At 42.2% G+C, this 71,417-nt stretch overlaps 3 protein-coding genes across 3 annotated transcripts; all 3 read left to right on the plus strand.

The window, feature by feature from the left end:
- Positions 1-817: 817 nt before the first annotated feature.
- On the plus strand, positions 818-12,398 carry TRIM50 (tripartite motif containing 50). The gene is made up of 7 exons (XM_007441537.3): positions 818-1,196; positions 2,461-2,983; positions 4,824-4,919; positions 7,877-8,107; positions 8,991-9,013; positions 9,761-9,885; positions 10,221-12,398. Exons 2-7 carry the CDS (start codon positions 2,579-2,581, stop codon positions 10,823-10,825), a joined length of 1,485 nt encoding a protein of 494 aa, XP_007441599.2. The 5' UTR covers positions 818-1,196; positions 2,461-2,578; the 3' UTR covers positions 10,826-12,398.
- A 1,677-nt stretch (positions 12,399-14,075) lies between these two features.
- Positions 14,076-31,220, plus strand: FKBP6 (FKBP prolyl isomerase family member 6 (inactive)). Its single transcript, XM_088152323.1, has 9 exons — positions 14,076-14,177; positions 15,361-15,475; positions 18,887-18,976; positions 19,244-19,446; positions 23,678-23,797; positions 24,542-24,736; positions 26,397-26,506; positions 27,735-27,826; positions 30,794-31,220. Exons 1-9 carry the CDS (start codon positions 14,076-14,078, stop codon positions 30,820-30,822), a joined length of 1,056 nt encoding a protein of 351 aa, XP_088008449.1. The 3' UTR covers positions 30,823-31,220.
- A 36,914-nt stretch (positions 31,221-68,134) lies between these two features.
- Positions 68,135-70,608, plus strand: FZD9 (frizzled class receptor 9). The gene has a single exon (XM_007430263.3). It carries the CDS (start codon positions 68,334-68,336, stop codon positions 70,122-70,124), a length of 1,791 nt encoding a protein of 596 aa, XP_007430325.2. The 5' UTR covers positions 68,135-68,333; the 3' UTR covers positions 70,125-70,608.
- The last annotated feature ends 809 nt before the right edge of the window (positions 70,609-71,417 follow it).

Genomic DNA, 71,417 nt, shown 5'->3' on the forward strand with positions numbered 1-71,417 from the left:
TGCTTTCAGAGGTATTTGGACTGAAAAGTATGCCAGCAATTACCAAAGGAGCTTTGCCAATGACATAAGCAGACACTTGGAATCAAAGTTCCTCTTGCACTTGTTCCTGAATCTCAACATGCAAGTTGGCAGCACTGTGCCCCGCCCATCAGTTTCTGTGGTATAGCCAGCAATGCCTCCACTACTGCCAATCTAATAGCAAGGGCTCCCCTCCCTTGGCTTGCCTCGAAGTCAGATTTAGGACTGCTGAAAGCATACGGAGGAGAGGAAGAAGACAACATTCAGTGTAAGGTGGAATAGCCCCCTGGACAGAAGCTATGCAAGCAGCAGCCATCTCCAACCAGATATGCAGGCCACCTCCCCAAATGTTCATCGATGACAAGCTCTGGCTAATACACCAAGTCAGGGAAGGCTGGTATACAGCATCAGGAGCTCCTGCGTGATTCAAGTCCTATTTAAGGATAGAAAAACATTTGCTATAAAGCCAAAAGGCAGGTCCTGCATATACAGGACTGATAATATCAGCGTTTTGCAGGGAAGGGGATCTCAATGAATGTACATACTGTAAACGTAAATCTAAAGAAAGCCCATTAAAGCCCTTCATTGGTGTGGCTTTTCAGTGTATAATTGTACCTTCATTACAGTTTGTGAATGACTGGAATCCTTTGCATGTTAAAGACCAATTAATATGATGCAGTGTCAACTTTCAGTAGTATGATGAGGACTAGGAGAGGGTGTATGAGTGTGTATCTGCATATATTACGGCAAAGAGGACAAGAAAATCTGTTTTTACAAGGTGAACATTCAAGGAAAAGACTCTGTGGGTTTGTTTGTCTCCAATTTTCCAGTAACACATTGGTCAGTCAGCTATGCAGCTGGGAGTTGCTTCTCGCAAGTGCCAAGGATTAGCACATGACTGAAAAGGTGGCTGCCACTCCCGTTTGCTAGCTGATTTCTGGAGATCTTCCCTTAAACAGAGGACCATCAACCCCAGAAGCTCTCCTTTTGAAAGAATTAAATGCAGAGAGGCTTTTCTTGTCACTTTTGGTGGAGAAGTCTGAAATCTGCCATAGTCAAAGAATTGTCCTACAAGATGTCCTAATATAATCTACAGAGTTTTGTCTAGAAATACTCTGATTACAAGAGAAGGAAGGCGGCAGAGAACTAAAAGAAAAACAGCAGCTGAGCTGTAAAAGGTAGGGATATTTTCTTTGGCTTCTTACTGTGACAGACTTAGAAAATATGGAAACTAGGAAAGATGTGGTTTGTGGGTGAAGATGGGTGTTGCTCCTAGAAGGATTCCATTGAAAGTTCAGCAAAAACTTCCTACTGGTAATAAATTTAGACCACTGACCTGAACTTTTACCAATAGTTAGATATCCTTGGATATTGGTCATCAGTTTGTACAATGTAAAGAGGCAGTGAGACCTGCCTGCCTTAAGAGTTGTGGTGCATATAACAGAGCATATGCAGAAGATGACATGCTTTGAGCATTCAAGAGTTCATATAAATGGAAAGGGTGGAATACCTTGAAAGAAAGATTATGAGCAGATCTGGTATATGTGAGCTCTTTTTGCCATCTCAGATACAGAGCTCCTCTGAAGATACCTTCTTCAACTTCCAGTCCTCATGTTACAATAAAATATTGAATGGCTATCCTTTTCCTTCTTGATAATAATGTTTTCTTATCATTATTTTGAAGTTTGTCACATTTATTTCCAATTTAGTCTGTTCTAAGAACTGGTTTCAGTGCCAGTGCTCCTTGTGAACCAAGGTTTCATAAATAGAAACATTTATATGAAAAAAAAAAATCTACAGAGAGCACTTGTAATACAGCTTCCAAACATATATGTGGTTTGGGGCAAAGGAAACATTTTTGATTCCCAGAACTAAATCTGGTCATCAACAAAGTACAAATTTTAAAACATTTAATTACCTCTTACTCTTTCCAGTACTTTATCTGTCATGCAAAAGTACCCCATTTCTCCCCAATATTCTTTTTTGACATTTATATTCCCAGATAACTTATATTATGGGCTGGCATTTAAATGTCCTAAATAAATTATAGATTTGGCAACAAGCTAAGTAAAACTTATGTCATTATTTTCTCAGCTCTAAAGCATAATTCCCCAAAGTAAAAGGACAGAGCACTTAGGCATTACTCTTTAGCAGCTAGCTGTAGCTGATGACCCACCAAAAATTTTTTTTAATGTTTCCAGGACAAAGTAGTAAGGAGGGCAGAAGTTATTTTGTTCCTTTTGATAGTTGTGGAATAGCAGTTACCTGAACGTTGCGCTTTCAGCTTTCTTCCTCCCAAAACACCTTTGATATCCAGAAATTCTCAAAGTCCCTCAATCTTAGTTTTGTTATCTTCCTCAGTGCATCTTCTGGGGTACTTTTTTCCTCCTGAGCCCTAAAATTGTATCAGTCTCTTTATCCTTCTCTAATTGCCTATTGCAGGAGATCAGGAGGAAGAGCTATTCTCATCTTCTCCCCAGCTACATCCCACATTTGGCGTCTACTCCTTTCGGGCATTGACCTTCCAGGATTAAACCAAGGAAAGAAGTAAATCAGACAAATGGCTCGGAAGTTGAGCATTGATCAGCTTGAGGACCAGTTGATGTGCCCCATTTGCTTAGAGCTCTTCAAAGAACCCTTGATGCTACAATGTGGACATTCTTACTGCAAATCCTGTGTAATATCTCTTTCAGGTGATCTGGAGAAACAGTTCCTTTGCCCAGTATGCCGAAAGGCTGTGGATTACAGTAGATCGCCACCCAATGTCAACTTGGCTCGCATCATTGAGGCAATTCATAACATAGGCAACTCAGATGATAATCAAAATTCTTGCCCTGACCACCACAATCCCCTCAGCCTTTTCTGTGAGCAAGACCAGGAAGTGATTTGTGGCCTCTGCGGCACCATTGGCACCCACCAGCAGCATAAGGTCACACCCATCTCCACTGTCTACAGCAGGATGAAGGCAGGTGGTTGGAGTGTATATGTGTGTGTGTGTGTGTGTGTGTGTGTGTCTGCATGGATGAAGTGAGGGCTTAGACCATAGGCAGAACAGAGATGACTGACAATTTTGGGTGGGCCACCCTGTATTTGTTGATTGGTAGATTAGGTGAATTAGGTTGTTCTTGGTGTGATCCAAGCAAGGAATTTTTTACATTCTTAAGGAAAATCTCTTTGTAACATTAATGGAGCACGTGAATTCTAGTAAAAATAGTGTAGCTATTGGGAGACAGAAGTCATATTGTACCTCCCTCTCCACATTGTATATCCAGAGTGCCTCTCTGTGTGGGTAATGTTTTCAGAGGGTGGGAATTATGTAAGCATAAGGATCCTGGGTGGCAGTACCCTGTGATCAAGGGCAGCAATAGAAAACAATGAATAACACTGTTACAATGAGGGCGATTCACAGAATTAGAAAAACTATGTGCAGCACTCCCAGTGCCTGTGAGTGCCTGATACTGACTGAGATAAGAGATAAACCTTGAGGTACACATTCCTGCCCAGAAAAGGGAATATTTGAATGGTAGCATAGCCAAAGATGATCTCTCTACAGAAGTACCTGTTTTAATAATGTGACAGTTGCAGGTTCTGATCTTGACTCAGCCTGTCTCGCCTTCCCTCCCAGATCTAGATACTGGGGAGGCTATGAGGAAAGACATGAGTTTGTAGTAGGCTAAAATCAGATTGGGTAGTTTATAATTCAGCATGTTTTAAGAACTCAGACACTGTCTCAAATGTTGTATAAATCAGGCCATCCCATTAAGCCACAATATGACTATTTTTGTTGGAGCGTAGCTTGTTTTGTGTTAACCCAGGTTTAAACTTCAAAATGGCTTATAGACTGACTATCTGAGAGACCACTTTTTCCTATGTCCAACTGTTAAAATTTGCAGGAAAGGCCCTTCTGAAGGTGCTCCTGGTGCCAGAAGCCCATCTTTCTGGCATGAGGGAAAAGGTCTCCTCCGGTGTTGGTCCCAGGCTGTAGAACACATTTCCTCAGCAGTAGCATTTGGCTCTCATACTCTCAGTATTTAAAGTATCCATAAAGATGCATTTCTTTCACCAGACTTTTAATCATTAATTGATTTTACACTTAATTTTATATTTTAATTAATTTTTGAAAAATTGCTTGTCTGAGCAGAAAAGCAGGATACAAATGAAATAAATAAAATTATTTCTTTGGTTGTTCCAAGCCTAGGTTCTACCATTCATAATAGGTTCAAGGTCAGAACTGAGGCACAAATTAAACTCTGCTCAAAAATGGTCAAAATCTCCAGATGTTCCAAAGTTTGCACTACAGTCATCTTTAATCTACTTCCCTTCTTTTAACTGTAAGTTATGCATCAGAAAAAAATAAAGCGCCCTTGAGTCAAATTAAACACTCCCTTGGAGAGCTCATGTTCTATGATAAGCCACTATAGCTTCATGGTAGAAAGATAATTTTTGCATATTAAATATACCCCAATTCCTGCATATCCAGTTTGAAGGATCTTGGGGAACAGCTGATGACCCTTATCTGACTGAGTCTCTGGGGATTTGATGATAGTCAGAGATATTAGTATAGATGATTTAAAATCTTAGTGGAAGGTGGCTTTATGTGACCTCTGGAATTTCTCTTCTTCATATCTGAATGTCTCCTAATAGCTACAATAATTGAGCAGTCACATTTCTTTTGGCCTTCCTTGTGAGCTTTAAGAAGCATTTAGTGGTCATCATTGAAAAATACATCTTGAAGTGGATAAGTGGTTTTGTTTCTCTTACATCCCTTCCCTACATGTTTAGCTAAAGCAGTTCTGCTTTCTCAGGAGGAGCTCTCCATGTTGATGACAGATGTGCAACAGCAGAAGAGAAGCCTTGATGAATATGTCAGCAAGCTGATGAATAACAAAACTCGCATTGCGGTGAGCTTAGACAGGCAGATCACATTATGCCCAGTGACTTTCTTGTTTGCCTCTTCCTTTTCTTTCAACATATATGCATCACTGTGGGTGTAATACTATTACTACGATAAATAAGCAGAATGAAGGGAAGGTATGGATCATTAGACATGTTTTACAATTAATTTCAGTTTTCTAGTGATTATCTGCTGTATATTCCTGAGTGTTTGGGGATGAGTAGGTGTCTTTGGCACTTGGCATATTTATCCCAGTTAAGAGGGGTGAATCTCACTGCAGTTTCAAATGGGAGATGTCCTGACATTTTTCTGTTGCATGTTTAGATGGAAGCCACTATGGTGTAGTGGGTAAGGCATCAGGCTAGAAACCAGGAGATCATGAGTTCTAGTCCCCCTCGCTCCATCCTTAGGTACAAGGCCAGCTGGATGACCTTGGGCCAGTCAAACTCTCTCAGCCCTAGGGAGCAGGCAATGGAAACCACTTCTGAAATCTTGCCAAGAAAACTATAGGGACTTGTCCAGGAAGTCATCAGGAATCAAGACTTACTCAAAGGCACCAAAACAAAAACAAAAACCGTTGCGTAACTGCTCACTTTAGATTTTTGAGACAAAACACCCAAAACTTGAATCCCCAAACAAATCAAGCTGAAATGACACTGCACGCACATCCAGCACTTTACCAAACTCTGAAAATTATCCTCCTATTCCTAACATTTGCAGAGGAAAAAATCCCTAAATCTTTGTGGAATAATGTTCAATATGATTCAATGCATGTTGCCTTTTTTCTTCAGTTCCTATACTCAGCCAAATCTCAGGACTGAATATTGAATCACATGGAAGAACTGAATATAATTCTTAGTTTTTCTGAGGAAGTCCAAGTCAAGGGGATTTGCTTAAAATTCTATATGGTTTCAAACTAATTAATAGGAAAGGCCAAAGCTTTCAGGTGAAAAAAGGAATAATCTGGTTTAGAATGATGACCAGCATTTTTAGTAACAGAATTCTAGAAATCATGGATTTAACAAGAAACATCTCCTAGGAAATTAGCTCAGAATAAAGCTACCCTTGGAGTCCTTTTTAAAGCACCTGACATTCACTGTCAATATTGATTTTGTTGGATTACTGCCACCAGTTAGGTGTTTTTCAATTCTAATCTTGCTATTAAGGACACTAGGTCACAGCAGCTAAAAAATTCTAAATAAGTGCGCCACCAGCCCCTATAGACATAGGGTGCCCAATCAGGTGGTCCCTTTACTTGTCACAAAAACTCCCTGGAGATAGCCGTCTGAATTATATCACATAGTGGAGAGGATCCCAGCAACAACCCTGTAGAATAGCTCAGTTGCTACATGTCAGGCTTCACCCAACAGGCAAGGGCTGGAAATTATTAAGTGCCCTCAAAAAATCCAAGAACTTCTGATAAGTAATCTATATTGAAGTAAGGAAGCCAATCTGTATTGTAATCTGTATTGAAGTAAGGAATCAAAGGATTCTAGCAATGTCTTGTGGTTCAAAGCGAGCTCTATATTTAGAAACAATATGCAAATCTTTTTGCATGTTTCTTGTTCCTACCCCTGTGAAATAGCCTACCTAATGCTGGTTTCCATCTGTCTCTTTTTTGCTATAATCAGATGTGCTATCATGTTGCTTTTTGCTGACTGCATGAGAACTCTCTCAATACATGCACTCTACCTCTCTCATTCTTTTCTACCACTCATCATTAATTCAGTTTGGGAGGCAAGTAAATTTCCTCCAGACTCATAGATTGAAGATAAATTATGCCAAGCTGTAGTTAGTTTAATCATGGTTTGTTTAATAAATCACTGTTTGCATGATCCATAAATCATGTTTTACAAACCACAATAGTTGAGTTCCCAAAACATGCTAGGTCAAAAACTAACCAACCACATTATGGTTTAGGGCAATATTTGAACTAAGTAATAGAGTACAGGCAGTCCCCAGGTTATGAACGAGATCTGTTCCTAAGTATGTCTTTAAGTCGAATTTGTAGGTAAGTTGGAACAAGTACATATGGTTCTTATTCTATGCTTCAGAGGCATGATTACAAGGGTAAATTAGAGAAAAAGTGTAAGCCAAATACAAAGTTACACACTCAACACAGTGTTAATGGCAACGTGATCTGACTTAAAATGGCGGACGGCATTCTCCTTCCTTGAGCTGACTAACTGCTGAAGCTGCACAATGTTTTCATGAGCGTCACAAAGTAGTGAGTGTGTTTGTTACTATGAACCATTGTATTTAACTCAATTTTTTAATATAGTAGGCTATATGGCAGTCCGTTCGTAAGTACGAGTTGTCCGTAAGTCAGACATTCTTAACCCGGTATTTCTGCCTGTATTCAGAAATAGGAAAACACCAAGCTCTATTCCCATCCAGTCTTTTCTGGCCAAAGAATTAGCTCATTGATCCTTGTCTCCCTTTCTAATACAAACTGTGTAGCATAAACCAAGCAGTTTAGGCTGCATGGAAAAAGAAGCACAAATTGACCCTGTAAGGAATCCAATCTAGTCCCATAATCCAATTAACAATTGTTGGGGGCGGGGAGGAATATTGGATAGCAACAGGTATGTACAAAAGAGAAATAATACTATATCAAATAATCCTTTAGTGTGTAATTTATTCAAGCAAATTCTCAGGGTCACTTAGACATTCAGAAAATTATCTCATGCTGGTCAGACATGGACCACTGACAAAGATTTTGTGATATTTCTGCCAATTAGAGTTATCATAAATGATAGCTGCAAAGCAATTGACTAGTGAGCTAAGACTGTAGACAGGAGTGCAAGGAGAAATGGCTGGCAACACCAGTGTTTACACCGAGATGGCCATCAGATTTCTCACATTTAAATGTTATAATAATGCACACTCCAACCCCACATGGGCCCAGCTTGAACTAAGCCTTGCATTGTTCTGGTGATAATTGTGATATTTTGTCCTACACAGAATGAATCTGATGTCTTCAAGTGGGTAGTCAGAAAGCAGTTTCAGGAGCTGCATAGGTACATTGATGAAGAGAAGGCCAGATTCCTGGGGCGGATTGAGAGGGAAACAACCCGTATCATTGCCTCTATTGAGGTTCAGGTGAGGCAGAGAGCAGACACCCTTCAGAAGCTAAAGGAGCTAGAGGACTTCCTGGAGAAATTCAACAATGAAGACCAGCTGGATTTCATAAGGGTATGTCCACCCACCTGCTTGCCATACATAACAAGGGACATCCTAAGAAGTGCTACCTGCAGCAGAAAATAAAACTGCTGAGGACCCCTACTCAGAAGTAAGAAGCAGACTGAAAGAGGCATACTGGAATCTGAGGAACTTAGAGGGATTTAGCAGTTTGTGCCCATTAAAAGTCCAAACCTATCTTGCAGTTCACTGATGTTTAAAGGCTAAGACATATGGAGAAATCTAGTTGCCCATTAGGATCCAGTGCAGGGTGGGAAATCTTTGGATGATTGGACTATTCTTCACACTATGAAGGGCCAAGAGCCCTAGTAGCAAAGCAATGATGCAGAGTAGGCAGGCTAGCATCATAGAGGTCACACAGATTAGAGCTAGGATTTCCCATTTTCCTCATACTTGGTGGAGAAATTTGGGGTATTTACTGTTCATACTTTGTATGAAGCCTATTTTAAATTTTCATAAGTTTCCTGCTTTAAAATGGCAGAGAAATATACTGTCCGTTTTGGGCAACTATGGTTAGAGCAATCAGTTATGGCTGATAGAAAAAAGAAAGTGCTTCCACCCTGGAGTTGCCTCCAGCCCTGGAATCCCCCTTGATCTAAGAGTAGGCATAATTCCAGATAGTCATGAAAGCTTTAGATATTCCTTTAGAGCCTAGATCTTGAAGAGTACATGCACATAAGGACCTGTAGCTCTGTTGCAGTTAAGGAATGTATAGGTATGCACGAATTCCAAGGTTTACAGGAGTTTATATGGATTCCAATTGCTCAGAGAACTCAATAGTCCCATTCATTTTCTCCCATCTCTCTCCCCTCTACATAGCCTTGAGTATACATTTAAATAGTATAAGTGCACTAAATCTTTCTACATCTCTTTACAGAAATATGGATCTCTTCCCTCCAGGTATGTGAAATAAGAAAGAGTATATGAAAGAGAAATCAAGCGCTGTAATTCTAGTCTCTTTCCTATGGATCTTCAAAGCACTTCAGAACATGCCTTTACAGAAAAAGTGCAAGGAAGAGTTAATCAGATACATTTCTTTTTTAGTTTTGCCAAAATTCTTATTAATAAAAATATTAACAGAATCCATGCTTTTTTCAAAGCAAAGTAGGTATAGAATATTCCATGTTCTCAGCATAGAATACTTAGACATGTCTCAGCAATTCCAATGTGCTGAAGCATATTTACTCAAAAGTAAGTTCTGTCAGGTTCAGCAAAATTTAATCACAGATGTGCATTGGATTGCAAGCTCCTGAGAAGTTGATGACTATGGAATCATAAGAAGCCTTAAGATTATTAATTTCCAGCCCAGAGCAACTTAATTCCAGAGCATGTGGCTTCCAGATAAAGAGTGATTTTGTAAAATAATCTTTAGGTTTCAAGAATGGAGAGATGTTTCCCAAATCTTCTAGCTGAAATTCTTGAGATGTGTTCTGTCTTCAAAATTATACACTCTGCCACTGAACCAAGGTATACATAGATACCTTCCTGCAGAGGGATAAAATAACTGCCTTTTATGTTCTGAATCCTTGCTCAGAATTTTCAGCCCTATCAATTAATAGGACAAGATAGGAATTGAATATTTTAAAAGTTGGGTGATGAAACATTTGCATTCGGCGAGAATATTAATGGAAATTATTACATACCCAGGTCTGAAATCCCCTATCAGCACCCAGCTGAAGGCATATACAGTGCAGTTTCCTTTAAGCCTGATTTCCACCAAGATGACATAAAGATGATGGTGTGGAAACGTCTGCTCCGTAAAGTCCTCCCAGGTATGGCTGCTGCTGGAGGAGAGGAAGAGGAGAGGCTGTTGCATGAGCACTTCCACATACAGCACTCAAACATTTGTGAATATGTGTCTATGTCATGCATTACTGTTTTTCAGATATTAGTGCTAAGTGGGATGGGGGATGAGATTGCAGAGCTACCAAATGGTGATGGGTTTTGAAAGTACTTTCTGTATTTCCTGATCTTTGCAATCACCTTTTGGCTATCATGAAAAATTGAGTCCCATTCATATGAAGAAGGTGGCTTGATCACTTCAACTGATTTTCTGAAACCCACCCAGGGCTCCTCAAGGAACTTTGATTTGCACCCCTTCTTGTAGCTCCAGAAACGCTGAAGCTGGACCCTGTGAGTGCTCACCCTATGCTTGAGCTGTCCAAGGCGAATACCATGGTGAAATGCGGACTGCTCTTCCAACGGCGAGACAGCAATCCTGACCGCTTTGACTACAGCAATTGTATACTGGCTAATAAGGGCTTCTCCTGGGGAAAGCACTACTGGGAGATTATTGTGGGCTCCAAGAGTCACTGGCGCCTGGGCATCATCAAGGGCACAGTCAGTCGCAAAGGGAAACTGAATAAGAGCCCAGAACATGGGGTGTGGCTCATTGGCTTAAAGGAAGGCAAAATATATGAGGCCTTCAACAGCACTCGACTAGTGTTGCCAATTTCAGCCCGACCCCAGCGTATTGGGGTCTATTTGCACTATGAGAAGGGAGAACTAACCTTCTACAACGCTGACAGCCCAGATGAGCTGATACCAATCTATACTTTCCAAGCAGAATTCCAAGGCAAGCTATATCCCATTCTGGACATGTGCTGGCAGGAGCGGGGTATCCACAACAACTTACCCATTCTACTGCCAACTCCCACAATGCTGCAGGCTGAGGATGATTGCACCAATACTCAAGAGCCCACCAAGTTATAATATGAAGTTTCCGTTTGCTACTATCACGACAAGTTACTGAGTGAGCTGCAGACTGCCTTTATGGGAGCAATAAATACAAACCAAACTGTTCCCCTGAATACAACTCATTCAATTTAAAGAATTCTAGAGTCCCGCTTAAGGACTCTGTTTTGCTTTTGGCCCACTTGAATATGTAAGGGCGTTTTGGTTTTAAGGGGCCAAATCAAGACTACATATAAAGCAACTGAACCAGCTCCATGCCAAAAGTGGAGAATCTCAATGACATCTATACTTCCCACTCCTGAACAGGGTAGTTTAGCACAAAATTACGGTAGCTCAGCTGAAACGAACACTACTATGTTTCCATTGTTTTCAGTGGGCTTTTGCAGGAGAACTTTTTGCAGGAGAAACTGCATTGTTTGTACCCTATGGAGGAGTTCAACTGGCATTTCAGCCAACGGTGCTCAGAATCTGTCACTTGGGACTAACATCTCACTTTGCCTCTAGGCTGCTTCTGGGAATCCTGCCAGGCGATTGATGCTTAAATTTCAAAGGCCGCTTCCTTCCCTCTTTCTGCTTTTCAGTCTCCTTCCTCAGGAAGTTGAAAAATTGCACTGCAGAGTTTTGTTGTGTATTGCCACAATCTTTTGTTGTTGTTGTTTTGCCAGTGCCACAGGCTAAGTTAAAGCATTTTAACTCTCCAGTCTTCATCTTTGAAAATGCTTTTCAGGTGTGAATATGTGAAATCCCTTTGGTCCACTAGCAATGCACTTTGAATTTGATACACAAGTGCAAACTCCAATCAGTTAGTTAAAGGCTTTTTCTCAGGTGTTCTCAGTAGTGTCTAACTTTATACCCAGGAGGAAAATCCTCTTTTCTCAGATCTGCTTAGATTAGCATCTAAATAGAGTTGAGGTGTCTTAAAAACATGAAAAATAAACAAACTGTAACTGCAGGAATGTCATCTGTTGATATGATTAATTGTTTTGGAAAGGTTAAGGTGCCACTATTTTGGTTATTTCTGGGTGCAATAAGGTAGTATGGCTGTTGATTTGGAATTTGAGAAAAAGATCTGGCACAAAAGAAAATAATTCAGATTGTAAATAGGAAAACTAGTTTGGTCTATCATTTTCTTCTGGTCCTCTACTCATTTTCCAAGAACAGCAAACAGGGAATTGTCCCATATTTTCCTCCATTGTTACTCATTTTAGTAAGCTTTACAAATCTGAGATGGCCAAATACCTTGGATTTTCTATACTAGTTCTATTTAATGTTATTTAAATTAAAATGCCCAAATTATTAATGTTCCAGTTTCAAGCAAGACCATAATAAATGCAGTAAGTAAATATTTCATCAAGACTGTACACAACTGCAAGCCCACACAAATAACTTACCACCACCACAATGCAAGCATAGCCTAAAAGGTTGAGGTATTCATTAATTTCTATCTGTACATATTAATCAATGCATTAAATTTGTTTACTCTGCTTACTTTGAGGATTTTTTTCAGTTGTAGCACCTGCTTATGTCTTGCCTCTTCTCTTTGCTATCTTTTAGTGGTTTAAAAGTCAATACCACTTTTTAATCTTTTATACTGAATAAAGTGATTTTACAATCTTTTTACTATAGAAGTATACTTTTTAAAATGTTTTGCAGTTCAGTGTTAGAAGCTATAAAATTACAAGTAATTTTAAGGTCTTCCACCAGCTTTTCTGTGTTATGAGCACACATACACGCCCATCATGCTATTCCCTTTCAAGGTAAGAAACTTTATGCAAAGTACAGAACAAATATAAGAAATAGTAAGCAAAAGAAATTTATACCAACTAATTTTACACACACGCGCGTTCATTCAGAAACTTACACAATTTTTCCCAAAATTCATCCCTGGTTGTTCCATTACATTTTATACAGCATGACATGGAACTATCACCAAATAATTCCTATTTTCAGACATACCCACAGCATGCATATTTATTTGTTTGTTTGTTTGGTGCCTTTGAGTCAATTTTTGACTCCTGGCGACTGCCTGGACTAGCCCCTGCAGTTTTCTTGGCAAGATTTTTCAGAAGTGGTTTGCCATTGCCTCGTTCCTAGGGCTGAGAGGGAGTGACTGGCCCAAAGACACCCAGTTGGCTTCATGCCTAAGGCGGAACTAGAACTCACAGTCTCTAGCCTGGTGCCTTACCCACTGCACCAAACTGGCTCTCCACAATAATCTAGAGGACACTAATTCATGCTTTCTGACATATCAGTTTTTAGATTATACAATCCGTAACAGAGTTACAAAAGATCAACCAGTTCTGTCCATACTCTCAAACTGGTGTTTCCAATACAAAATAGTTCTTCAGCGCTCCTGGCCCACTTTTATTTTGTGCTAGAAATAATAGCAGTAAGCAGAAAAAGAGAAAGCAGCCATGCTGATTGTGAAGGGGGAAGAAAGCTCAAAATCCATTTGAAGCAATGTATTTATTAGCCTCACTGAAGCTTAGAATAAAAAACACAACCTGAGTTTTAAAAACTCTTCATGGTTATTTTCAAAAGCATAGGAAAGCAGAGACAAGGAAGGTAGAATATATGTGGCATGTTAATGTGGAAGTAAACTGCAAACATATAAAATGTCAGAAGATAGAGATGATACTGGCTGCATTCACAACTCACTTAATATGGTTGTGCCATAAACTAAACATGCTACGCCACAAACAATTCAGGTTAACAAAGCTTCCCAAGTTGGGCACTAGGTCTTTAACTGACCTAGTTAAGAGTGTCTTGCATGCACAATCATTGATCTACATATCCAATTCCAAAAGATTACTGAGAATTATGACAATCATAGTCTATTATATTTTTATCCAGCTCTTCCCTGGAGTTTATAACAGTGTATAAAGCTCTCAACTCCTTGCTAGTCACATATAGTTTCATGTTGTAGTTTTACCACAGTAAGCCCTCCAGATGTCAATCTGATTGGAATATGAGATACATAGGATGTTTGCACAAGAAGGTACCGGGTCTGATAGTAAGAACTGTTAAGTCCCAGCATGTGGGATAGACTACAACCTCCCTCCACTAAGGCACAGAGCTACGCAGCTGGGGCTTGTAAGACTGGGCCTGGCTGGTGTCGTGAGACCAACCGCTGTTCCCTGCATCCGATTGGTCGAGGGCTGCAAGGATTCGGAGGGACGTGGTCCGATTGGTTCGGGCGGTTTGGGCGGGAAGGGTGCGGACGCCACGGAGACCATTGCTCCAACTGCTGCTGCGGAAAGCCACGAAGATGAGGCGAGGCGGCGAGGGGGTCTGGTGCTATCTGGACTCACGGCGGTCTAACGGGATCAGTCTGCGAGCAGGAGAAGGCAGCGGGGCAGGAGATGTCGGGGTGAGCCGAAAGAAAAGGTTTCTTGATGTCCTCCGGCCCGTTCCTGCACTGCTCGCGCCACCCTCCCAGCTCACCCGTTCCGATGAAGTCGCGAAGGAAGGGTGGAATGGCACCCGAAGGCTTATGCCGATCGGTTCTGCCTTATCGGGGGTGGGGGCTAAAGTAGTTTTGAAAATAGAACCTAATAGCTCTCGGTGCCGCTTCATGTCAGGCTTCCATACTTATATGCAAAAAAAATCCGGACAATCACTAGGTGGCCTCGAAGAGTTATTTTTTTGCAGCCCAAATCTGGTAGATTTAGTTCAAGCCAGATCATTTTTGGGCAATCCTAGGATTGAAGACAGACCTTTTGATGCTTTGCTGGCCCTTCTTTGTCTGCTCTAAATTATTTTGTCTGCTGTGTTACCTCCCACCACTTATCTATGGGCGTAAAGTTGGTCTCTTAAACTGTGTAGAACACAAGCGTAGTTTGTTCAACAAGCTAGAGCTGGCTACAGTTTTCATATTGTGATCCATAACTAAAGTTTACAAACCACAGTTACTGGACTCTTTGTCTGTTAAGCAAAAACCAAACGAATGACATTAAGGCCAACCAATGTTTCTCCTTCCCTCACCTAAAGGGACCAGGGTGTTTTAGAAAATAAATTCAGGTGAATGTGTTCTATACAAAAAAGTATACATAAACTCTTGTAATCAACTTTTTGGTCATACTTCTTGATAATTTTAAATAAGTAGTTTTATTGTAATTTACTATTTAAGCCAAATGCAACATATACAATACAGCAATGACAGAATTAAAATTTTATATGTTTAGCTCAGTAAATGAATAAGATGAATTACCACAAATTAAAGATTCGATTAATAAGAATTTAACTGAAAGTATGAATGCAGTCTGTTTTCTCAATCAAAAGGGTTATAAACGTCAAACTTGATTCAAGAAGATAGGGTTCATGTAGTAAGAAATACACTAGACTGCATCAGTATCTGCAGTGATTTGATTCTGTGTATTTTTTGTGTCTTCAAAACAGCCTGTGTATTAAGATCTGTGTATTTTATTAAGATCACTTTAATGGAAAGTGTATCTGATAAAGGGCTAACAGTCATGTAAAGCTCTTTGAGGATGGATTTTGATTTTGTAAAAGAGAGATTATGCTCAGCATATTCTTATGTTCATTGTTCCAAGTCTTACCAGCGGTTGGGTCAACGTATGCAGGATATTACTGGTGACAGAGGAGTGTTGAAAGAAATAATCCGAAATGGCTCTGGTGAGACAGTTCCTCCTGATGCATCAGTATTAGGTAAATTAATTGCATTGATTTGTTTGTGGCTTATTAGGGTCTATTGAATATTGGTATTGGGTTGTGTCTATTTTCTCCTTATTTAATTAGGAGCTGGAGAAGGATGATTCTATACACCTTGACTCTGCCATTGCCTTGGTGTTGTAGTTTGAAAGTTACTGCTACCACCACCTGTCTTTCAAGGAGCACCTCATGGCATCCTCCCCCTAACTCCACAGTGTGTGTGTGTGTGTGAGAGAGAGGGGACTCCTGCAACATTGTTGCTTTTTTTGGTAAATTAAAAGGAAAAAATTAGAAAGAAATCATATTGAACCACCTTTTGCCCCTTTAGCATTGAGGTAAGTGGCTATAGGAATCAGCCCCTTTTCCCTCTTCCCTTTGGGAAATAGTCTAACTTGCAAGAGATAACTAAAATCAAAATTTACTTCAGAAAAGAAAAAAAATGTAAAAATCCCTTTTTAACCTTAAGTAATCACTTGCAAACCACTCAGTGGCAAAGGAGATAGAAATAGAGAACTGTTAAAATCACAGATGGCAACTTAAAAGGATCTCCCATAGAAAAAATATAAAGGAAAAATATAAGGCTTTGGGCAAATTGCAAAATGATGCTGGTCTGGCTCTAGAAGCAACTCTGCTGTAAAGGGGTTCCAAGTTGCATAAAACAACAGTTACTGAGCTAGTGTGGAGTAATAAGTACCAAAGACAATAATGCTTAAATAACACAGAAAAGAAATAAAGACTTAGATATTAACATTTTCTGGCAAGACTCTTTACCCAGTTTACTTATCCTAAAGCAATCTTGTACTTGCTTCCCTGAACTTTTCCAGCTTATAGATTCCAGCCTTTAATCAGAGGCTCAGGAAAATGATGTACTTCTCTCTTTTACCTAGCCATAATGCTCAGCTCCTGCCTCCTTTTAAAAAGACAAAAATCCAACAGAAAGAGGTTTATGAGTATTCTCCTTGCCTATGTGATCCTAAGCCATGCCTCAGCTTGAGAGTATTGAAACTCAAATGTAGCTGGCTGTCAGAAAATGTGGGGTGGGCCTTGCCTGTCTATTCGTTACAACTTCATGTAGTAGCTGCATCTTTTTTTGGAATTGCACAGCTGCCCACTACAACTCACTTGATTTCAGGAATTACAGATATGTACCATATAAGCTCCAGAGTATCTTTTTGTCTTCAGATCTGAAAAGCAGCACAGCTCTCTTTACTATGAGTTGGTATAAGTAGAAGGAATTTCCATCTTTAATAGCTTCATTCTGTAAGGCTGAGAATTATTTCCCTCAAAATTTAATTTAATTTATTGGATAAAGGTGCTGCCTGATTCCAGATGACTCTGGGCAGCAACAAAAAAAAGTATTCTATAAATAAATTTTATAAATAAATAACTGGTATTGGTAACCTTAAGCTTTTAAAAAAGAAAACCTGAAGATTAGATTAACTTTTGGTTTCTAAACAATATTTGACAAAGGACTATTAGATTAACTTTTGGTTTCTAAACAATATTTGACAAAGGAGTATCACAGAAGTGTATGAAGTTACATGAAAAGGAAGTAATAAATGCTGTAGAGAACAGTGCAGAGCGATTAATTTGTTAAGTGTGCTTGAGAAGGTATTTGGCAGCATTCTGACTGAAATGGTATGAGAGGTGACAATAAGCAAAAGTTGAGAAGTGAGGTGTGACCTTACAGCATGCAGTCCAGATTTTCAATTGCTCAGCAGGTCATTGAGAAATGTGGGAAGGAAAGTTTATTGAATTAATGTGAGTGTATGATAAAGTTAATACACTTCATTTTGGACTGTTTTGCTTGAATATGGAGTTGAAAGTTGTTTGCTGAACATGATAATAATATATGATGCAAGTAAACCGTACAGTAACAATAAAGGAATGCTTAGTAAATGATTTCGCATTGAGTAGGAAGTAAGGCAAGGATGTATGGTATGCTCTTAGTTGTCTTATTTCATTATTTATCTATAATGAATTTATAGATAAATATATAAGGAATGCTTGTGATAATGGTGTGGTATCAGCTAAGACCAAGAATGATTTACAGCAGATGCTAGATTGCATGATGCAGTGAAGAGTGCGGATATGAACATTAATGGATTGAAGTAATTATGTAATTACTGTAATTATGTTTGACCAGGAAAGTTGAATGAATTATGACCCAAAAACTGTAATAAATATATGAACGTGTGTGCCTTGGTAGAATGTTTAATAAAGGAAGAAAAATGGATGGAGAATTTTTAATATATGCAAATGCTTATAAGAAGGTACTGACTAGTGTACGGTCTATTGTGAGGAATTAATGTGTTGAAGAAAGTAAAAGTGGCACCGTATCTGCCTACTTGCATATATAGAAATAAGAAACATCTGAAGAAGCATAAAACATGTGTCAGAAAACGACAGACACGGGTTCGGTTATCCAGTAGACAGAAGTTTTTATTGGGCACGTTTGCAAAGGTGGGTCCCTCTCGCAGCAATGGAGGAACCCCGAAGCAAGGTCTGACAGGTTTTTATACCCCCTATCTGTCCTCCCCCTCCTGCGAGGGCTTGGCTCACAATCTCACCTTTTTTACTGCCCCGGAGCGCCGCTAATTAACCGCAAAACCGCAGACATTCCACTTTCCGAATCCAATCAGCGCAATACACATTCCAATCCCCACTTGACCCGACAGCCGCCCCCTGCCGTTTCTCTTCACTCTGGAGCGAACGTGCCTCTTGCCTGCAGTCTTTCCTCCCTCCTGCCGCCCCTCTCCACTCTGGTGCGAGTGTGCCTTCTGCCCATCCTCCCTCCTGCCGTCCCCCCAAGGCTGCCCCATGGTGCACAGCGCTCTCCCCTAGCAAACATGGTTCGTTTGAGGCCCTCACTTCTCCCTGCCTTCTCACACATGGGAATGGAATATTTAAGAAATGTGTAGTATGTGTAGTAAAACCTGCAGAGGTGGGGTTAAGAATAAATGGGTGCTGAATGAATGTGAATGAAATACAAAATGGAGTAACAGGTAGATTGAGGTGGTTTGCAACAGTATATGAAGTGTGTATGGATGTGATAGAAACAAGATGGTTTGCAAGAATATAAAAGTATAGAGAGGCACAATGAATGAATGGATTTAGCAATTTTTTCCTTTTCTTTTTTACCTTATGCCTTTAATTTCTCTATCTTGGTGTTTCTTATTCCACTTCTGCACTTTGCATAACACCATTTATTCCAAAAGGGAAAAGTAATGGATAGTGTGTTCCTTGATCAATGAACTTGATACAATGTCAAGCATCAACAAACTTCAAAGAAAACACAACAAAACTATTCCTAAGGAAATTCAGCAAAGTTATTTATGCCGATGAAATGAATGTGTTGATTCTTTCTCAGTGAAATTTATTTTGTCTCCTCTGATTCTGATCTTTCAGTGAAATTTTCAGGATATTTAGAACATATGGACAGACCATTTGACACAAATTGCTTTAGGAAGAACCCCAAACTCATGAAACTTGGTGACGGTAAGTGAAAGATACATGGTTTGGTGGGTATAAACATATTTTGTGTTCTAATCTAATCAGTAAACACTTGCATAGACATCTGGTCTAATGCACTGTAACCTTTTATCGTCAATATGTTCTCCATTGTCACTTCTTGAATTATTTTCTATCACCCCTGAACAAACTAATTGGCTATGTGCTCTTTTGCCATCTCTGTGTTTTCTGCATGATTTTCCTGTCTTCTGCAATCAGTTCAAAATTAGTAATGCAATATGGAAACTTTCCTAGATATTACTCTGTGGGGCATGGAAGTTGGATTACTGACAATGAGAAAAGGAGAGTTGGCAAGATTTCTCTTCAAACCAAATTATGCTTTTGGAACTTTGGGTTGCCCTCCTTTGATTCCTCCCAATTCCACAGTCTTGTTTGAAGTTGAGCTTTTGGACTTTCTGGACTCAGCAGAATCAGACAAGTTCTTTGACCTGCCTCCTGTGAGTTGTTGAATTTATATCTAATAGTCTGAATTAGTACCAATTACATCTCCTGAAATAAGTTAAAGAGTTTTTGAACTGTAAGTTTATATAGCAGTGTTGCTTATGAAACAGTGATTTTTAACAAGGAGTTATTGAGGTTGGAGCTTGCTCTCTGCCATGACTATAGAAAAGGTGAAAGCATTAGATTTAGAGGGCAGCCATTTGAAGGGCCAAAATAATTAAAGATAAGGCAGCTTCTCCTGCATCTGACCTGTGGTAAAAATCAAATGTGTTGGCTTTACATTCAATCTAAGAATGGGTGAATCTTGGCAGTTTTGTTTTCGTGCATACTAAGTGTTTTCTTGTTTGATCTTAAGTTCTTCCCATATAGTTTATGAAGAAAAATGTGGATTTTGACAACACTAAGAAAAATGTGCCAAACAAAATTATCCCCTATTTCTAGCCAAGATACAAAAATGCTGATCAGTCTTTCATACGTAGTGTCAAATCTTGCATTTTTCTTTTCCATTTAGCTATATGGAGGAGGGGACTAGCTTAATGGGAAATAAAAAATCACAGATCAGCCTAGATGCTTGTTAGCTTTGCTGCTGCTGTTGAGCGGTCAAGTTTTCTCTGCGCTTTATGGAATTGCCAAAAATGGGCATTTACAGGTGGTCCTTGGGATACAACCACTTGTTCAGCGACTGTTCAAAGTTACAATGGCACTGAACAAGGGGGACTTGCAACTGGTCCTTGAAGTTGTGGCTGTCACAGCGTCCCTGCAGTCACGCGATCGTGATCCAGGTGCTTGGCAACCAGCTAGCAATTACCATGGCTGCAGCATCCCATGGTCACGTGATCATAATTTGCCAGCTTCCTATAAGCAAAGTCAGTGGGGAGAAGGGGAAGCCACCAGGAGGTGGCAAATTGCTCCCACAAGTTGCTCCTACTCCTGCTTTTTCTCCCAAGGAGCCCCCAGGCGACATGAGGATCTCATACTCTGTAGCTCCTGTACTCTGTAGCACCCACCCACACTTCATAACTCTTGCCCACCGGCCTGCTTGCCTGGAATGCAGTTTCAGTACCTCTTCCCATGTCAAGGTCACATGAAGTTCTCGCTTAACAACCTACACGGTACTCACTTAATGACAGCAACTGGGACTGCCGGGATCATGCTTTACGATCGCATCGCTTAGCAACAAAAATCCCAGTCCCAACTGCCATTGTAACCCAAGGACTACCAGTATGCAAAATTGGAGATTAAAGGAGCAAGAGGTTGGTGACACAGTTGAGATCAGGTTGAAATTATGGAAATGTCTTCATTTACTTACTCGCTCCTTCCTGGTATTATACTGGTATAAGTTAATGGTGGTATACAACTTCTGGGTTTTGAAAACAATATAAATGTGAAGCAACATTTGCTCTTCTGTCTCCTTATCCATCTGCATTAAAGCAAGGAATTAATGTATAGCTAGAATTGTATGGCTAGATTTTAAAGCCCTCTTTGCATTTTTTTCCTTTGCCCTTGTGAGTTGCAACCCATCCCTGTCTAGGAGTGCTATATATTAATGACATAGGCCACAGTCTAAGAATCCAAAAATTTCTTGATAACTCAGGTTTTTTTATCCAGTTGTTTACTTCCAGATTTTCTTGTCCTCTGATCATCAGTGGGGCAGATTGAAGAAAACATCACTTGTGCCCCAAATTCTTTCAACTTCCTACCATAGCTTTGTAGGCACTTGAGGTCTTCTGAAGGTGCACTATAGATCAAACTGTTCCATGCAGCTTTGATGTTAGCTCAGTCACTGGGATCTCTAATTAAAAGAATTGGACTGATAAAGAATTTCCATCTTAGATAGCTGCTAGTAGTGAGGATAGATAATATGGGACAATTCACAAGGTAGATCTATATCTGCAAGCTAAAGCAGAGGAATCTCTCAGTTTTGTTGGGCTGTAAAATATATATTTAATCAAACTTACAGGCTGCCCCATTCACAGTCACAACTCTTTAGTGATTTTTTTTTTTTTTTTTATTAATCTGCGCTCAGTCGTTACCGACTCTGCAGTGACTGCTTGGACGAGTCCTTGCAGTTTTCAAGGCAATTGTTTTTCGGAAGTGGTTTGCCAGAGCCTCCTTCCTAGAGCAGAGCCCAGCTGGCGAGCGCAGGAGGTGGGGTTTCCGTTGCTTCGTGCCCTTTTCGGGCATGCACGGTTTTTCGCGCTTACTGGCAACTGCTCCCAACTCCCGTGCAAGCGCCCCCAGCATTTTTCCTCCCACCGGAGTGAGAGTCCCCATTTATCTACTCACGTGAGTTTTCGACCTGTTGGGTTGACAGGAACTGGGGAGGAAACAGGAGCTCACCCTGCTAACGCAAAGGCTGGACTCGAACCGCCGAAGCGTCAGCCATTTCTGGCCGGCAACTTTCAGCGTCATTAAGCCACTGCGCCACCGCGTCCCCCTCTTTAGTGATTTACAAATTGTAAAAAAATTAAAATAACAATAACTTATAAAAGTATTACCAAGCACTCCCATCAGGGAAAATAACAAAGCCAATTACAACATCATAAAAGATACATTTCAGGGAACAAGATCACAGCCCACTCTATTCCAGAGCCTACTGAAACAATCAATTCTTGTAGGGTTTGTGCCTTATGGGTTTCAGGGGAAATAATATTCCATAGGGCAGGTACACCCATGTAGAACCAAGCCATGCAGCTTCCAATACAGGTAGTCCTTGCTTACTGACCATTCAGCGACCATTCAAAGTTATGACAGCATTGAAAAAATAATTTTATCGCCCATTTACAACCATTTACAACCTTCACAACGTCCCTCAGTCTCGTGATTGCCATTATAGTCAGTACGCATTGTCCTGTGCCTGACCTGTGGTTTGCTCCCCCCGCTCGCAGAACAGAGATTGGAGAGAAAGATTTCAGGAGAGTAACCTGTTTGCTCATCTGCACATCATGAGCAATGCGATTGTGCCAGCAGCGGGAAAGGGTCAGGCGAAGGAGAGATTGCCTACAGAAATCACTTGAAAGAGATTTCAAAAAAATAAGCTGTTTGTGTAGCGTACCTGCAGCTCCCAGTCCAGGGCTGTGGTGGTGGTCTCATTGCTTTCGATGTGTACAAGACAGTAAGCAGGCACTTGAGCATTCCAAAGGGCAGGGGAGCAAACAAAAGCCAAAGGTGTGAAACTGAGTAGTCTTGTCTCTTTCAAGCTGGAAAGCACAGTTGCAGTCACGTGATTTCCCACTTAGCGACCACTTCACTTAGTGGAGTTACCAGTCCCAATTAGGGTTATTAAGCAAGGACTACCTGGTATCTAGTTGTGGTGTAACTCTGAAACCCCAGAAAGAAGTAAGATATGATTTTTCTGACTTCTGTAAGGACAAGACTTCCTAACTTCTGGGGCATTAGAAAAATAAAACCAAATTCCCATGTGATTCCAATGTTTCCTCATTACATTTGTTCTAAGGTGAATGTTACTAATTAAGCTGCCTTTTGATATCCTGTTTGCACCTATAATCTTACTTACACATTTTCTATGTTCCCCTTATTGTACTATGCTGTAGCTTCTCGTGTTCTTTTTCTTCTCTTAAAATAGTTGCACTTTCCAGCCTCATGACAGATGTCAATCATGATTAAATTTATACTATGCCTTATATAAGCATAGAACAATAAAATAAAATAGGAAAAAAGGCAGCAAAATTAATGCAAGCCAAATCAGTAAAATCAGTTAGCAGTGATACCTTAGCAAAAGAGAGCAAAGGAGATTTTTTTTATCCTGCCTTTCTTATTTTTATAAATAGCTCAAGGTGGCGAACATACCTAATACTCCTTCCTTGTCCTATTTTCCCCACAACAACAACCCTGTGAGGTGAGTTGGGCTAAGAGAGAGTGACTGGCCCAAAGTCACCCAGCTGGCTTTCATGCCTACTTTTGTCACTTTCCTAAATGCTGGAAGAGTGTGGGCCAAACATACCTTGCTTGGTAGAGAGCATACCATAGCCTGGACAAGACCCTCTCCTATGTCCAGAATATCACTGAGCTTCTGGTAATGGGGGATATTCAAAAGGGCCTCTAAACAACTGGGCAGGTTTGTAGTAGGGGAGACAGTCCCTCAAAGCTGTTTAGGGCTTTCAAGATTTAATTAGTGTAGGTTTCCAGTGTAACAGTTCTACCTTAAACTTATCTGATAACCATTGGGACTAATCTCTCTGACTAGACTGTTGCTTCTCTGCTTAGGAACAACAGGATGGATTTCCACTGCAGAAAATATTAAAGGTAGCAGAAACAGAACGTGAGTTAGGCAATTACCTCTTCCGTCAGAAGCACTTCATGGATGCCAGGGACAGGTACAAGCGAGTAAGTAAAATTCAGGGACTAGGGGAGTGAATCCAGCACAACAATCCTGGGTTCCTACTCACACCTAAATTTATGGTTTGCCAGCATTTTCGAAAACAGAATGAGCTCTAGAAACTGCTGTTTTCTGGAAATTATTATAAAAAATAAGTTCTCAGACTTTATGTGTTATCTTGCAATTACTATGGTTCTGTCATAGTCTTTTAGAAGTACAAAGCTATGTGAAAAACCCATATACTGATTGGTTAGAGCTTCATTAAATGATGGTGACATTGACCAGAATCTAGAGTGGTTGGTTTTGATTTGATCATTTGTGAATGTTCTAAAGTGTTTTTCCCAAGTTAATAAGATTGGGGGACAGCTACATAGAAGAAATGAAGATGTGATCGTTTAAAAGTGCCTGTGTGGTATAGGGTTAAGGGGGTTCCAGAGACCCAGGCTCAAGTCCTAGTGTAGAAGCTCACTGGGTGACTAAGCCATTCATTCTTTCTCAGCCCAACCTACCTGAGGTTGGTTGTGAGAAAAAATAATGGGACCCCGTTGAGCTCCTGAATAGAAGGCAGGATAAAATTCTAATAAATACATAAATGTTTATTTGAATTGTCTCCCAAGTCAGCAACCAACACATACGACAGTCAGTGCATCTGTCTATTGCTATTTCCAGCAATTCTCTCTCACAAATCTTTTTGCTGAGCTGCCATTACTTTGTATAAGCTTATAATTAAATGTCTTATTTCTACTCACCAGGCTTCTTCAGTACTCAATCGTGTATGTGCCAAGGAAGCTGAAAAAGGCAAAGTTGATGCTGCCAAGCTTCTGGTCTTCCTGAACTTGTCATTTGTTTGCTTGAAGTTGGAACGTCCAGGTCGAGCCCTTACCTATGGTGAAAAAGCCTTAGAGTTAGATAAGAAGAATGCTAAAGCCCTCTTCAGATGTGGTCAGGTAAGGAGAGGGGGGTTTTCCCTTCATTTCATGATATCTGGCAGAAGCCTGAGGGAGGTTTTTTTTTTCCCTTTAGTGTCAAAGACTAGCTTTGCTTCCCGCTAAGAAATTGCCAGAGCTAGTTTGAGTAATGGAAACCATGAGCTAAGCCTAATAATTTATTACTTAGTGTGTGTTAAAATGTTTCAGCTGCTTCCGTCATTTTCTTACAGTAATTTCTTGGTGTTTTATACTGTAAAGTGACTGTAAGCTCCGCTGAAAATGGCACGACAATCCTTGTTTCAGCTCTAAAAGTGAAAAAAGGGTGTGAAAAGTTTCCCAGGTTTATTCACCCTTAGATTCTTAAGCCATGTCTATGAGTGCCATTAATATACTGAAAAGGTGAGATTTAAATAATTTATAACAGTAATTATGAAGAATCTGCTTTACTCTTTATAGACTGCTGACATGATGTCTCATTATTTCTGCTTTGCTTCTCTTGTACAGGAATCGTTTGGAAATTATGTTAATATTTTTGCTTTCCTATCTATTTCTAATCTAGTTACATCTGCTGACAGAGGAAGCCAAACTAAAGTGGTCAGGCAACAATCTAAATTACATGTCATTGTACTAATCCACAATTTATTAAAACAATTTTTTTCTTAAATCACAATTTTTTTTTTTAGATTTTTTATCCTGCCTTTATTATTTTTATAAATAACTCAAGGCAGTGAACATATCTAGTACTCCTTCCTCCTCCTGTTTTCCCCACAACAACAACCCTGTGAGGTGAGTTGGGCTGAGAAAGAGTGACTGGCCCAAAGTCACCCATTGGGCTTTCATTCCTAAAGCAGGACTAGAACTCACAGTCTCCTGCTTTCTAGCCTGATGCCTTCACTACTAGACCAAACTGGCTTTATTGGTGGGAATGCACAACAAGCTAAACCATGAGCCATGGTTTATAAATCACAGTGGGTAGATCTGCACAATATTAAACCCAAGACCATGGATGCCAATATGTCTGCAAATATTTTCCTAAATACTAATAGTCCCTCTTCCTCATTCTACTTATTTAAAAATAATAATTTTAAACAACATTAAGTAGGAGCTAGCATTCTACATGAGAAAGTATCAAGTCACCAGAATCATGTTTATTTCTGAGAATGCCCTCGGATTCCACATGTTGCATAGATATTCTTAAAAAATAAAAATATTGAGTGACTGCAGTGCTTTGCTTGTAAATGTACCCAATTTAACATAGATAAGCAATGGTTGACCAGGAGTTTCCTAGGCTAGAGGGGGTGGGAGGAAATAATCTTACCAACTTGACTTTTGACAGATTAGTGTATTATGTCTAGCTATGTACTTTAGCTATTTTGTGATAATAAGTTTCCTCTCTCTCCACTGCATAGCTGTTGTTCTTTATGTGTCTGTGACATGTTCTCAAAACCTGATGTGCATAATAGCCCTAAAATGATGGGCTTTCTGATTTAGCACATTGTATGAACACTGTCATTGTGTGCAAGACTTCTTGCTTACAACCAATAAGGCAGAACTGCAAATTACTCCAGCTTGTGTGAACCTAGCTAAAAAAAAAGATATCCTTTACCTTTTTTACTCTTCAAGAGAAGTGACCAAACTGCAATTGCAGCTATCTGTATTCTGTATTCTTAATTTCCAGGCATGCCTCTACCTGGCAGAGTACGAGAGAGCCCGAGATTTTCTGGTCAAAGCTCAGAAACAGCAGCCCTTCAACCAAGATATTAACAATGAATTGAAAAAGCTGGCCAGGTGATGGAGCACCTGCTAATTTTGTAATGAATTAGCTGAATTGGATATTCATGCACTTACCATTTAGATTCGTGGTAATGGTCCAAATTTATTCCTTGCAGCTGTTCAAGCCTCATTATTCTTCTAATGTTTAAACTGTATCAGACTAAGCGAGCATACCAAATGGGCAGAAATAGCATTAGTCTGCTACAAAATGGGCTAAATCTCTTGAGATGGTGAACCACTGAAACATTGATAAAATGCCAGTATAAAATGTGTTTCAGTTGTCCAGAGCTTGGAAGCACTGCTTTTAGGATATGGGAAAGGTTCCCCACCCCTCACAAAGCTCCTTGGTGGTTTGTTACAGAAGTTCAGTAGGCCTTCATGATTCCCTCTCTGTTCTTTGCTAAGCCCAGGTTCACTTGTGTTTTCTGGATAACATACAGCTGGAAAAATGTATTTAGGCAGACTAAAATGCCTTTTCCCCTTATGTCAGACAGGATACGTTAATGCTGACTATTTTTCTAGCCTTTCAGCAGAAGGCTAGGAGGGGAGTTTGTTTATATTTCAAAATTAGTCACCACCCATCTCAGAGTGTGACTCTGGGCAGTTTATGGTAAAAATAAGAATAAAAACCAATTAAAATATGATAAAAACAGTATTCATAAAGAAATAATATATTCCCAAGATTCTTAAAGCTAAAGGTTCTTGCAAACCTATTCACAGGAGAACAGGCATGGTTCTGGTTGGCTTTTCCACAACTGACTCTTAGCAAATATTTTGCTTCTGCTTTACAAATTTCTGGAATTTCATGCTTAAAGGATAGTTTGTCAATTGATCATTTTATTGGTCACTGAAAATATATTAACATGAAAATTTAAATGATGTGCATCATATTCAGCTGTTAAATTTTTAAAATTAGTTTTAACTGATATGATCATTTATATTATCTTTATTACTTATAGCAGGTAGTAAATTTCATTAAATGATGTCAATATATTCAGCTGTTAGACCTCTGTTGTGGCTCCTGATGAATATTGCACTAAAGAAAGTCTGACTTTTCTTTAATGAGCCTTAAACTAAGAGCAAAAGCTGGCAAGATGCAGTTCTTGGTGTTATCAGCCATGCTCACGCAGTTCTCTAATTCCAGAGGAAACAGTTGCGTGCTCAGACTCTGTTTCAAAATGTGTGCTTTTTTAAAACAAACTGGTGGCATTCATGTGCTGAAACAATTTGCTCTAACTTGCAGCTGTTACAGAGATTACATGGTGAAAGAGAAGGAGATGTGCTGTAAGATGTTTGCCCCACTTAATTCTCATTCATCAAGAGCAGACTTGGAAGGTAATAGGATTGCTTGGGGAGCTGGAGGTGTTGGCTCTTATGTGATTCTGGATTGCATTTTGAAGATCAACTTTCTCTTACGCACGCACGCACACACTACACCTATTTATGCCTGACAATCGCTCAGGAATTTGAGCAGAAAAGATGAAGTTGTACTGTGCTGCCCCAGAAATCCAAAGCATCTTCCAATGGGAATGCAAAGATCAGACAGTGCGTTGCTCCTTGACAAGAGCATGCCATTCATTCATTCCACAGTTACTCAGCTATTAGACTTAAATGTTGCTCTGCTATCAAAGCCGTAACCCACCCCTACCCCATTTTGTTTAAATGGCTGAAATGTTAATCACCCTGCATAAGTGGGTAATAGTGTTTTCATTTTGTATACTTTCTTCAAATATCTTGGATAATTGGCAACTGCCCATTCTTACTGGGTAGTAATATTAGTCATGGCCATTTCCATAGTTTACTATAGCCAAATCCCAGTATAGACTCATCTAGTGGATTTCTTGGAACAGAGGTAGCCCAGGTTTGCTATACCTGACTACTAAGCCTGTAGACTAGGTTAGGCATACTGGTCAGTCATTGACCTTAGTTTGAAATTGTTGGTTATTGTTTTTTAATTGTTCATGACAGTTTAAGGAATAGTTCTAACATCTAAATTCTCTACCTGGAATTTGCTAGTGGAAGTAGTTCCAGGGAGAAGGCAAGGTAGTGCTAAATCTTTTTTAATTAGAGGTTTGATGTCAAAGTAAAAATAATGGGTGTTTTGGGTTGAGCTTGACTCTTGGTGATTTTGTGGATACATTCATGTAATTATCTTGGCAATAATACAGACATGTTTTTTCATTGGCTGCTTTCAGTATTTTTTTTTTTTACTTCCAAGTCTAATTTAGGATTGTTAATGAAACCTTACAATAAAGATAGAGCTAGTACTGGTTGTGCTTCAAGGCTAACATCAATCTGCAAGTCTAAAAGTACCCCTCCTGTCCCTCACTTTTACTCTCTCAAAAACTAGGGAGGGTCCTTTCTGAGATGCTTTCACCACCTCTCCTCCTTTGGATTTAAATTTCGTTTATCAGACCGTTGTCTAGGCTGCGGCTCTTCCTCCTGTCTCCCAAGATCATTCTCACATACGGTTACATCTTCAATCAATCAAGCGTTAAACATCTTTATTCCAATATTTGTGATTGTAAAATGGTGGGATTTGATTTGATTCTTAAATTTATGTTGACATAAATTTACACAATTAGGAGAGAGCTTAATTGTGCCTGTTAGCTCTGAGTAGGAAATATGGTTGCTAATGTACTTAGGTTAGTTATTCCTAACATTGAGTTTGAAAGCAAAATATAGGTTTTGGTGAGATATCCTGGTAGCAACATCCTGTTTTAGTACTAAGGGTACTAACAGACTAAGGGTAAATTGAAGAACTGGGTCTCAAGGGCAAAACAGTATTTGAAGGAAGGTTGCAACCCTGTAGTCCTTTAAGTTTAAAAAACAGTTTATTTTGGGAACTTGGAATGAAGACCACTTACTCTGTAGGAGGAAACCTAGCCTACTTTCCTGCCCACTCTTCCCTCTCATGGAATTTAAGGGACACATTTGCCTAATAAGTAAGAATTGAAAATGGAGCATGAAGGTTGAGAATTGCAAATGTGAAGATTAAACGCAAGCAAAGGAATGTGTTCATATCCATATCCAAGCCCCATTTATGGTACTTACCAGGTGATATGAGTTATATTTTGTGTTTGTAACTTTGGCTGTGAAAGGTATGTCTTCTGACTGAGTGTACATGATTATCCTATTAAAGTGCAGGGGAAAGGAGAGGCCAGCCAAAAAGTCTTCTGAACCTTCCATCCTCCCCATTATGTTACCCCTGATGTTTGCCACCTGAATGAATGCAGGAAAGTGTGCAAAGCTAAGAGTGCTAATTGCATTCCTGCTCACTCTCCTGGGTACCATGGGAGAGAAATCTGGACTGACAGTTGTGCCTATAGAGGTGGAGTATGGACAGTCATTGCTGTCTGCTTGCTCTCCTCTTTTTCTTATGATGAAATATGGGATTGGCCATAAAAGGCACAGCTATCACTTCATCTCAGTTGTTACCTGAGTTCTATCTTTAGGTCTGCTCAGGGAAGTGTTTTTCTTGCTGTGTTGCTTAGAGAGTGAGCAAACAACAGAAGTTGAAACTATGCTTGCAGAAGTAATTGCAATCTTCACATTCTGCCTTGATGCGTTTCTTTTTGCAGCAAGGATTGGGGCCCTGAACATTGATACTCATCTTACCTCTCCCTCTAAAATATTCTGCTGACCTATGTATCCTGCATCCATTGTGCATTAATGGGTGAGATTACAAGTAGGGGGAGATGCAGGAGGAAGAAAAAGAATAGTGATTTGTTTGCTCAACCTCCCTGGGAGTTGCAGAAGATGACTGCAGTGAACATGTCTGCATATTCCTTTGTGATTTTAGTGGATGGAGTGGAAAGGTTGGCTTGTTGGCTCTATTTGCCACCATTACACATCTGGGAGGAAGGGGAGTGATTTCCTTTAGTGACCAATTTTATCTGTGCGGTACTAGCAAGACTGAAGAAAATGACAAAGGCAGTTGTGGGCTGGGGGATCAGTAAGAGAGCAGAGGTAGGAGTAACCTTCCATGTAACTTGCATACTCGCTTCTTGACTGTTCTGATCTTGCACCCTTTCCCTGCTTCTAGATTATGCAGAAGGGAAAGAAGAGAGAAGGGTAACCATACTGTTCATTGTTTGGTTGTCTCCCCTCATCCAGTTCCTTGCCTTTCCTTCAGAATAGAAGTATTACATATAATTAGATCTTCAATGCACTGATTTAAGGACACGGTCTCATGGTAATGCACTAATTTACAAAATTGTTCTATAATCATAAAATATTGTTTCTATAATTTGATGGCAAAAATACACAGTGATTAAGTCATTGTATTATTGGTGATTTCAGAATCTGGCTGTGCAGAAGAAAGGAACTGAACTTAAAACAGAAGGAAAACCATTTCATGATCCCTATGATGGGCATCTTTTTTTGGAAGTATATATGGAAGGGCTATACTTCATTTGAAGTATTCAGAATGGTGTGAATTGTATAGTTTTATATACAAAGAAGCACTGTATTTGCTGAGGCTTACATTTATTAGTGACATTTGGAAGCTTCTGTTGAAAAGAAGATTCCTTGTTGTGAAGAAAACTCTGTCTCCATTTAAACATATTGATAACTGATTACTTCGAGAGAAACTTGTTTTTCCTGTTCATTTCCTGCCCTCTCTAGGATTAGGGTTTCTTAGGAGGATGTAAGTTTGAAACCATTATGTTTTATGATTGTTTGAGAATGTTCTTAAAGAGCAATATTCATGATTTAGAAAAATAAATGTCTTGAGAAAAATGTCAGCATGTTTGGTGTCTATTTTTTACCCTAAATCTTTTGATGCACAGCACAGAAATGCAAAGACTCTCTATTTTTGCCTTAGGAAAACAATTTAGGGGTTCCTGTCTAGGGCATGTGTCAACAGGTGATCATTAAAAGTTGCTGTTTTATGCAGTGGGGGTGGGGATACTGTTTATTTCTTGTTTTTGTGAAGCTGCCTGGAGTGGGGCAGCCTAGAAATTTAATACATAAATAAAACTTAATATTATAGAACCGCAGATTCTTCTAGATATTCAAGCTTGGTGACTGTCATGATCTCTTACATTAATGCTGTTGCTACAGTACTAGTATTCCATTGGGTTGCACTGGCAAAAATGCAGTCATTTTTAAAATGTGTTTAAAAAGAACTGTGGATGGGCACTGATGGTATAGAGCTCTGCCTTAAAAGAAGCAGAATTGTAGGCATATTATTGTAGTACCAAGAAGGCTGTGAAAATTGGTGGCAGCAGGTGGCAGCAAATACCTTCCTAATTTGCTTTTACAGTTATAATTTATCTTTGCTTTAATATATATTCTCAAATGTATTCACTATTCTCTCCCTGTCCCTCCAGACATGCTGGTTCTACAAAACACTGAATGTATTGTGTGAATTTGTATCTGTAAATATACCATTTAAGTGAATTTGATTATTTAATGGATTAGCTTATTTTGAAGAACTGCTTTCAATTTAAAAAATGCAAAATGCTGGACTGTGTCAGAATTATTAAGTTGATGTGGGACATTAAAGGCTGAAATCTAAAGAATTTAGAGGGGATTGATAGAAGGTTGAAGGAAGAAAAGCATGCATAATGGAGTGAAATACCATTCTTGGGGCTACTAGAATTTATCTCCATTTTTTGTATATTTCCTCCAGAATCTCTGAGGACTAAAAACTTTAAATTTCTCTTCCTAAAATACTGTAATATGACATAGTGTATCACCGTACCACCCTAATCATGCAGTTTCTCAGCTCCCTGTCTGTTGGACATATCTAGATAATTTCAGGAAGTATAATGAATAGTTGCTGTCCTTTCTCTTAGTAAGGAAAATTTGAATACCTATACATTTTTTCTGCCTCAAACACTATCATTTCCCCAAAGATGTCTCTTAAATTATGTCCATCAATTCTCCTTTGCTATTTTTATGCTTGGAATTTCCACTGAGAGCCTCTGGGCCAACTTCTCCTACTGTACTTACTTACTCATTAGATTTGTATAGCCACCCATCTCACATATGTGGCTCTGAGTGGCTCACAACAGTTAAAAACAAATACAGAAAATATAAATAAACTCAACAAACAGGCAACCATATTAAAAGCTTCAATCTGTCCAGCTCAAGAAACATCTCTTATTTTGAAATCTTTAAATTCACACTTTAGTTCTCACCCTAATCAACATGTGCTTCAATTCTGTTTTATTCCTGCATGGAAGTTGCTTGGCTTTCTCCCTCTTATTAAAATTACATTTGTAATTTCCACAGAATGAGTATCTCACATTTTTCCCTGGTTGAATGTACAGTGTTGTTGGAAGGATGACAACCACATCATGTGTATGAAGTTTTTTGAATGTCTGAAGCTAAATATGGGAAATTTAGGACAGATCAAAGAAATACTTTACTCAGTTCAGTTAGCCTGTGGAATTGGCCACCAGAAGATACATCCTCGGGTCCTGAAGAAACGAACAGGTGATCATAGAACTGCTTCATTAATCTTTGTGAGCTGGAGAAGTGGCAACATCCTAGAAGATTTCAGAGAAAGCAAATATCTCCAAAAGGGGAAAGTAGTACCCAAGAAACCACAGACCTGTCAGCTTGACATCTATACTGAGCAAGGCCCTTGAACAGAATAACAGACTATCAAACAACAGGTTTGTGAGCCCTTGGATAAGCATGTTACAGGAGATAGTATGGGTTTGTTGCAAACAAATCATGCCAGACTAAACTTACCTCCTTTGATAGGGTTATTAGCTTTGGAGATCAAGGGAATGCTGCAGACATATCTCAGCAAGTCTTTGACAGAATATCTCATATTAATAAGATAAATATAGATTAAATGATACTATTGTTAGAGGGACTCACAATTGGCAGTAGGACTACCCAAAGCGTTCATTAATAACTCCACTTCAGCTTGGAAGGAATTATTTATTGAGAGCAGTGAGTTGAAAAGGATGAAATTTCATAGCAATGTAAAGTTCTGCATCTGGGAAGAAAAAATGAAAGGTGGAAATATAGGATGGGGGACATGTGAAAAAGATCTGAGAGGTTGACCACAAGGTGTAATCTGCTAGCAGTATGATGCAGATTTTAGAAGCAAATGCTATTTTTTCCTCAATATGTATCCTATTCTCTCTGAGTCCAACTACGCTTGGTGTGTATCTTATTAGATGAGCAGGAAAGCAGGAGCGGGGGGAGAACAAGAAAGGAAACATCTATCAATCACAACTGCAAGGCTAGTACAAATCTTTATTTCCTTCAAAAAACTGACACAATGAAACAAAGGTACAAGACCAGAACTAAGTGTGAACACTTGTGAGATTCAGCAGAGATACCATGACCTGTATATAAAAAATAGAATGTGATGTTAAAATGCTGAGGCTCCCCGACAAAGAGGCTTTTGGAATCTTTCAGCTCCCTTTCATCCACTTGGCCAGCCAAGAAGGGTGCTCTCTTTTATCTTCTCTCTACTTCCTTTTTGGAATGAATATTGTGTGTATGTGAATGGATGTGTGTGTGTACACGTGCTGCTGCTTTGTTTGGTGTGATCTTGGCAGTATGCTTTGACATTGCATATAAAACCCTATATATTTTGTCTCACTTAACAAACATAAAATCCTGATCATAGGAAGTAATTGCCCCATTCTGTTCTCAGTTTCCACTTGGAATATTGTCAGCAGTTCTCGGCACCATTGTTCAGAAAGGACGTTGACAAATGGGAGTGAGTTTAGAGAAGAGCTACTAAGATGATGAAGGGTCTAGAAATGAAGCTCTAAGAGGAACAGTTAAAGGATGCGATATGCTTAGCTTACAGGAAAGACAACTGAGAGAAGCTACGATGGCAATCCTCAACTCTGGTGGTCACACAGGAGGAGGAAAGAACTTACTCTCCATTGCCCCAGAGAGCAAGGTCAGGTGAACTACAAGGAAATAGATTCAAGGTAAGTATTAGGAGGAATTTTGTGACAGCTGTCAAGCAGTGGAATAGGTTGCCTCATGAAATGGTATGCTCCCTTTCACTGGAGATCTTCAGGAAGGTCATCTGTAAGAGATGCTGGAATGGAATTTGCACTGAGCAGGGGATCAGGCCAGATCATCTCTAAGGTCCCTTCCAACTGTGTGATTCTATGATGTGCTATCAGAACAGTGCATATAGTCCACCTTCCCTTAAGTGCTCAGATACAGATGTTACGCTGGAGGAGGGGGGGCTGTCTCAGTTTTTACATTGTATATTCTGCATGGTGTTTTCAGTTACATTTACTCCCTGGTGGTCCACATATATGCTAGGCACCAACTGGCATGGTTTTCAAGGGGAAGGACCCATTTTTACAAGGTAAGTGGCTTTTAGTCACCTTGTCTAGAAGATTGCCCCAGATAACAGAGACCACCTATGTTGTGATTGTAACTCTCCCTCTCCGCTTGCCTTTCATTGGGTTGGTAACGGGGAACAATGAATGTGATTTGGGTCTGATCTTTCCCAACACCTAGGTTCTTATGAAAGCATAGCTTCCCCATCAGCATAGCTCCTGAGTTGTAAACAAGGAGGTTGCCTTTAGCTTCCAACAGAAGCAGACTCTCAGCTGTTTCAACTTCTCTGCCGCCCTTACTGCATCTGGACAGAAAGACATGGGTACGTTTTCTCTGCAAAGGCTGCTGCTTTGATGTTATTGGCAGCCCAGACTGAAGGCTAGTGGAGAAGGAAGAGGGCAACGTTTTCTAGAATTCTGTTTTGTGCTGGGGTTCCAGCTGAAGTGCTTCTGTAAAGATGCCGGTTGGCACCTTTTAGCTTTCCTGAGTTTTTCTTTCCTGGGGGGGGGGTATGTGAGGAAGAGGGGACGATGTGAGGCTGGTTCAAATGTTCTTCTATGCTTGCCCTTGAGTTTGTGTTGGCAAAGACTGAGGAATGAATGCTGATTTAACTGGCAGTTGTTGTTCTGTGGCCAGGCATTATGAAAAGGTTTTCTGTCTCTTCTAGGTTAACGCTGAATATTTTTCTTCTTAATATACTGTTCAGTTCATTATTAGCTGAAAGAAACTCTTTTTTAAACTTTTTTTTTTTAAAAGCCTCCCTTTTTTTCTTTTCCCACTTCTCCAAAAATATATAAAAGTCCCTTCATAATTCTGAGTTCTGGGAGCCGGGAAGTCCTGTGGACAGGAAGTGAGAAACCTGATGGTTGGTGTGATTTATACAGAAATTCTTTTCTTCCCCAGTGAGCTGGAACAGAGGGTTGATGTGTCAGTTTGCGGCTGGCTGGCTGGCTGCAAACTTCAGCTATTGTTGCTCCTTTTGTCCAGTATGGCAAGCAAAACACTTTGGTTTCAAACTGATGAAGGAGGTGTTCTTTGAGCAAGGAATTCAGACAAGGGTCCTGAAGCCAGCTTCATAGTTTGGCCACCTTATTCTGTTCCCAAGTTTTGGATCCTTCCCCTGTTTTTGCACCCAAGGGGGGCTCTTCTTTTGACCCGCAAGACTGTGGAGGGTGGCTGTGTTCCTGTTCCTGTCTTGACCCCCTTTGGCACAGCTTTTCTCCGTTGCTACTTCTGCTGATCAGACACATCTTCAGGAAGTTCATGTTCTTTACAGGAATTACTCACCCCAATCTTTCTGTCCGTGTTGGAGCCCGTTTTTTCCCCTTGCCTCAGCAGTACTTAGGAAGAAACAAATGTCCTGAAATGTTTTCTTGTTAACTGTACTTGAGAGAGAGAAATTATGAATCCAAAGTGATGGGAAAAAATGATAGAGCACATTATTTGCATACAGGAGATCCAGAATTCAGTTCCCTGCTTAGAATAAGCTTGGCCAACATATCTGGAAAGACCTCTCAAAATCCTTGGAGAATAGCAGGAGGACATGGGGTTGGGAAAGACTGAGATAAAATTCATAGGCTCAAGTCCAATAGGAAGTGGGGCACCCATGCACGTAAGTGGATTAGTGTCCACCAGACTCCTTGACTAGCTTACTTGACTAGCTTTTTTCAGATACTTAAAGGAGGCAGCTGAGAAGCCACAAAACCCCAGTCTCTTTCTTCTAGGCTTACCCTGCATTTTATGTATGTGCTCTTGTCTTTCTTTTTTTATTCCTGCATAAAAGCTGGTCAATCAGACAGTTTCACTCAAGGGATATATGTGGGCAAGCTTTTGTCCCTGAAATACTACTGCACTAATTCCCATCTGGCCCAGCTTGTAAGCTGACCGGTCAGGAGCTGAAGTCCAACAAGGAAAGAGAGTCATAACTTCATACTCCTGCAGTTAGAAATCCCCCCCCCCTCCTTTTCCAACGACTCACTGCCACAAGAATCCCTGCTTAGCTCCTGCCCTGGCTTCTGAGACTTCAGTGTGCTAGTCACATATTCTCAAAAAAAGTTAAAGCTCGCTTTCTTTCAAAAGGAAGAAAGGGCTGAAAGATGCAGGTTTTAATTTCCAAAGTTGTATCTCTACGCCAGTCTTCTGAACATGTGGAATATGCATAACTCTGGCATGCTATGTTCTGAAAGATTGCCCAGAGAAAACTCTGCAATAATGGCAGCTCTGTGATTGCATTTTCTTTGAGAAGAATAGAAACACAGCAATCCTCCCACGGAGAATACCTGAAAAAGAACTAAAAGCAAAATCATGTTCCCTTCTGCCGTGTAATCTCTGTCCTAAAATTAAAGAATGTACCATACATGAGATTCGTGACTCTGTGTAAGTTGTGGCTGCTAACTCTTACTGGTGGCACTCGCAGCCTGCAGCCAGGAGTGGTAACTGATTGCATTCGTCGTTTAGAAGTAAAGCCAGTTGGATAAGCAAGCCTAAAATATTTTCAGGCTAGTTCAGTCCAGTACTTTTGTACCTGTTTGCAAAAAGAGCCCTTTCTCAGGAAATGGCACTACATTTTGTGATTCACTTTCTTGGCAATTGATCAGTTCCACAGCCTGCCACTCTTAAGGTCTTGGTTTTGCTCTGGGCGGGTTGCCCTCAGCTGTTTTAGTATGTGTATTTGGCTTCATTTGAACAGCACTGGGTCTGTGTCTCTGATGGGGTGCCCTTTGTGACCAATTGATAAGCTATCTTGAGGATGCAGTTGTCCTAGGTTAGTGTTCCTCAACCTTGGCAACTTTAAGATGTGTGGACTTCAACTCCCAGAATTCCCCAGCCAGCATGCTTGGCTGGGGAATTCTGGGAGTTGAAGTCCACACATAGGCTACAGAGATCTTTAGTGTTTTCTCCCCTTTCATATGTATGATAGAGAATCTTTGTAAAAATGTGTAATAAGAGCAAAGGCTCTTTCAGTCTCTTACCAAAATGGAACTTTCCTCTATGAGATACTTTGTTGAGATTAGAAAGATTATGGAATAATCAGTTCTCTTCTACATCTTGTAGTGCAGGTCATTTTCTCAGCTGCCTGACCCTTTTCTGCTCTGTGCCTATACTTTCCCTTGCTTATAGTCTGGGTGATATTTCGTGAGCTGAAAGGCCGTGCTTTCATAGCTTTTCTCTTTAATGGATTCAAGGATTTTTTTTATTTTTATTTTTTTTGGTATGATCACCTGAGCCACCCTTCTGTTAGCCTATATAGAAAGGTATCTTTAGTCTTTAATGGGGCTGCAGTTCCCCATGCAGCACTGCTGTGCAACCTGTGGGTCCTCTCAGACTCACAGCACCCCCTCAAAGAGCAGGTGGCAGCTGTGGCCAAGACAGCCTTTGTGCAGGTTCAGCTTGTGGACCAGTTCCGCCCATTCTTGAATTGGGAAGGTCTTCAGATAGTCACTCATGCCTTGGTCATCTCTCGATTGGTTTACTGTAACACAATCTACACGGGCTGCTTTGCAAATCACTCAGAAGCTACAATTGGTCCAAAATGTAGTGGTGTGCACAGTGATGGATCTGTTGCAGTATGTGCACGTGCCCAGCTGCTTCATGAGCTGCACTGGTTGCCAGTTGGCTTCTGAATGCATTTCAGGATGCTGGTTATCACTTATGAAGCCCTGCGTGGCATAGAGCCTGGCTACTTGAGGGACCGCCCAACTCCGCATGTTTCCACTTGTCCAGGCAGGTCAGCTAGAGTGGGCACACTCCAGGTCCTGTCCATTAAGCAGTGTCATCTTATGGGACCTAGGAAGCATGACCTCTCCACAATGGCTCTCACCCTGTGGAATGACATCCCCAAAGCGATTCATACCACTCCCACCCTTCTGACCCCTTGTAAACTGCTTAAGACCTGGTTGTTCTTCCAGGCCCTGGGCTACAATGGGGGCCAAGCTGCTTTGGTTGGATATTGGCTGCTAGGCTTTTGATTCCAGTTAGCCATCTTCTTGTTCCTCTTGATATATTTTGTTTTCTTTTCACTTTTACCTGTAAGCTGCCTGGAATTGCTCTGGAGTTGGGCGGCCTTGACATTGAAATAAGTAAGTAAACCCCATCTTTGTCTTTCCCCTGACATGCAGACACGTGCACAGACTCAGCCCTGCAAACAGCAAAAGCGACGTTGTTACCACCTCCTGTGTGCTTGACGCTGGTTCTGGCAGGGCATCGGAGCTTGGGACTTTGAACCTGAACAAGAGTAAACAGCCCGCAGTGAAGACGGTCAGGCTGCTCTCCACTTCATGGATGTTTTCCAGAGGGGTAGCTGGATTAGTGTTTTGCAGCAAAATCAAGAGACTTGTGGCACCTTAAAAGACTCACACATTTATTTTGGCAGAACTCTGTGGTCCAGGAAAGCATGGCCCATAATAAATCTCATGAGGCTGTCCTAACTCCCTTCATTTCCAACATTTGGCTTCTTCTCCGGGAGTCTGTTGTCTTCAAATGCTTGCTCCGCTGCTTTGCTGAAACTTTGGCAGAGGGGAGGTAAACATGGCGGAAAGCCAGGTTCTTGCAAACCTAGGTCATGTTGTCTACGAGCAATTCCACCCACCTTCCTGCTCAGTTGCAGTCATGTTTCACACTGGGGAAGGAGGCAGCAAGCTTCTCTTGTCAAATAAAGATCAAATACATCCAAATAATGCTACTTATCTTGGAGGGAGGGGTGGAACTCATGCATATTTTGCACAGCATATAATTGGAGGTGTCAGATGCAGGTTTTCCCTTCCCCTTTCTCCCAGTCATTACAAAATCTGTTTGTTTTTAATGAGGGTTTCTTTTCTTTTTTCTTTTTCTTTTTTTGATGGCACTGGCTGAACCCCAAAATTGTCAAGTTCTCTTTATAAAAAAAGAAAAATATACTTTTTTCCTTAGAAGGTAGAGGGCAGGATTACCAAGTAAATGGTCAATAATATTTTGGTTTAGCATGCCAAAAAATTTTTTTCCACTGTGAATTCATTTGTGACCCACAATGGCAAATTAATTTGGGGGTGATCATGGTGATGGTTGAAGAGGGGGAATTCTCTGCATTTTTAGGAAGTTAAATAAAACAGAAAATGATCTCTTTGAAAGTTGTTTTTTACCTAGTATAAAGAGAGACTTTTGATTTGTTTCTGCTGAGGTAGCAGAAGTTGCCCTCCTAGCTTAAGTCTCTCCAAGTTAGTGGATTCAGGCTGTGACTGAGGTGGGGAACTCAAAGAACCTGAGTCCAGTGAAGCCTCCCACTCCCCACTGACTACACTTTAAAAGGGCTAATGCCCCCAGTTAAGCTAAAGAGTCTTACTTCACTTCATATTTTTTAATATTTCAAAAATCCCATTCTTGAAGTAATTTGCAAGATTTTTTTTAAAAAACACAAAAATGCAGACTAAAATGCCCAAAACCAATACAATCATCTAAAACCAGCATAATTTAATTAAAACAACTAAAATGAACTCATTAAAGAGAAAAACCTTATTATTCATTTCTATTCTGCCTTTCTATTTGAAAATGGCATAGTACAAAGATACAGTGTAAAATTAAATTCCCATTTAGAACCAAGGGGGAATTAGGGAAGATTTAAACTGGCAGTAGTTAGTTTATTTTTAAGAATATAGTACAGGAAGAGATTGCCAAAACTCTTTTCTTCAGGATCGGTCTTAAAGCCTATATTGTGCAACTTGGATTGGCCCTAATAAAGTTGCTGTTGGTCTGCAGAGGTTGGCATCTTAAAAGAAGGTAGGGGTGGAGTCAGGGGTTCCACTCAGAAGACCACACCAAAGGCTGAACATTTGGGGTATGGTCTGTAGACCATTCCCCTTTCCCTCATCCCAACTTGTATCTGAGCAGAGGGAAGCTCAGGCAAAATAGGTCTGTGTCCTAATGTTCATTTCCCATGTGTGGTTTTGGGAGGAGATCATAGGTAGCTTATACATTCTGACCTGGATTGTTGGTTTATTGCTCCCTCGTTTTGGGCCCTCTTCTTACAGTGCAGGTGATTTGCCACAGAATTTGCACCTTGTTCTTCTTAGCCAACATTGTGTAAATGCTTTCTAGACCTCAGTCCTAGCATGTAGCAAGAACTGCTTGTTCTCAAAAGGCATGTGTCTGTAAACTTATCCTGTGAATGACATAATTGGTCAGCGCTGAAAGTGGAGTGAGTTAAAAGTGAGAAATTAACTTAAACAGAACTCTCACAATATTTGTTTGCTTTCAAAGAAATTGTAGGTAAATATGTTCCAGCCATCCTATACTCTTAAATATAGCCTGTGACCAGCCTGAAAAGAACGTCACCCTCTGAATCAGGGAATCCTCAGATGGGATTTGGGATACAGGGAATTGAGACCAGATGGAATGCTGAGAATTAGATGAGCTGGTAAGTGTGCATTTGTCCTATAAACCAAATTTTAAAAAAAATATCCTCTTCCAAAGTTCTTTTTCCATTTCATGTATTCTGAGCTGGACTACCCTACCTGTTTAATCCTGGACTGGCTGGCAGCTCAGATTTTAGCAGAGTATGTCATGATTTATTTGCAACACAGTTGTGGTTTAACAAAGCATTCTACTTTGATATTTGCAAGGCCCATTAGGTACGAAAGCTGGGTTAGCTGCATCATAGCAATATCCTCATGGATACAACCCAGTTCCTTTGCAGACTGACAAGGAGATGGACTGTACTGTGGAATACTTCATCTCTTTCCTTTTGTTAATTGTCTCGGAGAAGTGCTTAGAAAATCTATATACAAAGAGAGCTAGTTAAACAAAAACGTTACTGAGATCTTAAAATGGGAGGATGTGTCATTTGGTTTTAAAAGCCAAAGGGACGTAATGAGATGAGCAGGTCAACAAGCTTTCTCAGGCAAGTGAAAGAAGAGATTTAATAAGGGCATAAGATAGCTTTAATAATGTGAACAGAAGCCTTCAGTTGTTGAGAATGTGGCGAGTAACAGAAAAAAATTGATATTGTTCTCCATTGATGACACTATGTATAATAGGAGAGCAAGATTTTGATCACTAGACACGGCATAACATTTGGGAATAGCCAAGAGCACAAAGAGGGCTGTGATACATAGTGAGCAGGTCTATGTCACATGTAAAAGGATTCATGATTTTCTTCCCCCCACCCTGAATTTTGGAAAGGAGTCTGTTAAGCTTATTTGAACTACACCCTGTTTTCCACCTCAAAATGTCAAGAAACTCATTAATTTTGGCAGTTATAGGCTTGGAGGGTGGAGGAGAGTGCACTAAGAGCCATAAAAATTGGGTCCAGGGGTTGAATGCAGCCCTAGGGAATCAAGTTGCCTGCTCGTGATAAATAAATACAAAAATTTAACCTGGTTCAATATCTAAGAGTTACAGACTTTGCACACTCTACTAAACTTGTTTAGTTTCAACTTTGCTTAATTTTTCTGGCTTGGTCTGTTCTCTGTCTCTTTTGGTTAATTAATTAGCTAGTGTATTTTGTGAACCCAGAAACTGGGTTAACTTAATTCAGTAACCAAGTATGGACTCAGCCAAGGAAGAATACTGAGAAAAGAAGACTCAGTTGCACAACCAGCATGAACCCATGGAGGACAGGCTGGGCAGACAAAGTTTGCCTGGACAAGGGTGCTAAAATGTGGAACTGTCATGGGTTGGGATGGCCCAGGAGGCCTCTTGACAAAAACTGGTCTACTTGTCCATGCTGAGTTGCTCTGGTCTTCCCATCTATTACCCCAACAAGTATTCTTCCTAAGAAGGTTCCTCTGAGTTTTCTTTTCAGAGGAGGCTCCAAAATGTCCTGTGTTTCTCTTTTTATTTATTTACTTCTGTTGGGAATGTAATAAAACTCCGTCAGGAAATGGATCTGATTCCATGAAATTCTCTGCAGCCTGCTGCTAGGAAAACTGAACAAGGAGACACTTTGTGTGAGGAGAGGTTCTGCTGCCAGGGCCAGCCTCTGGATGGCTGGGGGGTTGGCAATACGAGGGTAGGCAAAGAAAGAAGAATCTGTGCTGAATTCCACCCCAGACTCACTGGAGGAGAGAAATCTCGCCTTTCCAGTCTTTTTTCAGACTCACCGACACACATCCCTACCGACCTCTCTCATCCCCAGGATAAAAAATGAGAGCATTCAGCTCTGGAAGCTGGGCTTGGGAAATCACAAGTGTCTGTATAGCATCCTAGGAAGGCTGGGGGGAAAGTCAGAAAACAGTTGCCCTGCAAGGAGGAGACTAGAACACAGCTGAGTCAGAGGGAGTTCTAGCAGGTAACCCTTAACGGAGAGGCCACCCCCATCCCCACCATCCCTAGCAGGATTTTTCTGTCTGAGCCTAAGTCGCCATGCCCTGCTCTGAATGCATCTATGTGAATCTTTGTGGATGAGAAATGGACTTCCAAAAATAGAGAATGAAGCAATTGCAGCAAGTTTACCTCATCCTTCTTGGTGCATTCTTTTTTTTAGGGAGAAGGGGAATACAGTGCAGTTGGCTAGCTTTTTGCCTACAAGGGTCTGAAGGCATCTTAAAATACAGATGAAGAGCATCTACCCTGAAAATGGTAAAGGTACAGAAATATTGGATGTTGGCAGAGCAGCAGCAAATCAAAGCAGGGGGCTGGCTGGAGACTGCCTTCAGCAGTTGTCTAAAGCAAAGGATGGGCAACCTTTCAGATATTTGACTCTAATATCCATCAGGTTTAGCCAGGAGCTGGAATCAAACAGCTGCTAGTCCTCAGGTTTATTGCTCTGATCTTAAGGCTGTGGGAGAGGGGGCCAAATGAAGATTCCCAAGGAAAGGAAATGGCAGAGGAGAGTATGAACTCTGCATAACCCAGAGGCAGAAACGTATAATTTCTTCTGCTGTTCTTGAGATAGCCACAGAGATGTTGACTCCCATCTGTATTTGTCACATTCCACTTTCTCTACTAAGCCAGCATCATGGGACTTGAATTAACTTCTTGAATCATGCGCATGAATTTTCTGCTTGTGGTCTCTGGATCTTCCAAACATGGCTTAGTTTAACTCCCCAGTCTCTGAATTCCCAGAGCATGTTTCTGACCGTGTTGGTTTTACTCCCAACTCTTCACTTTGACCTTGGTTTTGATTTTCTGTAGGCCTTTAGTGGGGATAGGAACTTCGGGTCAAGCCACACAACCCAAAGAATCATGTTGTGCAACTTTTGCTCAGCTACTAGTTGTGCAACTTTTGCTAGCCTATTTCATGCCAAGAAATCTTATTGAGTTTCTTAATAAGGTTGGTTGGACTAAAAAGCGATTTCCGGTACTATGGGCCGTTCCATACTTGCACCTAGCCATGACATGAACATGCCCTGAGAACACCGTTTTTCTGCCATGTTCCTGTGACTGTCCCTTCATTTTGTCTCCAGCCTATAAATGAGACAGGTTTAACTCATCCTTAGCTGTATCAGTGTTGAGTATTTTCCCTTTTATTCCATATTGGCTGGGGAATTCTGGGAATTGAAGTCCACACACCTTAAACTGCTGAGATTGAGAAACACTGGCTTAATGGGAAGCCAGGTGACTGCAGTGAATTTAACCAGAGGCAATAGGGATAAGACAGGATGGAGCAATGGGAACAGCAACTTTCATGCTGGCAAAGTTTGCTGCAGATTCACGGATGAGTGAAGAGCACCAACTCAGCAGTGGGGAAAGGCCCTATGATACTCCATGCCTCAACTATTGTCAGGTTCAGCCTAAGAACAACAACGAGGCAATCCAGTACAGTTCAGTTCCTTTATTAGCTTGCACCTAATAGACAGAATCTCGCTAGACTAAACCTACACTAAAGCAACTAGTGGATATACCCCGTGAGACTCTAGGGAGGGGCTAGCCTCATCCTCTTTCTCTTCCCATGCTCCTGCTGCGGACTGAGAAAGCACTTGCTCTGGAATGTTCCCCCTCCCTCCTGATAACCTTGATCCTCCATCCCAGTATCTTCCTCGCTCAAGCCTTCCATAACAACTATTCAATGTACTGGTAGTGCTCATTTAGAAACCACAACTGGGATGGGCAACTCAGTCATTAAGCAAAGCAGTTGCTAAGTGAAACTATGTCTCTGCTTACAATCTTACTTCAGCTTTCCTTTGCTTTATAGACCTGCAAAGGTTGTACATGCGAGGATTGGTCGCAAATTTACTTTTTCATCACTGTTGTAACTACAAATGGTTGCTAAATGAGGCAGTCGCTAAATTAGGACCACCTGTACTGTATAAGCCATGCTGCATCTTCATTGCAGTACACCATGAAATCTTCCAATTGTCATTCCATGAAGGAAGATTTTTAATGGAGAATTTTAAGGATCAAACCAGGCAGGGGTGAGTTGTGCTAAGAGAACTCTGGGTAAAACTGATATCAGTTTGTACTGGTACTATACAAGGGGGGTGGGGGTGTCTCCATATCAGCATGGAGGGGAGGGATGTCCTCAGGGAGGTCCAAAAAATTAAGATGGCCTGGATATAAAATGTGCATGCATGTAAAAATGGCAGGGCTTTGCATGTTGCAACCACCATCTTGACTTTTTGGACTCCCCTAATGGGAGGGGTATGAAATTAAAAAGGAGCAAATTAGTGGAGGCCTGTTATCACTGAGCGAATAGCTCTGCAAATAGCAGGCAGGCCCCTTGACAGAAGAATCTTTTCCATTGAACTTGCCTTGGAAAATGCACGGCAGCCCCAACTCAAAGTTCCAGCGTGACTTTTTCCTGGCCTTCTAGCACAATCGGTCTTTCAGGTGAGGCTGAGCAGCAAGGGAAGAAAAATACCACACTTTCCAGAAAGCTGGAGAAAGAAACAACACGGGAGGAGCCTAAGCCATGCTGTGGAGGGCAAAGAACTGGGTCTCCTGTCCAACCCACACAGAGTTCCCCACAGTAAAATTCAGGTAACCTCAAAGGATTGTGTGCTCTTGGTTTGGTTCGCTCCTACAATGTTTTCCAGCTTGTGGTGGGGGTGAGAGCTTTGCACAGAAATGGCACACACTGATCTTTCTGCCCAATTTAGCTCTCCCAGCTGCTAGATGCCCAAAGCCACAAGGAAACACAGAGGAACCTCTCAGCACAACTCTTGGGGTGGGTGGGAATCAGCAAGGTACAAGTCAGAGGATGTCCCAATGGGAGGGATCCGTGATATCAGCCAAGGGTCAGGTTTACGGACACCAACCACAAATGGTGCTTTTGTATAGAGACGGGAGAGCCATCCTGTGATTTCTAGAGGTGGCAAAAGAAGGAGGCTGGCCTTGCACATCCAAGGGGATAGGTTTCCTGTTTCCAGCCTGGAATTTCATTTCAGAGATGAAGAGCAGCTTTGGCGAGCGGGCAGCCATATAAATGGGTTGGTTGAATAAATAAATAATGTATTCCCTCTGGATGTGAAAAGGTCTGATGTTGACACTGAAAGAGAATTGTGTGTTTTGCAACTCTTCTACAAGGTGGATCTATCCCTATTATAGGGGACTGACTATGAGTGGAGCTAAGCTAACCCCACAAAAGCAGCATAGAATCTGAACTCTACCTCAGTTTGAGAGGGTTCCTGTCCTCGTTGCCCATCATAAGGTTTAATCTCAACCTAGTAAGGAAGCTCTTCAACAAATCCAGACAGTCCATGTTGTGTAAAGAGGCATTGTTTGTGAATGTCCCTGAAAGACCCTCAGATCTTTCACAACATGAAACTGTTGCAGGCAAGAAAGGGTCATGTAGCTCCACTTATAGTATGTGGAGATTGCCATTGTTTGCTATGCAAAAACAAGCATGTTAAACTCATAACTTTATTAGAAATGAGGTAGCAACCAGGCATTCTGAATAGATCACCAATAGTGATCAAGGGAATGTCACATCCTATTCCACATACAAACCACTTACTCTACTCTCTTTTAGAGTAAAGCAATATTATGCAGAGCACAGAAACAGAGTAAGAAATAGTAAGGCAAATAAGTGAAAGGCATGAGATAATGAAAAGAAAAGGAAATATAACTAAAATTATAATTGCCAATATTATTCCTTCAACCTCTCCGTACCTTTCTGTCCCGCAAACCATCCTTGTTTACATCATAACCATACATTGCTTCATATATTGTCTTTTGTTCTTTAAACTTCTCCCCACTTTATTTTTGAGGGTCTCATCAATTCCATCCAAGCATGACTTGCTCAATCTTCCTCTTCCTCTCCACCCATTCACTCTTCCTTCACAGACAGGCAGTTCCTGGCTGACATAGTTCTGGGAACTCTTGCTTAAGTTGACTTTTGCGTAAGATTCAGTTCAGTTCAAAATTTATTTTTGGTCCAAGACCAAATATGCATAAGATTGCCATTTGTGTTCTGCCTGCCCACCATTTTTACACCATTTTACAAGCTGACATGTTTTATACCTTTTTGTGGCTTACAGTAAAAATTCTGAAAAGTCAAGTTTATGTTGTGAGATCTTCTGTAATCTGGAGAGTATCTTTATTTGTTTTCCTATTTGATCTTCATTCATTTTTTCTATACAATCAAACCACCACAATGTTCTTTCATACTAGTCACTTACTTTTGTATTTGGTCCACATTCATTAACCATCCACTCATTCTTGAACTTATTTCTTCTTGTTTTATCGCACACACTTTAAATAATCCATTTCCACTGCGTCCAATTTACTTTTATCCACTCTCACCTTCATCTAACAAAATAGATGAAAGCATCTCTATACGCAGCCTTTTTAACATCTCCAACAAATATTCATTATTCACAACAGACCGTATATGCTACCTTTCCACCAGTATGTGCATCTCTTCATTTTTTTCCATCCATTTCCCCATCTTTAGTAAATATTCAGTCCAGTACATAAATTCATTTACTTGTTATAGTTTCTGGTCATTTATGTATTATATAATATACTGTGTATATTATGCCTGCAATTGCTGTCTTTGTTTTCCCTGTCAAATAAAACAAGGTTCCTCAACCTCAGCAACTTTAAGATGTGTGGACTTCAACTGCCAGAATTCCCGAGCATGCTGGCTGGGGAATTCTGGGAGTTGAAGTCCACCCATCTTAAAGTTGCTGAGGTTGAGGAACCCTGGAATAAAACACCCTCACAACATTAATATTCAGATCCATGCTCTTTGTTGCACCATACAACACATCTAGCATTCACTTAAATTTTTCAAGTTCTCAGTCATCAACACAGCTTCATCCGCATCTGTACATACGTTCGCAGCCCCAAAAAACACACCTCTAATGTCACCGTAAACATCCCTTACTGATATTTTTAATAACCGAAGGGACTGCATGTGCCATGATAAAACATTTGTGAAGCATTCCATTTCTTTTCATGCATGTTTCATTTCCATCACATTCAGCAAGCAGCCTTCAATTCTATATTCAAGGAAAATATTCCGTAACTGAAATTTTTGTTTTATCATACTCTTGCTCTAAATCAACAAATGTAATTAACTTATTTTCTCACAAAGGCTTTTCAGTGAGCTACTGAAGAGTAAATATCTGATCTCCACACCCCCTTCCCCAACATAAGGCCACACAGCAAATGAACAAATTTGCTCATTAACCCCTCTTGCTCATGTAGGCTGTCCTCACTTAACAACGGTAATTGGGACCAGAATTTCCATTGCTAAGCAACGTGGTCGTAAAGCGTGATGTCATGTGGTCACCATTTGCGACATCCTGCCAGCTTTTCCACTGACTTTGCTTGTCAGAAGCTGGCAGTGAAGGTCGCAAATGGCAATCACATGACCGCAGGATGCTGCGACCGTCATAATTGCAAGCTAGTTGCCAAGTGCCTGACATGATCACATGACCATGGGGACACTGCGACAGCCACAACTATGAGGACCAGTCATACATACCACTCGTTCAGCACCGTCATAAATTTGAATGGTCACTGAACAAGTGGTCATTAAGTGAGGACTATCTGTACGCTTTTAGTCCGAATTCTGCTTAACACCTTCCCCAGCACACTTAACAAATTACATTTTTGCATTTTCTTGCTACTCTTATCATTCTTCCCTTTGTATTTGGGCACAGTAACAGCATTCTTCTTCATCAGACTCAGATGCAAACTTCACACACCTGTTAAACTGCCCAGAGTCACTCCACAATGAGATGGGCGGTGACAAATTTGAAAAACAAACAAACAAACAAACCACTTCCACAGCCATTCTGTAAATAAATCACATCCATATTTTAATACATCTCCATTTACACCATCTATACCTCCAAGCTGACCATTTTTCAAGATTCTCCTCATTCCTTTTTATTACTTTTCCTTGAAGGGAAACATTTATAGCATTTGTTTCGATTCTACTCTTCAACATACCATTGTTATTCCCAATCACATCTCTTCACTTTTATCTTTTTTTCCCTACTTCCCTTTAGCATAATTCTACATATCAGTGTGATGCTCTGTAACATAATTATTTTCATTCTGTTCCAAGCAGTTTCCACATCCTGTCTCCTGATGTCTGGTTGGGAGAATTATCTATCTTCTAATGTTTTTTTTTCCCTATAGGACTTGTACTTTCCCTTCCTTCAGGTCATACTACTTTCACTCTAATTTCTTTCACTTCTTTCCTTTTCTTCCATGTCCATTTTTCCCAAGATCCACTCCTGATGCTACCAAAAAAAGTCTGTACCACATTCATTAACCTTCTGTCCTTCACTAGTTCTCTCAAATCAGTAATTGTGTTAGATTTATATTCATTCTTTTGCCCCTTGGAATCCCCCCATACCGGAAAGAATATAAAAAATGGCCCCAATCTTTGGCCTACTTACTCTGAGGAACCATGAAAGGGATGTTGATGGCCCACAAACGGACCCTTTGCTACCACTTTTGCAGCACTGACTTGAGAAAATACCAGAGATGATTGCTTTGAAGGATTCGAGGTCGCTCTCTGAGTGTGGTGACTAAATTTGAAATATAAATAAATAAATAAATTCTGGGAGGCCACCAGGGAAAATGGGGAAGCAATTCCAGGAGATAACTTGGCAGGCTCCAATTAAAGAAACGTCACAAGAGGAAAATGTTGGGATAGAAGTACAGGAGAGATAAAGTACGGGCAAAAAGGGCTTTCCAGGTCATTCAGAGAACTGGGGGTCAGACGAAAATGGGAGTCTTTTGCTTGAACTTGCACCTCTTATTATTTCCTCCTTCAGCTTTTTTTTAAAGTATCCCATCAGATCACCCCACAGGTTTGTCTTGTTCTCTTGTTTTGCTCCAGCCTGGATCTGAGGGGTTGGAGAGCTGTTCTCTTCATGTCTACCTGCTATGCTACCTGCCTGATATCTGGGAAGAGAGGCATTGCAAGTTTCAGAAAGGTTCCTCCTGGGATCAGATTTCCTTCCCAGTGCCTGGGAAGTGCAGAAAGAGCACCAAGCTTGATGTGGCCCCTAATACCTGCAGCTCACATTCATAGCTGGTGGCCTTAACTTAAGCTCCTGCAATTAAGATCTGGCTGGGGTGGCACTCAGAGACAGTTTTGCAGAGAGGAGTGGAATTTCTGGGTGGTGATAGGATGTATTACCATCCAGTCTACTCTCAGAAATAAGATTATTCTTCATGCATTCAGCTACTCTTTTCCATCGTTCACCCTCACAAACTATGATGCTGTGAATCACAGGAATTGAAGTTCAGCATGTTTGCAGAGTCCCAGCTTGGGGAAGGCTATGCAGTTGACCATAATGATAATTAGATGGCCCTAAATCTTCAGGGATTGGGATATCTGCCCCCCTTCTCCCTCCTTTCTCGCCTACTCTCCTTCTAAAGGCTTGTTGGCTCCACGTGCTGTGTTGCCTCTAGTATCCCTTTGAAACCTGAATCCTTAGGCCTTCTGCTCCATCTATTTCTGTAAAATTCCAGAGGAAGATAAATTTATCTCCCAAGGATCAGTTTGAATGAGTTCTTTATCCTTGGCTGTGGAGCTCTCTCTGAATGAAGATTCATGGTGAGCTGATGAATGGAGCACAGGCTGGAACAGGAGCTGGCATTTCTGGCAAGGTGGGCTCCCTGCCTTCAATTTTGGGGTCTGGGTAGCACGACAATCATTACAGAGTTTCAGTCTGGAAATGGCTTGAGAAGGATGCCCTTAATTGCTCTCTCTCCCCATGAACCAAGGTGGGTCAGTCCAGGCTTCTCTCAACTGCTCACCATGATGGAAGTTTATTTAGGAGGGAGTGGTTTCAATAAAGCCTTAGCTTATTCACTTGCTTATTTAACTCTTAGTCAACAGCCATAAAAGTTATCAGTTATGGCAGGACAGCTGGAAAGCCTGTGCCTTTTGTTCATGTCTTCACTAGCAATCCTTATTATTACACTGTCCTTGGGATACTTGTTGACATCATGATACGTTGTCCTGAGTCTCACCGCTATCCTGCTTGAGTAACCAAACTTATTGTCTGTATTGGTGGGTGGGAATATTTTGAGATGCTGACCAGCTGGTAAACAGCCAATGGCAAAGATTTTCTTCACCCCTACAAGACTTCATGAGAACTCACCTTAGCATGGGAATTGTAAAGGAATTTAAAGACGGCCTTGGGAAAGGTGTAAGGAAGGAAGGAAGGAAGGAAGGAAGGAAGGAAGGAAGGAAGGAAGGAAGGAAGGAAGGAAGGAAGGAAGGAAGGAAGGAAGGAAGGAAGGAAGGAAGGAAGGAGCAAGCAAGTGGTTGAGAGTGGACGTAGAAGAGATTTCAGTCCTGAAATAGAAGGAAGCATGAGAGAGAAACTCAAAATAACCCCACCTTGATTATAAAATGCGACAGAGAGAAACTTGGGCAGGCTTTCAAAATTCTATTTTTCTACCTCACTACTATAAAGACCTGCTTTGTAGTTTCCCTGTTGTGACTGTTCCTTGAACTGGCCTACCTCAAAGGGCCGACATCAATCTTGAAAGCTTTTTCTTCCCAGGTCTCCTTTCCAGAGATGCCTGCCATCGTTTGGCCTCATTTGCTGGGTGGGCAAAAGAAGACTACAGACTATCCACGTTTGAACAACATATTAAAAATGCGAAACAGAAAAAGAATATGATCAGTGTTTCTCTAACTTATAAAGGATAAACAAAAAGTGTTATAGCAAAAACGAAGGAACGTTATATTTTAGGGAGTCAATTTTTAACATGCAAAGATACACACAGTTCCTTCTTGTTAGAAAAACAGTGTAATATGAATGATCAGATAAAATAGTTATAATATCAAAAACTATGACACACAAAATTAACAGTAATTTTTTTTATCAAGCTTCCACCACTCCAACTACTTAAAAGAAGCTTTTTATAGCTAATCCACAGTAGAGATCTGAGGAACAGGCTGGAGTGGATTTAAATGAAAAATCGTATGCAGTTTCCTCACTTGTGATTGATAGTCTCAGCCATCAATGGTTGGATGATGCTATAAGATCTTTAAATCACTAGTAAGGAAATGATCATCGAGCAGGGGGAAAAAAATCTTAGAAAATTGGAAGTAGGAAAAGGGACTGAAAAATGAATGGTGACGAATTTCACTTGGGCTGGGTTTACAGAACACTTCTAACCAGGGACATTAAAGGGTGAACTTTATTAGTTTTAACCTTTGTTTTTCTGTTCCCAGCCTCTGTATTGGGAGGGTCGGGGGTGACTGAAGCTTCCTATCTTTTGATTTCTCCCCACTGGTCTGACAATAAATTTAATCCTGAATTGGTTAATGACATGTCAGGGTGGGGTGGGGGACAGAAACCGGCAAAACAATTTTCTATTGTTTGGGAGTCGGTCATGTTTTCAAGCCTTATCAGGGCACCAGACAACACACAGGCCTGTGAAGGTCATCCACAGCAGCTGAACTTCACGAGTTCACATTTCATATCATCTTTCAATCCTCCTTTGTGTTTCAGCCTGACTACCCTTCTCTGCATCTTCAGCAGGCAGCAACAACTTTTTGGCCTAGGGGAAAAAAACCGGATTGTTTGTGAACCAAAGTGCCGCTCTCATTTAATTTAGTAGCTCTTATAGCCTTCTATCTCAAATCTATTCTGGACCAAAAAGGGAACCTGAATAACATCCTCCTTTGGCTCCAGCTTTTGGTACTTCCTCCAGATGGTCCACCTTTCTCCTAAAACAATTACTCTGCTCGGGATCAGCATTCTTTTGCCAACCAGCTCAGCTTTACATTCCTCTGGCTAATTTTGCATGGAAGCAGAAAGAGAGGCAGACAGATGTACCCAGCTGCCTCAGGGCCTTGCTCTGGTGTTGGAGGACGGTTTTTATTTGTCCATTTATTTCACTGACTGATAGATTGCCTCAAGTGCAATGGTGCCTCTGCATGTCTTACAAAATAAAAATAATTAAACTCAACCACAAAGGAAAAAGAAAAAAAAATCAAGAATCTACTGGAGTTGGGCGGCCAATAAACTTAAATAATTTTTAAAAAGCAAATCATAACAAATAACCATAATATTACTAAGATTCATGTGGGGGAAACAGCACGACCAGTTACAACCCATATAATGCATACGTTGGGGAGCAGGTTACAAACCACACTGCTTAAGGGCCAGCTGAAAAAGCCAGGACATCAAGTCTTTACGAGAACACAGTCGGGCTGTTGAAGGGGAGGAAGGAGAGAATATCAGTCTTTTGGGGGTTTTTTACTCCAATGTATAGTTTGTCTCAGTGCCTCTGAGGGTTGATTTGTACAATCAAATTGCCTCAATGCAAGTATGGAGCGTGAACAGTTTCTTGAGGGCACAGGATCATCCTTTGCTTGTCCCCACCCCACTGAAGGAAACTCCATTTCCTCCTACGTGTCAAAAATAGTGTTTTCCCATTTATGCTACCTTAAGTGGTGCTGTCTGGTTGGCTACTGTACCGTGTGGTGGGAACACTCCCTCCCTCTGAACACTGTTCACTCTCTTCCCTGCTATTTTGTCCTGGGCTGCAGTGAACTTTTTTACAAGTATACTGAAGGGAGGGTGAAAGGTGAGCTTTTTTTTTTTAATTACAGGTTGTCCTCACTTAACAACTGCAGTTGGGACCTACAACTCTGTCGCTAAGTGACACGGTTAAGTGAAACATCACGTGACTGCGCTGGACTTACAATGTTAGTTCCACTGCAGTCATTAAGCAAGTCACTGAAGGTCATTCAGCGCAACATTACGTGACGTGACTGCAACTTGTGACTTACTGCTGGCTTCTCCATTGACTTTGCTTGTCAGAAGCTGGCTGTGAAGGTCACAAATGATGATCATGTGACTGCGGGGATGCTGCGACTGTCATAAGTTCAAGGACCAGTCATACAATTACTTTTCAGTGGTGTCGTAAGTTTGAATGATCACTAAACAGGGCAGTTGTTAACTGAGGACTACCTGTATGCAAAATTGACAAGAGTTCTTTCAGTTTTCCCTTCTAGCCCAAGTGACAAGAAGGTTAAAACTCTTGTCTTTTTGTCTTTGCCTTTTTGCCTTTTTTTGGTGTGTGTCTTTTTGTCTTTTTATTGGTCCACTGACGTATGCACCAAGCAGGAAAGTATTTAGTACAAGGGGGAATCAACATAAAGGCCTATTATGGAAACCACGAGTCCCTAAAGACACTCCACAGAAAGGAAAGCAATTGGTGCTTGCTTTCCCAGCATGGGGCGGTGGTGGTAGAACAGCAGGAAAATCTACCAAGCAGGGCCCTGGGAAACTCAGTCCAGACAAAGCATCAGGCCATCAGTACGGTCATGTTGGAGGAAGGGAGTTCTTAAGCCAGCTTCAGTTTAGGCACCAGAGTCAAGCACCTTAAGAGTGCTGTGTGAAAAAGCCCCAGGTTTCATTCCTCCCTCCTTCCCTTCATCACACATTTCCAAGTTTGAGAAATGGAGGAAATGGGTAGCTGCAAGGATGCCAGGAACCACAGTCTCCCGGCTTCTTGAGATACAACTTTTCCTGTGTTTGCTCCTTCTGTCCTGAACAAGTTCTGGGCAGGCTCTCCGCTGGAGTTGTATGCTTCCTTTCTTCTGGCTATTGATACTGGATCTCCTTTGAGGACCATAAAGAAAGGCGATCCAGCCTTTCACCAAGAAAACATGTTTCTGTTTCCCGGAAAAGCTTCCAGGCCAGGTCTGGCAAAGCAAGGATTGCTGATGTGCAAGAATTCTGCATACTGAAGTCTATACGTCTGGAGAGCACCCAGGTTGGGAAACGCTGCTTTAGGGCAACAGTGTTATGTTTGAGGACACTTTTTCTACTTGTCCTACATGTTTTGGAGAATTTTGGGCTGTGTTTTGGGTTGCTCACCCTGCATAAAGGATGAATGAGACAATCCTGTTGGCTTGTTGCCTTGACTGAACAAAGGGGAGCATGCCTTACAGCTCTCTGAATCAAGACCCTCAAGCAATATACCAAATTTCAGTCAAGAAGGAATGAAACAAAAGGAAAAGAAAAAGCTTTCAAATTGCAGGAAGTGTATATCTCTTATGTGCTGGACTTTCAAAGTTATGCATAAAACATAAATGCACAGGGATCTGTGCCTGATGCCAGGACCTGACTGGTTGCTTTTGGTTAACTAGTGGCTGCTAGATAGATAGGCCCTCCTTGGGTCAGTATCTGAGCCAGCAGGCCCTACGGCAAAGTAAAAATATGAACAGCCAGCCCCTTAAACTGATAAACTTTATGGCAAGTAACCATAAAATTAGAAGCAGGAGAGTGTATGTTAAGGCAAAGAAACATAAACACAGAAACATGAAATGCAAAGGAAGATGGGTTGTGGTAACTGACAAGCTGGCTTTCAGGATCTTTTGTCCTTCTGGAGGGGAGGAAAGGCCACTCTTCTAGCATTAAGCGTCCTGCCAGTTTGGATCAAGAAGCCAACTTGCCCCCACTCCCACTGCAATCCTTCCAGCCAATTTGTGCATCACCCCTTGATGCAGCTTTCTAGCAATGCTTCTGATGACTACCCTGGTCTAAGTTCCCGCTCATTGCCAAAAGGAGGCATGTGGTGTGTGCAGCAACCGAGAGCTTGATGGCTTCCTTCAGCACTTGCCCACCTGCAGGTTAGGCTGCTACACATAGGAGAAACAACAGCTGGAGCTGGGCCTACAAGCTTCCTTCCCTAGCTTCCTTTTTCTACTGTGTATTATTTGTGAAGGAGATCAAACTGAAGGTATTGCTTACGAATGAAGCCCCGTGCCCTGGGTATCCTGCCCGATACCCTGGTGGTGTGTTTAAAAGCAGCCCTTGACTCTGAAAGCCACATATTACTCTTGGCCAAGACTTGGTGTTGCCAGCCAACAGCAACAGTTTTGCATATTAAAGTTAAATTAAATTAAAAGATGTTATTTTTTTAGATTTGTGTCCTGTCCAGTTCTCCCTCCCCACAAGTCCTTGGCTCCTCTTTGCTGTTAACTCTTTCCTCTCCAGGCTTTCTCTGCAAAGAGGGAGTGTCCCCAGTGGGGTGGCTGTGTTACTCGGTTGTTGTAGAAGCTGCAATAGTTTCAACTAGATGGATTCTCTTGTGTTCAGAATTTTTCCACCACAAATGTGTTTTGTCACCATATTATTATAATAAATAATAATAAATACATGCCTATATACAGTTGGTTCATTACAACGCAGGGCTGCAACAAGAAAAAGCAAGGGAGGGGCAATGCCAGGAGCTAAAGATAATGAGCTCCAAAGAACTGGACATACAGTATCCTTTTCTTAACCCAGCAGTGGCATCCTTTTTTCCAGCTGTGGACTGTCCTTTAGCCATATGTGGTACACCAGGAGCTGTGCAAGAAAATCTGGATGAGGCTACATCAAAAAAAGTGGACAGAGAGACCACAAAGTAAGTGGGACCACTAAAGGCCATCCATTCTCTGCACTCCCAAATAGAACAAATCCAAACTGACATATAGTTAAAGAACTGGGGCGGGGGGGAAGAATGTTTGACTGCCTAATTCTGATGGCAAACTGCACTGTCAAATTTCAGTGGTGAATCATATGGCCAGATTTCAGCAGTAAGTGTTTTTGGGGGCTGCATAATACAGCTGGAAGGTGTCCCTTTCTGTTTGAACTGGAACCAGAGTGGCTCCATCCAGCCCAGGACTGGCTACTAGAACTGGCAGCAGACCTCAAGGTCTCATGACAAGTGGTCTCTCCACCCCGTTGACTCAAGGTCCATTTTGACTAGAGATGGTGGGAATGTGTTTGGCCACTGGGCTGCTGGAGCTGCGTTTGCTTTATTTGTCAGATTATCAAGAAGTTTTGGATAGACATTCTAAAGACACATAAAAAAGCAAAATCATCTCGGCTGGCTGCAAGAGAGGGAACAAATCCAAAATCTATATTAAGGCAATATATTTCTCAGGCCAACTCTAGGTTTACAAAATTGTTTGAAGACTTTCAACTTGTAAAGAACGATTTTGTTTGTTTGTTACATCTATATCCCACCTTTTCTCTAAGACCTCAGGGCAATGAACATGGGGGTCTATCATCATTTTATCTGACTGAGAAAGAGGGACTGGCTCAAGGACACCCAGTGTGCTCCACGTCAAGGCCCTGCTCAGTCACTCATGCCTTAGTTACCTCCTGAATGGATTACTGCAATATACTGTCCATGGGGCTCCCTTGAAGAGTATTTGGAGGCTTCAGCTGATGCAAAATGTGGTGGCACAGGCAGTTATGGGCACCGGTCATTCAGCATATGTGACATCTCTGCTCCATGAGCTGTGTTGGTTACCAGTATGCTTCCAGGTGCAATTCAAGGTGCTGGGGGTTATCTTTAAAGCCCTTCATGGCTTGGGGCTGAGTTATTTATGGGACTGTCTCACCCCAGTGGTGTCCACCTGTCCTATTAATCAGGCAAGAGAGACATGCTCCAGGTCCCATCTGCGAGACAGTGTCATCTGTTGGGGCCCAGGAGGAGAGGAGAGCCTTTTCTGTTGTGGTGCCCACCCGCTGGGACATCATTCCCCCAGAAATGAGGCTTGGCCCAATCCTGCTGGCATTGCAAGCCTGGGGCCCTGAGGGCATGAATGAGCCCACATCATGGCTTGTTTGAGTGTTTGAGTTTTCTCAGCTGCTATTCTTATGTTATTTTTGTTGTTTTTGATTCTGGTTGCTTTTATTGTTTTTATTCTGTTTTAACTGTAAGCTGCCCAAAATCATGTATATGAGATGGGTGACCTATAAATTTACTAAATAAATAAATAAACTTGAATTTGGATCACCCCAATTCAACTCCAGCACCTGAACTATTACACAATGCTGTGCTAAACAAGCAGGGAAGAAAAGGGGAAAAAATTGGCTGTCAGGAGAAGCAGAAGGAGAACAGAGCTGATGTTGAAGCTTGTGGCAATGGCATCCATGCCATTTTCTTCTGAGCGACATCTCTTAGATTCCTTTTATATGATGTTGCTCAGCCTTTCTTTTAAAATATAAAGTACCTGGAATGTTTTGATGGAAATATTATTCAAGCTTGAAAAAGAAGTTGAAGAATCCACCAGAAAACATCTCCATATCCTTGAAAACAATTGGTTTCCCTTTCCACTTCCCCACCCTACTTTTGACTACTGATGTGCCATTTCATTTGCACCAATATTTATAAATGTAAACAACAACATAACAGTGACAATTGTGAGGTGTCTGTCTCAGGCCAGTTTGTTCCCGGGAAATGGTCACAGACACATTTTCCCCTGGGCCCCCTTCTCTCCTCCTGCCCACCCATCCTGAGCTGCCCAGCTAGCTGTTTTATTATTACTTGATCAGTTCCCATCTTTCTGTCCAGGAAGTACTCAAGATAGCTACCAATAAAAATAATAAAATGATATTATGACGGTGTTCAGACAACCACCGCCCAGTCGCTGGGAGTTGAGTGGCATATAAATTTAACAAATTATTATTATTACAGCATGTTTTAACCTTCTTGCTGAATTAACCCATTTTCCAGATTTGCACAATGCACTGAACTATAAAGTAACCGAATAGCCAGAACTCATGCAACATGCTAAACCACCAAAATAAAAGAAAAAAAACCTCCAGACTTAACCAGCATTAACATTAACCAAGCTTAGAAATTTGTGCTAGGTCTTTCACTGGGTTAAATGTGTTGTGTGAATATGGATAAACTTAACAGCTTAGCCATATTCACACAGCACACTTAACCCAAGTCAGTAGGTTTGGTTTCCTTTAAAATTAAATGACTGTTAACTAATTCACACTGAGAAGGCTGTCTCAGAGGAAGGCCTTGGCTCCTTTTTTAAAAAAAAGTGTGGGGCTGAGCCCAACTCCCCAAGGGGTGCACCCCATAGCTTGGGAGACGCCTTCTTCCAACATGCCAATGCCCCAATTCTGTTTCCATGGCTGTGTCCACCCAATCTGCTTAACTTTGTTCCTGAATTAACCCATTTTCTGGGGTCACAAAAATTTTGCATCATAAACTAGTCCAACAGGCACAAGACACTAAATTCCAACACAATAAACCAATAGTAATCAAGCTTCTTTGCTCTTAGTGCAAATGAACCTATCTGATTGTGTGTGGTGTGAACATAAGTGACAAGGAGGTGCCAACAAACTTGCACAGCATGACTGGTTTGAGCAGGGATGGGAGGAAAGGTGAGTGAACTGCAAGACGTTGGAGGACAGAGCGGTATACCTGTGACCTCTACGCTAGCCCATTGCACTGGGCGTGGTGATGGGGTGCAAAGCCCCATCTTTGCCACAAACATATGGTTTTCTGCCGGCCCAGTCTATTTTGGCACATGCCACAAGGTGGCAAAATGCCATTGGTCACTCCTGAGATTGCTGACAGAGTAGTGGCTTTCCATCTGAGCAAAGAATTGCTAGGATAATATGCTTAACTGTATCAGGAAAAGACCTAAGAGCTGTATTTATACATCATGCCAAATTTGATGACTGTTAAATCTTAATTGTTTGTGGCTTGTGTGAATCCAGCCTGACAAGTTACTGTATGGTTCAAAGGATTGTGCAAGCTTAGAAAATGCTTTCATTCAATGATCAGGTTTATATGCATGAATTCACCCTACATGTTTTCCAGCTCCAGGTGTAATGATTGTCTGCTGACCTGGCCCTTCTCTTCCTTTCTGCTCAGTCTGAAGAACTTTAAATAGTTTATTTCAAAAAAGCACATTTGGTTTTCATCACGTGCTTCCTAAGACAATGGCAAAATCACAACTTGACCTTGGCAGAAACGGGCAACCAGCAAACCGTTGGCTGGCTGGGGAATTCTGGGAGTTGAAGTCCACACATCTTAAAGTTGACAAGTTTGAAAAACACTGTTCTAGACCTTTGAAGGTAGCTGATAGGATCCAGCTATTTTCACAATAGCCAGTTTGAGTGAGGGAAATGCTCTTCAGTTCAAGACAGCAGTTGCCCATAAGGAAAACTTTGAATGTGCTTTCAAGCACTGCAGCTTGTATAGCTTTCCTTTACCTGTCTCTAGGGCAAGGCAAGGGCCTTGTAAATTTATGCTGAGGCCAAGCAGCTTCCATGAAAGCACCCATTTGTTATCCTCTGATGCGTATGAGAAGCATTTCATGGCAGTAATGGGGACAACGCATGGATGAAAGTGGAAACACAAATCTGCATGTCCAACTGTGGTTGCTAGATGGTTCTCTTTGAGACTCAGGAGCAAACAACCATTTAGCTTCATTTGGGCGATTCCTCCAAATCCGAACATTATGGAACAGACTTCTCTGACTATATCCATGACCCACCCAGCTTGCTTGCTTTTCTTTTTCTTTCTTTCTTTCTTTCTTTCTTTCTTTCTTTCTTTCTTTCTTTCTTTCTTTCTTTCTTTCTTTCCTTCCTTCCTTCCTTCCTTCCTTCCTTCCTTCCTTCCTTCCTTTCTTTCTTTCTTTCTTTCTTTCTTTCTTTCTTTCTTTCTTTCTTTCTTTCTTTCTTTCTTTCTTTCTTTCTTCTCTCTCTCCCTCCCTCCCTCCCTCCCTCCTTTCCTTCCTTATCAATCACATTTGTATTGCCACCCATCTCACATAATGACTCTGGGTGACGCACATAGCAACAGCCCAGAATGGTAAACCGTGGCCTTATTCCAGTCACTGCCTATTAAAGTAGAATGCAAACCAGTGTTCCCCAACCTGGTGCTCTCCAGATGTGTCAGGACCACACATCCTCCAGCCAACCTGACTGCAAATTTTGGGTATGATTATTTTAAGTATGATTATTTTAAGTATTTTAAGTATGATTATTAAATTATAAGTATGGTACAATAAAATCACTGTGCTCAGTAGGCTGCCATTAATTTATCCATGGAATTTTTAAAAAGGGAATCAATTGAACAAACCAACCTGAACCAAATAAACATTACATTTATTGAATTATCAGACCTAGATGGAGAGTGGGGGGAGATCGGCTATAGCCAAGCCACGCTTGGGTGGTTCTTTCTCCCCTCCCGCTTTGTGGTTCATGTGTCTTGTGGAGAACTTTTGTTCACAGCTCCTTAATGAAGGTCAGGTAAGGAACAGTTGTTATTCTGGTTGTGCTAAACTCCATTTTCTTTCTTTGCATTGCTCTATGCTGTCTGCCCCTTCATGGATCACTGCCTTGTCGTGGCGAAGGGGCTTGCGTAACTCAGTGAAGCCATGAGCTATACCATGCAGGGCCACCCAAGACGGACAGGTCATGACAGAGAGTTCTGACAAAATGTGGTCCACTGGAGAAGGAAATGGCAACCCACTCCAGTATCCTTGCCAAGAAAACCCCATGGACAATGTTAAAAGGCTAAAAGATATGACGCCGGAAGATGAGCCCCTCAGGTCGGAAGGTGTCCAATATGCTACTGGGGAAGAGCGGAGGGCAATTCCAAGTAGCTCCAGAAAGAGTGAAGCGGCTGGGCCAAAGCCGAAAGGACGTTCAGCTGTGGATGTATCTGGAAGCGAAAAGAAGGTCCGATGCTGTAAAGAACAATATTGTATAGGTACCTGGAATGTAAGATCTATGAACCAAGGCAAGCTGGATGTGGTCAAACATGAGATGACAAGATTGAACGTCGACATCTTGGGAATCAGCGAACTGAAATGGACGGGAATGGGTGAATTTAATTCGGGTGACCATTATATCTACTACTGTGGGCAAGAAACCCTTAGAAGAAGTGGAGTTGCACTCATAGTGAATAAGAGAGTGGGAAAGGCAGTAATGGGGTACAACCTCAAAAACGACAGAATGATCTCAGTGCGTATCCAAGGCAAACCATTCAATATCACAGTCATCCAAGTCTATGCCCCAACCACTGATGCTGAAGAAGCTGAAGTTGACCGCTTCTATGAAGACCTACAACACCTTCTAGAACTAGCACCAAAAAAAGATGTCCTTTTCATCATAGGGGATTGGAATGCTAAAGTAGGAAGTCAAGGAGTAATCGGAATAACAGGCAAATTTGGCCTTGGAGTACAAAATGAAGCAGGGCAAAGGCTAATAGAGTTCTGTCAAGAGAACAAGCTAGTCATAGCAAACACTCTTTTCCAACAACACAAGAGACGACTCTACACATGGACATCACCAGATGGTCAATACCGAAACCAGATTGATTATATACTTTGCAGCCAAAGATGGAGAAGCTCTATACAGACAGCAAAAACAAGACCAGGAGCTGACTGTGGCTCAGATCATGAGCTTCTTACTGCAAAATTTAGGCTTAAATTGAAGAATGTAGGGAAAACCACTAGACCACTCAGGTATGACTTAGATCATATTCCTTGTGAGTACACAGTGAAGGTGATGAATAGATTTAGAGGATTAGATTTGGTAGACAGAGTGCCTGAAGAACTATGGACGGAGGTCCGTAACATTGTACAGGAGGCAGCAACTAAAACCATCCCAAAGAAAAAGAAATGCAAGAAAGCAAAATGGCTGTCTGATGAGGCTTTACAAATAGCTGTGGAAAGAAGGAATGCGAAAAGCAAGGGTGAAAGGGAAAGATATAAGCAACTGAATGCAGATTTCCAGAGAATAGCCAGGAGAGATAAGAAGGCCTTCTTAAATGAACAATGCAAAGAAATTGAGGAAAACAATAGAATGGGGAAGACTAGAGATCTCTTCAAGAAAATTGGAGATATGAAAGGAACGTTTAGTGCAAAGATGGGCATGATAAAGGACAAAAAAGGCAGGGACCTAACAGAAGCAGAAGAGATTAAGAAGAGGTGGCAAGAATACACAGAAGAACTATACAAGAAAGATCTTAATGTCCCTGATGTCCACGCTGGTGTGATCACTGACCTTGAGCCAGACATCCTAGAGAGTGAAGTCAAGTGGGCCTTAGGAAGCATTGCTAACAACAAAGCTAGTGGAGATGACAGGATTCCAGCTGAGTTATTTAAAATACTAAAAGATGATGGTGTTAAAGTGCTGCACTCAATATGCCAGCAAGTTTGGAAAACGCAACAGTGGCCACGGGATTGGAAAAGGTCAGTTTACGTTCCAATTCCAAAGAAGGGCAACGCCAAAGAATGCTCAAACTATCGCACAATTGCACTCATTTCACATGCTAGCAAGGTTATGCTCAAAATCCTACAAGCTAGGCTTCAGCAATATATGAACCGAGAACTACCGGATGTACAAGCTGGGTTTCGAAGAGGCAGAGGAACTAGAGATCAAATCGCCAACATTCGCTGGATCATGGAGAAAGCACGAGAGTTCCAGAAAAATATCTACTTCTGCTTCATTGACTATGCAAAAGCCTTTGATTGTGTGGATCACAACAAACTGTGGCAAATTCTTAAAGAGATGGGAATACCAGACCACCTTACCTGTCTCCTGAGAAATCTGTATGCGGGCCAAGAAGCAACAGTTAGAACCGGTCATGGAACAACCGATTGGTTCAAAATAGGGAAAGGTGTACGACAAGGCTGTATACTGTCACCCTGCTTATTTAACCTATATGCAGAGTACATCATGAGAAATGCCAGGCTGGAAGAATCACAAGCCGGAATTAAGATTGCAGGGAGAATCATCAACAACCTCAGATATGCGGACGATACCACCCTAATGGCAGAAAGTGAAGAAGAACTAAAGAGCCTCTTGATGAGGGTGAAAGAGGAGAGTGCAAAAGCTGGCTTGAAACTCAACATTAAAAAAACTAAGATCATGGCATCTGGACCCATCAATTCCTGGCAAATAGAAGGGGTAGAAATGGAAGCAGTAACAGACTTCATTTATTTGGGCTCCAAGATCACCGCAGACGGAGACAGCAGCCATGAAATTAAAAGACGCTTGCTCCTTGGGAGGAAAGCTATGGCAAGCCTAGATAGCATATTAAAAAGCAGAGACGTCACCTTGCCGACAAAGATCCGCATAGTCAAAGCTATGGTTTTTCCAGTAGTAATGTATGGCTGTGAGAGCTGGACCATAAAAAAGGCCGAGCGCCGAAGAATTGATGCCTTTGAACTGTGGTGCTGGAGAAGACTCTTAAGAGTTCCCTGGACTGCTAGGAGGTCAAACCAGTCAATCTTAAAGGAAATCAACCCTGATTGCTCATTGGAAGGATCGATAATGAAGCTCAAGCTCAGATATTTTGGCCACCTAATGCGAAGAGAGATCTCTTTGGAGAAGACCCTGATGCTGGGAAAGATTGAAGGCAAAAGGAGAAGAGGACGGCAGAGGATGAGATGGTTAGATAGCATCACTGAAGCAATGAGCATGAAACTGAGCAAACTCAGGGAGGCAGTGAAGGACAGGAAGGCCTGGCGCAGTATGGTTCATGGGGTCACGAAGAGTCGGACACGACTTAACGACTAAACAACAACAAATGCTGTCTGCATGTAAAGTGCACCCTTGGATTGCTTGGATAGCATGGCTGGCTAGGGAATTCTGGGAGTTGAAGTCCACACAGCTTAAAGTTCCCAAGGTTGAGAAACACTGGATTAGACTGACAGCTGTCCCTCCAGGAAAAAATACAGACAAGGCACAATGCCAGAATGTGGCTTGGGTTGCTTAGATTGACTCCCACAAAAGTTACTTGGGTGCTGAGCTATTCTTTTAAAGCTAACCTGAAATACTCACCAACAATTATGGCCTAAGAAGAAACATTATCAGTAAGTAAGAGTGGGGCTGGTTTGTATTAGGTTGACCTGTGCATTTAATAGTATTTTGGTGTCAAGAGGCAATGAGTTCCACAGGTAGATTATGTTTCAGTCTGCCCTTATGTTGATTTGAACAGTACAGTAGGCTGGGCTAAAACAGAGTTGAGTATTTGTGGTTCAGTATGTTGTGAGAATCAGGCCATTATGCCAAGGCATAATAGACCTTATTTGCTTGGGCACCTTTTTAAACACGCCCGTTACAAGGAGACAGACATGGTATCAAACCTAGGTTCAAGGTTTAGTATGGTGTAAGAATTCAACTTTAACATTTCTACAACATCTCATGTCAGAAAAGCTTGAAAGGAGGGAACAGCCATATGGATCCCTGAAATTAAGATACGTTCATCTAGATGGGCTGTAGAACAGCCACAGGGATCCTTGGTGTAAGAACAGGAAGCCATAAAGTGGGTGGAGCCCTTGGAGGTGAGGAAAGGCAGTATCTGACATCAGGGATTCTGCCAAATAACACTGCCAAGCCTTTTCCAATACTTCCCCCCTCCCCCATCTCTTCCTCCTTTATCACCGAAAGGCAAGTCACTGAAAACAGTTGGCGAGCAATTGATCAAGGCAAAGGCCTAGAGCTGGGAGAAGTTTCCCTTTTTAGTAAGAATATTTGCATTAAAGAGGAGGAGACTGGATAGTGGCAGTCTGGTGATTAAATATTCTGTTTATTATCATTTTTTTTCTGAACAGATCTGCACATCCCTGTTCCTTGCCTACACGTGCTGCATACATAATCATTCTGGGCATTTAACAGAGAACATTTCATCTTCAAAGCAGTTTCTAAAGATTAATTTATTATGCATTAAACATGCCCACCGCTTCCCTCCTCATTTAAAGAGGGAAGGTAGCTCTGCTTCAGATTTTGGGCTACTGGTCTCAGATCAACCTTTGCATCCAGAGAATCATCCAGGGTTCTCTCCCTCTCTTTTAAAAGAGGACTGGAGGAAAAAGAAGGTACTCCTCTTGACTGCATCTTGAGCTTCAAGGGTTCCCAGGAGAATCCTGCAGTCACTGGAAGAATGTGTTCATGTTAATATGCAGAAGCAAAGACGTGGAATAGAAAGCACTGTGTGGATGGAGGCTGTGCCATTCTGTACAAAAAAAGGCTCACACTAAAGTCATCTATAAGTCTGCACAAAACACTTACCGGGGCAATTAAAAACAGCTATAGCGGTACAACTTAGTCGTAACCTTGAGGGGGTGGGGGTTATTGGTTTATTTTTGTGGCTTGACATGTTCTGTAAACTCATATCACACAAGCCTAGGCAATGAGTTAATTCAGGACCAGCTTAAACACATTGTGTGAACATCTTGGTGCTCAGGATAAAATCAAATTAGCGTTACTTCGTCCCATAGGCATCCTCTGGAGAGGGAAAGGGGGGGCAAGTGATGCCCCACACATCATATCATTGTACCAATGATGTAAATCAGGGTTCCCCAACCTTGGCAACTTGAAGATGTGTGGACTTCAACTCCCAGAATTCCCCAGCTAGCATGGCTGGCTGGGGAATTCTGGGAGTTGAAGTCCATACATCTTCAAGTGCCAAAGTTGAGGAACCCTGATATAGATGACATAGTGTACATCATTTGTCTCATGTGGCTGGTGCAAATTATATAATTCACCTTATTTGCATGATGTCATGATGCGCATAATGTCATTGTGCTTCCTCCCATTAATTCATCTCCAGCAAGACTTTATTTCATAGGGATGTGAGAAGTTTTGAAGGCCCTATATTATATTAGATCAGGTCTTTCTTGCTTTCTGCCCCCTATAAGGATATCCCCAGTCCTTCATTCCCATTAGCCCTCTACTCTTTCTGAGTCAACCGTGCAGGACCAACAGTTCCTTATGGCAGCTTGAACTGCACAAGTGTGGGTCTGGTAGATGGGACAGTCCCCTCCCAGTGTGGAGAAAGCTATAAAGTGGCTCCAGGCTGCAAACAGGCAGATGTTCTACTTCAATTCCTTACCCAGCTTTGTAACAGATCTGTTGCAGGCTGGAGCCACCATTAGCCTGCTTCAGACTGACTAAAGCCAGTTACCCCAATCTGTGGTGGCATCATGGGTGATGAGAAACTGAAGGCTGCTGGATGTGAATTGTGTTAAATGGAAGAGAATGATAATTTCTTTGGAGGGGACAGCTGCCCATTACAGAGATTGATAAGGGTAGAGGCAGCCCACTGGGGAGCACAGTAGGGCACTTTTTCGGTTCTGGTGCCTTTGAATCAAGTGTTGACTCCTGGACAAGTCCCTGCAGTTTTCTTGGCAAGATTTCAGAAGCGGTTTGCCGATGCCTCCTTCCTAGGGCTGAGAGAGAGTGACTGGCCCAAAGTCACCCAGCTGGCTTCATGTCTAAGGCGGGACTAGAACTCACAGACTCCCAGTTTTTAGCCTGATGCCGTAACCACTACACCAAACTGGCTCTCCATGTAAACGTATTCAGGGCTTATTCCCTTTACTAGCTTAGCTGTCCATTTGGGCAGTAGCTCAGACCAGTGTTTCTCAACCTCAGCAACTTTTCAGACGGGTGGACTTCAACTCCCAGAATTCCCCAGCCAGCGTGGCTGGCTGGGGAATCCTGGGAGTTGAAGTCCACCCATCTTAAAGTTGCTGAGGTTGAGGAACGCTGGCTTCGACTATGACATTTTCTGCAAACTGCAGGAGGAGAAACCAAACTCAGCGTCCCGGCCGGGGTGTTATTACAGTCTTGACCAGTGCGATAAAATGAAAGGCGCGAGCGGGGGAGGATTTTAGCGAAGGCGGGCTGGGAAACATCACCTGCATCTCCAGCGCCCAAGGCCACGCGGGAAAGGCTTCAGCTTGGCTGCGAGGGAAGACACGGCAGGCTGGCCTTCCCTGCGCATAGAAAACGGGCGCTGCGCCGCCCTCCAGGCGCCTTCGCCCATTCAGCCTCGGCGAGGTGAAAGTCCTGCCGAGCTCGGCCCTAAGGAAGGTCGCCAGGATGCCATCTCTCCGGCCCCGGAATGAGAAGCCCGCCTCTTCGCCCCTCGCTGTGAGTTCCAGCGGTCTCTCCTCAGCAGAGCGACTCCAACCACCGCCTCAATCCAACTGGGAGCGGGCGCAGGGCAAGGTGATGCCCTCCGGCCGCGGGCATCTGTTGCGCCGTACGCGCCTCTCTGCGGGTGAGGACGGCAGTAACTCCGGCGATTGCAACGCCGCGTCGCGGCAGCATCGACGGGGTCCAGCAAGCGCACTGGAGCGCGGCGCCTCGGCGGAGACCCGCGAGGCTGCAGCGGCGGCGCACTCAAACTTCCCTCGCCCGACCGGCGGCTCCGCGCCCTTCCCCTCGTTCTGTCCCGCCCTGCGCGGGGTGTGTCCCGCCGGCGCCGGGTCCGCCTCTCGGGGGTGTAGGCGGGCTGCAACAGCGGCGCCCGCGAGCTAAGCGCCGGCCTCGGCAGAGGCGCGTGGGGAGCCGCCGCCGCCGCCGCCGCCGGGCTACTGCTCGCGCGCCATGCGGCGCAGGAGGCGCAGCTAGCGAAGCGATCCGAAGCGAGGAGTGGAGGGAGCATGGCCGCGCCTGTCCTCCGCGCCGGGCTGCTGCTGCTGCGGGCGGTCGCGGCGCTGCTGTGCCAGCTGGTGGTGGCCGGCTCGACGCTGGAACTGCTGGGCGGCGGCGGCGTTTACGAGGCGGAGCGTGGCCGGGGCGGGCGGTGCCAGGCCATCGAGATCCCCATGTGCCAGGGCATCGGCTACAACCTGACCCGCATGCCCAACCTGTTGGGCCATGAGCACCAGCGCGAGGCCGCGCTCAAGCTGGAAGAGTTTGCCCCGCTGGTGGCCTACGGCTGCCACGGCCACCTGCGCTTCTTCCTCTGCTCGCTCTACGCGCCCATGTGCACCGACCAGGTATCCAGCAGCATCCCAGCCTGCCGGCCAATGTGCGAACAGGCACGCCAGCGCTGCGCGCCCATCATGGAGCACTTCCACTTTGGCTGGCCTGATGCGCTGGATTGCGCTCGCCTGCCTACCAAGAATGACCCACACGCCCTGTGCATGGAGGCACCTGAAAATGCCACCACGGCTGAGCCTCACCGGGGTCAGGGCATGCTTCCTGTGGCGCCGCGCCCTGCCCGGCCTTCTGGGGATGGCCCCAGCGAGAGCCGACCAGGCAGCAGCGCTTCGTGTGAGAACTCCGACAAGTTCCAATATGTCACCAAGAGCCTGTCGTGTGCACCCCGCTGCTCGCCTGGGGTTGATGTCTTCTGGTCGCGGCGAGACAAGGATTTTGCTTTCATTTGGATGGCCGTCTGGGCCACGCTCTGCTTTGTGTCCACTGCCTTCACCGTCCTTACCTTCCTGCTGGAGCCCCACCGCTTCCAATACCCAGAGCGCCCTATCATCTTTCTCTCCATGTGCTACAATGTCTACTCGGTGGCCTTCATCATCCGCTCGGTGGCTGGAGCTGAGAACATTGCCTGTGACCGGGAGAACGGGGAACTGTACATCATCCAAGAGGGGCTGGAAAGTACTGGCTGCACCATTGTGTTCCTCATCCTGTACTACTTTGGCATGGCCAGCTCCCTCTGGTGGGTCATCTTGACTTTGACCTGGTTCCTGGCTGCTGGCAAGAAGTGGGGCCATGAAGCCATTGAGGCCCATAGCAGCTACTTCCACATGGCAGCCTGGGGGATCCCCGCTATGAAGACCATTGTCATCCTCACCATGCGGAAGGTGGCCGGGGATGAGCTCACTGGGCTCTGCTATGTAGGGAGCATGGACGTCAATGCCCTGACAGGGTTCATCCTCATCCCGCTCTCCTGCTACTTGGTCATTGGCACCTCCTTCATCCTGACAGGCTTTGTGGCTCTCTTCCACATCCGCAAGATCATGAAGACAGGCGGCACTAATACTGAGAAACTGGAGAAACTCATGGTGAAGATTGGGGTCTTCTCCATCCTCTATACTGTCCCAGCCACATGTGTCATTGTCTGTTACTTCTATGAACGTCTGAATATGGATTACTGGAACCTCCAGGCCTTGGAGCACAGCTGCTTGCCTTTTCCAGGCCATCGCAGTGTGGACTGTTCTTTGGATGCCTCCGTGCCCACCATGGCCATCTTCATGCTGAAGATTTTCATGTCCTTGGTGGTGGGCATCACCAGCGGTGTTTGGGTGTGGAGCTCCAAGACTCTGCAGACCTGGCAGAGCCTGTGCAACAGGAAACTGGGAATGAGGACTAGGGGGAAACCGTGTAGTGGGGTAACCTGCACTGGAGCACACCACCATTACAAAGCTCCTGCCATTATGCTGCACATGACCAAGACAGACCCTTATCTGGACAACCCAACACACGTCTGATGCTGGACCAGCCCTAGAGAGGCATCTCTGGAGAGCAGAAGCATCGGGGAACACCACGATGTCATGGATCTGCCTAATGCCTAGCAGGTGTCAGCAGATAGCATGGAGCTAACCTGAGGGTTGAGGGGGGACTGGAGGAGGAAGAAAGATCGCAAGTGTGGCATTTGCAGGCTTTGAGGGCATCTTTACCATACCTGTTTGGGACCCCCAAGGAATGCCCAGGAAAGATTTGCTCACCCCTGTCTCTCTGCCTCTTTCTTGAGTAATGTTTTTTTCCTAGTGTTATGGATTAGGTGTCTCTGTTTGCCCAAGTCCAGCAACTACTTTAATGTTTTATTTTGGGAGATGAGTTGGGAGAGGATTTGTCCAAAGTTATTTAATTCTGTAATTTATTTTAGTTTTTTTTTTAAAGTAAATTCATTAGCTGAAAGTAATGGAAGAAGAAAGAGAAAAGAGACCCAATAAACTCTGGCTGTGTTATTTCAATTGAGGTTGGTGCTGTTTGCAGAAATTCAAGAGGCTTTGGAAACAGCTGTTCCAAAAGAAGGGGAACCAGGGAAGGGGGAAACATTCAGGCGCAGCCGTTCTCGTCTGGAAGTCTACCCAGGAGGGAGGGGGAGGGAAGCGAGGGGGCAGCCCCCCTTTCCTGATGTCCTGCAGCGTGAGTTGGGCCACAGGACTCCTAGGGCCAAACCGCAACTGGTCCCTTGGCCTTCTGAAAGTGTCCTGCAGTGTGGGGAGAGCTGTTTCAAGCAGATGAAGCCAAAGGCAGGAGGCTCTCAACATATTTTTAGTCCAGCTGGAGAGTGACAAAGCAGAGCTGGCCGTGCCAAGGCTATACAAGGCATCACACAACAACCCCCCTCTTCACACCCCCACTTGCTGCCAATATGCTGACCTTCAGCCCACTCTACGGTTGACATCCAGGCAGGCAGCTGCTCGGGGCTTGTTAGCCTCTTGTGTGGCGACAGTCCTCTCTCTGGGCTAAGGGTCTAACCAGCCAAACTTTTATTTCGCCTGCTAGAGACTCAGGTACAGAAGCCCTCATTTTTTCAGGGACCTGAAGGCTGGAAATTATTATTCAGGGATTAGGAAGCAAGTCCAAAGCATGCATCCAAACAGCAGAAACCTTTCCCAGCTCTAACTGAAAATGCTCGGGATTGAACTAGGAGACCTTTTGCGTGCAAAGCTGTGGGTGCTTCCACTGAGTTCTTCCTCTTTGGGGTGGGTAGAACGGATGATGGCAAGAGACCAAAGATAGCCGAAGTTATGGGGTTAGGGTTATGGGGGCTG

This window comes from Python bivittatus, unplaced genomic scaffold (genome assembly GCF_059951505.1).
Source record: "Python bivittatus isolate LINGU-HERP-01145 unplaced genomic scaffold, Pbiv_v1 ctg000690_np1212, whole genome shotgun sequence".
Taxonomy (NCBI): Eukaryota; Metazoa; Chordata; class Lepidosauria; order Squamata; family Pythonidae; genus Python; species Python bivittatus.

Coding starts and splice junctions, on each gene's coding strand:
- FZD9 (XM_007430263.3), top strand. CDS start 68,334: ATGGCCGCGCCTGTCCTCCGCGCCGGGCTGCTGCTGCTGCGGGCGGTC.
- TRIM50 (XM_007441537.3), top strand. CDS start 2,579: ATGGCTCGGAAGTTGAGCATTGATCAGCTTGAGGACCAGTTGATGTGC. Junction 8,108..8,990: donor ACCAGCTGGATTTCATAAGG/GTATGTCCACCC, acceptor ATCTCTTTACAG/AAATATGGATCTCTTCCCTC. Junction 9,886..10,220: donor GCTCCGTAAAGTCCTCCCAG/GTATGGCTGCTG, acceptor CCCTTCTTGTAG/CTCCAGAAACGCTGAAGCTG.
- FKBP6 (XM_088152323.1), top strand. CDS start 14,076: ATGAGGCGAGGCGGCGAGGGGGTCTGGTGCTATCTGGACTCACGGCGG. Junction 23,798..24,541: donor CCAGGGACAGGTACAAGCGA/GTAAGTAAAATT, acceptor TCTACTCACCAG/GCTTCTTCAGTACTCAATCG. Junction 24,737..26,396: donor CCCTCTTCAGATGTGGTCAG/GTAAGGAGAGGG, acceptor CTTAATTTCCAG/GCATGCCTCTACCTGGCAGA.